Genomic DNA, 72089 nt, shown 5'->3' on the forward strand with positions numbered 1-72089 from the left:
ACCTGCCAGTCTTCATGCATCATTATAAGTGGTGAGAATCATAAGGACTTGCACTTTGTCTTTAACTTTGGAGGGCAGATCCTGAATAGGTTCCTGAAATTTCATGTTTAATGCATATATCATCAGTATATCAAGATGATACACTGTAGTGGGTACGTATAAGATTCTGTAGGATGCTGAGAAAACAAGTCCCTGCATACTCAATAATGGCATGACCAGTGAGTCACAGCTCTTTTCTACAGGAGTAAAATTGCTACCAAATGGACATAAGAAACATTTTATCTTCTTAGTCAAGATGTCAGTGTTATCAAAAAGCAAGTTGATTATAATAATGTTTTACCTACATTTATTTTTGCATTTCAACACTGATTTTTTTTTTTCTAAATAAGTAAAGGGCAAGTCAAAAGAGTTATAATACTTTTTTTTATTAGATCACTGCTTTGATCTTAGTGGGATATGTAAGATTAATATATTGCAATCTCTATCTTCTATTCAAAGTCTATCAAGTATATATCTTGTTTAAGGAGTACATTAATTTTAAAATTAATATTTATAATCATGGTTGTAAAATAAATGTCCTGTCACAGTGAATTGAATAAATAATGTCTGTATATATTATGAATATGCATTTTAAATACAAAACTGGCTATTCTGATTTTCAAAGATAGTTTTCAAATTAAATTTGTCTTGTAAGTCAAAATTGGTCTACATATTTTTATTCAATTCATTTAAATCTTATTTTAAAAAGTGTTAAATCAATATAAAAGTTAGCCATTGGACATAACTTGTCTCTGGTGTTTCTGAAACATCAGAAAACAATCAATAATGCAATAGTTAGATTGAGTAGTAGTTATAATTGAAAATTTAATAAAATATGCTATATATATAAAATCTAATTTATGTCACTTGTTATGCATGATAGAATGGTTAGAATTACTTAATTCAAAATCCTTTCCATTCAACAATGAAAAGAATTCAGACAGATTGGTAGTTTAAATTAATGAATCAATTTAGTCAAGGTAAGTGAAGCCCATCTAGAATAAAGTTGGAGTATCCAGCTTCCATGAAACTTTCTGGATGTTTTTATCAAGTGATTCAGCACTTCAAGTTCAATATCTTCAAACATGGGTAATTTTATACACCAGCCCAACACTAAAGACACCTAGTAGATGCTTAATAGATATTGATAGAAATTAAGACTAATACATGTACCTCTTACCTTTGGCATCCTAAAGAGAAAAAAAAAATTCACAGAGCATCTATAGCATATTTCTGAATCTTATGGGCATAAAAATAAATGTTTTACAAACTGTTATAAAAATTTTTAAAGCTATAAAATAATTCTGTAGGAATGTATGAAGTGAAGATATATCTAATCTTCTAATCAAAGTTCTGTATACTTCTGCAACGTGACAATTCTTTTTTGGAGATCGTGTTTTATTTTTATTATTTGCAGTTAATTACTCCCTATCAAATGCAATCTTGTTTTTTAAAAATACCAGTGTTTAGATCAGTAGATATTAAATTTTTAGCCGCAGAATCACCTCACATACATGATTATCCAACCCTGGAGAAATTCTAGTTTTGACATTGTTAGTGGTGTGCTTCAGGTCCTTGCCAACTTCCATAGCTGCAATATTATCTCTTTCTCACAATTACTGCTTGGTCAAAAACCACTCAACCTAGATATCTACAAATACTGAATAAGAGATAGTATTCTTAGGGAAAAAATAAAAATAATAATTAGGATAAAATCAGTAATTCTAATTAAGTAGCAAGTCTCTCTTTCACCCTGTCTTTGTCTATCAAGAGAAAGCTACTATTTCTCTGTAACTTTCAAGATACACAAATGGCCAAGAAACATATGAAAACGTGCTCAACATCACTAATTACCAGGGATGTGCAAATCAAAACCACAAAGTGATACCACTTTACTCATGAAAGAATGGCCATAATCAAAAAACTACAAAATAATAGATGTTGGTGAGGATGCAGTGAAAAGGGAACACTTTCACGCTGTGGATGGGAACGTAAACTAGTACAACTACTGTGGAAAACAGTGGGGAGATTCCTTAAAGAACTAAAAGTAGAGCTGTCATTTGATCCAGCAATCACACTACTGGGTATCTACCCAGAAGAACAGAAATCATTATACAAAAGAGATACTTGCACACACATGTTTATAGCAGCACAATTTGCAATTGCAAAAAAAAATATTGAACCAGCTCAAATGTCCATCAATCAATGAGTGGATAAAGAAATTGTGGTGTATATACACACACATATATATACACACATACATGTGTATATATACATGTGTATATACATATATACACATGTATGTATACACACATATAGTATATAAGGCATATACATGTTTATATATTTATATATGCATATATACATATATAGTATATGCTATATAATACATATATTTATATATGCATATATACATATATAGTATATGCTATATAATACATATAGTATATATGTGTGTATATATATGCATATATAAAAATATATGTGTATACATAGTGTATATATATATGTATATATATGTGTGTGTATATATATACACATACTATTCAGCCATAAAAAGGAACGAAATAATGGCATTTGCAGCAACCTGGATGGAATTGTAAACCATTATTCTAAGTGAAGCAACCCAGGAATGGAAAACCAAATATTGTATGTTCCCATTCACAAGTGGGAGCTCAGTTGTGAGGATGCAAAGGCATAAGAATAATACAATGGACTTTGGGGACTTGGGGAAAGGGGTGGGAGGGGGATAAGTGATAAAAGACTACAAATTGGGTACAGGGTATACTGCTCGGGTGATGGGTGCACCAAAATCTCACAAATCACCACTAAACTTATGCATGTAACAAAACAGAACCTGTTTCCCAAAAACCTATGGAAATTAAAAAAAAAAATTTAAAAAAAAGATGCTAGGCTGGTCTTAGATCCTGTTCTCTCTGTGTATGTCCATCGTAGTGCATCTCTGCTTTGGTATCACCTCCTTTTTCCTGTTTTCTCCCTTGGTGACTTCCTCTCTCTCTCATCTGGTGATTCTTTTCCTGTTCTTAATTTTTTCATATCTAAGTTTGTTACCTCCTCAATCCCTAGTGTCTCTGAGTCAGCTCTGAGATGTTCAGAAAAACAAGCTTCTCTAGTATAAGCATTGTAATTTACTTTTAGACCTCAATAATTCAACGAATCTCAAAGATCTATGTGTAAACAAAAACAATTATGACTCATTTTGAAGATGTAATTTAAGAATAAACATTAAACATTTTTATTTCCATTCTGCTTTAACATTCTGTGGAAATCACATCAAGAAAAAATACTCTGTCAGAAAAATTAAATTATGTAAGCTGTGTTACAGACAAGATAGAAATTTTATCTAAGGAGAGCAGCTGGCTGCACCATGGTCCCGAGTCTTATTCTCAGTTTTGCGGATCCAGCGAACCAATGTACCAGAAGATAGAAATCAGGAAAACTGAATCACACTCTTTCAGGAATCGTTTTGGTCATATATACACACACAGACACACAGACACACACACAGACAGACACACACACACAGACACACACACACACAGACACACACACACAGACACACACACACACACAGACACACACACACACAGACACACACACACAGACACACACACACAGACACACACACACACACAGACACACACACACACATATAGAGGCACATGATGTTTGGAATTACTCCACCCTAGCCATCTACTCAGCACTAATATGCATATTAAATTTGTTAAAGACTAGATGTTTAAGGACTGATTTATTAGCATTTTGGTAAGCAATGACAGTAAGTATATATTTTTGAATCCTTCAGAATCTATGACCTCATATTTCTTTACCACAATATAGGGGGAGAAGAGAGAGGGAGAGATCACTGTTCATTTCTTTCTGACATGTCCACAGGGGACTGATACCCTTAATGTTTTCACAACCTTGATACATTTTGTACGAAACAAGTAAAATAGGAGTGGTCCAATAACACAGCAAACCAAAGGACCAAAGTAGCTTTCAGCAATTTCTACCTCCCCGCTTTATCACACCCATTAGACCTACTTTTGAGGAATTGCTGGGAAGTTACCATTTATGTACATAAAAGCACACACCAATAGTACTAAATCTGCCTCTTAACCTGTGCTTTTTTTCCTCCCAGACTTCGACATCACAGTTTAGCAAGGTTACTGGGCTCAATAATGTACTGTTTTTCATCAATAATATATTTTATCTGATTTGATTATCTGATACACACAAACACACCCAAAATGCTCACTGATTTTTTTTCCAAAATAAATAAATAAATAGGCAGCATGGATTATTTCTTTCCTCTGAATATAAGCACCCAATCTAGATACTTTATACACTTTTTAAAATTGAAAAAGTATTTTAATTTACATGTTTTCATCTATATAATCAACCTTTTCATATATTATCAGCAAACTAAATTTTTATTTTTCCTCAGAAATCAGCTCTTCCTCTAAAATTACTTTCTTCACTTAATAGTCATGATCCGTTGCTTTGTTATCTTTGTCAGAATTCTAGAATTTTGACTTGCACCATTTCTCTCCCTGGGAAGAAATCACCGTTCTTAAGTTTTTCTTGAATATATGCCCCTACTGTACTACGGATGGCTCTTTACCACACAAAAGACCTTACCACTAAGGACTCTAGAATTCTAGCACTCTATGAGTGTCTTGGGCCTCCTAAAAGTCTCTATCCAGGCAAATCTTTTTCTCTTCAACATTAATCTCCACCCTAAAGGCAGAAAAATAATTTCTAGAACACTGATAGTCAAAACAATTTAACTTATACAAAATAGCACACCTTTGTTTCACTGCAGTGTGTTTCTGGGTTGATTTGTTTTATTTTTTCAACACATATTTAATCTGAGTCTTAAGCCTGAGTCTTCGTAACATCATCCTATAAAGAGGTAAGTGAAAGGCTCAGTGCAAGCATAGGAACAGGATGAGCAAAGATAAGCTCTCAGGTAAATCACCGGTATAGTTCGAAGCCTGGTGCCTGTCGGTAGATGTGGATAGAGACTGGAGGGCATTGCTAATCCATGCTTGTAAATTCCTTCCCATGAAGAAACAATTTTCCTTCCTCAGTGTTCCTGAAGTATGTGTGCACACTCAAAATAGACGTTTCCCCCACATACTGTATTAGTTATTGTTAGCATCTGACTTCCCAGTTAGGCTAAGAAAAATTTGAAAAGCTGGCCCACGTTTACATAGTTCATTAGCTCCCCAAATCACCCAGTTCCTAGTATATTGTACAGTAAACATTTATAGAATGGATGTGTGAAGCAATGTGCTTTCAAATTTCCAAAAACAGAAAAAAAAATAATTATTGTGTATTTCTACCATTGTGAATACCTGCAAAATAATTTCATCCATAATCCAATTATTAACATATGTAAAATCATTGCCACCATACCAAATTTTAACATAAATAACAGAAACTTATAATACTTTTAGAAAACTGGTTGACAGGGACATATTAATTGTTTGGTCTTCAATGAAGCCAAGAAGCATTTTGACTCACTGCAGAACTGAATTAAATGGGTGGGGTTTTGTTGTTGTTCTATTCTATAGATGTCTTTTCTCAAAATGCCATTTCCCATTTGCTAAGGCAATTTGACAAACACAAGGTTTCAACTAACCTTTCTTAAATACCTAATCAACATCCTAAATAATTCATCCTCCTCATCTTGAAACTTTCATTTCCATTCCCTCCGGAATCTGGTGGCTCAGATTCCTTGGTATTTTCAGGACACTGCACTGTAATCATATGTTTTCAATTTTTCCACTGACAAATACTTGACAGCTTTCTCAGCTATGGTAAGTCATTTATTTTCTATATTTCAAAATTTGGTTTTTTTTCTTACATTTTCTTCAGTTCTTCTGCTCTTGTGGTTTTAAAAATCCCATTTCTAAACTCCAATAAAATATCAGGTGGGAACAAATAAGACATTTGTATTTAATCTGATACCTTACTTGGTATTCCCTGTGATAGTCTTTCAACACACAATCTAACATTATTGTAAACATTCCTATGGAAACCAGACTTCAACTTTTCCTAAAACACATTGAACTAGTCCATACCAATGTCTCCTATTTCATTATTGCCGTTGATAAAGCTAAGTGGAATCTCTGCATACGGCGTTGTGTCAGAGTTTGTTTTATGGCATTTATAGTATTTAAATTTTTTAATTCTGTTATCAGAATATAAGAACTGCCAGCTCACTGGCAAAATATTGCCATCTAGTTTGGCCAGCAGGGTATTTGAAAAGAATACAAGATTATGGGATATTTGCTCTTAGCACTTAGAACATTTACTTATCTGGCCCCTGGAAGTGAAGTCTCTAAAGAGGTTTATCAAGAATGAAAAAAATGAATTAGTGAATAAATCATGCTTAGTCAACTGCTTTCTGTCCCAAAATAATAATTTTTGATCATTTTTTTCCTTTTATCTATACATTACTTTGGCTAACTCACATTCTGTCCTGAAGAATGTGTTACTTAATTTTCTCTAACAGCAATTATAGATGTTATCTGTTCATATCTTGAAAATGCAGAAAAGTTACTACTAATTTCAGTGTTTGCATTTGCTATCTTTGTATCCTTACACATGTACAATAATACCTATATTCAGTCCCTAAACACAATGATTAACTCAACACTTCAAGTTCTAGCTTTCTAACATAACACCATTGCCACATATTGCAATTATTTCTATCTTTCCTCAATAGATAGTGACTTTTTCAAGGACAGTAACCATGACTTACTCATTTTGCAAAATCTTGCCTCCAAATCTATTAATAACAAATTTACAATGTTATTTAGAGCATCTTAGGCCTATAATAAAAATTCGTTAAATCAACTCAGTCAACTGCCCTTGGGCCACACTAACAGACATTTGCAGACTGTAGTTTTGTTTTTACTGATCTGACTAGAATACACAGTTATATAGATAGTTTCTCTAGAATGCAAAAGCGTTTGGTCAATTTGGTGGGAAAAAACAAAAAAAGTTGCCATTGTGGATGCAAAATTGCCAGTGTCTTCTTCCTTTTTGTCTCTTTTCGAAAGGTAGTTCTGGTAGGATAAAAATAAAAATAAATACTGGTGTGTCAATCAGATGACAATTTCTTCTTTAATCTCACACAGCAAATTGATTTGCCTTGCTCAGAAATGGATCTGCTGTAAAAAAAAAAAAGTCACCACCTTCACAATGATTCTGGAATTTCATATATAGTAATAATCAACATAACCTCATTTTATAATTCAATTCACTACAAAGGAACAATTTTCTATAATAGATTTGCCTTTATTATCCCTAATAACATTAACCATGAAAGATGTCGTAGTTAGTTCATGGTTTTTTCCATCAGCACGCTTGCTTTGACTTAAGGATAGATGAGATATGAGAGGGTCTGGTATAAGATTCCTTCTCTTAAAGAGTCCTTTTCTCCTTTTCTGCTCTTACCATCCCAGTGATCTGTGATGTGCTATTTACATGGTATAGGTACTGATTCTCCCTAATCCCTAATAGTTGCTTAGCTAAAAGTTTACTGTTGGCTATTATTCCTGAAGTTTTCTATTTTTCACAATTTTTTAATCCTTTATATTTTAAGGGGAGCCCTTGGAATAATAATAGTTCAGAATTTTTGAATTCGATGAGAAGATTAAAATCAGTAAGTGAAACAATGATCTTTTCTCCAGGACAAAATGAGGAGTTAGTTTACATTACCACTAAGGTCCTTTCCTGTTCTAAATTTGAGGATGAAGAATCAGCAAGAGTGCTAGGGCTACTGTATAACCCAAGTCCTGGAAGGGAAGGGACTCACACATACAGGCCTGTCTTAAGGGGGGTCTTCAAACAAATTATAGCGCTTTGACCAATTAGAGCCTTGCCCAGTTGGCTACAGCTGACTGGCCAGCAGAATTAAAGTAAGACTTTCATTAGGGCAGTGGCTACAAGACCTCCCATACAGAATGATTCAATTAAATCTGGTGCTTGGGGAGTTTCCTATGAACCATTACGGGAGGACTAAGTGAGTTTCTAACATTAAGAATAACCAGTAAGTGGAGGTGAGAGTTGTCCAAATATGTAAGTACCAGATCTTCAGAGTATCTTAAACATATTTCAATTTTCTGTGGAACTGATAAAATACTTTCTGAACTTCTGGATTTTTATATATATACTATAACTAAGGTCATAGCAATTGAGGTAATTTGAATATGTCAATTTTTTAAATGAAGTAAAGATTCAAATAGATATATAAAACTATCGATTTTTAAACTATCCTTATATTATATAAATTATGTAACAATACATAGAATATAAAATATTTATGGATGCTTAATTTTTATTTTTGATTAGGTAAAATATAACATTTGGATGACTCATATTTACTAAATTTGATTTTAGATGGCTTTCCTTTTAATTTCATTACCTGTACCCTTTTGAAAGGAATAGTGATAGAATTCCAACCAAATAGCAGAATTACACAAAAGCACGTTTAAAAAATCAAATCTATTAACACAAAGAATCTATATAGTTGCAGAATACATCAATAGTCTTAAAAATAATGAATTTTGCTTAATTAAAAAAATGTGTATGGGTATAATTTTCTTCAAGGGTTTCTGAATATTTCTTTAATTTGTTTTAAACTCACCTAACTTTCAAATCTATTTTAATCCCACTGAAATCCAAAACTCATAGATCTCACAAGAGCAAGTGATATAATTAAATCAACAATATAACCGTATCAAAGTTATTTAAGTCAGTTAGATTACAGATTAGCAAGCCTTTTATATAGGAAAAAATATATATGTATAAAAAATGGGCAAATTATTTTCCCCCTTTGCTGAAGTCTTGATAATTTTATCATACTAAATGTTTTAAATTTTAAATAGCAATTAAAGAAGCCAGAATAAAATATTTGAAGCTGTGAACTATACCGAGTTTGAGGCTTTAAAAATAATATGTACTTAGGAAGGAAAATCGAGTCCAAATTAAAAGCACATTGAATAATAATATTCATAGCAGTATGAAATGCAAAGATAAAAGTAACTGGAATGAATAATGGAAATTAAGTTCATTAGATGAATGTGAAAAAAAAAAAAAAGAAATGATTATTTGGATCTGTTTTCAAATTCCCCTAAGCATTTTTTAAGTTATATATTTGACACATTTTTAATTCATAATTTTAAATTACTTTCTAACACAGAAAGGACAGTTTAAAGGACGACGGATAAGACTAACAAATTTTACCTTCATTTTAAGAACTGCCTTTTTTTTTCGGTCAAGAGGCATAGGAAGTCTGTAATTAATAGTATAATTCACAAGAAATGGTCCTCTGTTAGTGTAAAGTTCTTGCCACTTGGTAAGTGTTCTTTACTTTTCCACAAAAAATAAGAGAGGTTTTGTAAGTTGCCAAAAAGAGAACAACAAAAAGAGATACATAAAAAATAATTTCAAAATGTAGAATTCACATGTGACCTTTGTTTCCTCTTGTGGACCACATGATCCAGAATTTCTCATCAGCAAGCACTGGAAGCTACCATCAGCATTGCCTGGGCATAATGTGAACCCTTAAGTCCTGGCAATGGCGTTAATGATAATTCACTGCAGGGAAAGGCGACCTGGTGACTTCCTTTTCACATGTAAACTTTGGTGGTCTTTGTATCTTTTTGGTTAAAACTGATATTTCCATCCCTTTTGACGGTATATGCAAAATATTTAAATGACATTAAGAACAGTATTAAAATTGATTTTAAGGGAACAATAAAAGCTAATCTACATGAGTTTGAGATCCATTTTTTAAAAGCAACTTTTTTTACTAAAGAAAAGCAGTTATTAAACCTATGTATCTTTTTAAAAAAAGAGTTGAATTAAATTTTTGGTGTTTCAAATCTAATGATTAATATGTGCCACACTTATTATCAAAGATTTCTTTTAAAATTAATACGTAATATTTTCTACATTTATGGGGTATTTATTACATGCATAAAATGTTTAATGATTAAATCAGGGTAGTTGGAGTATCCATTACCTGAAGTACATGTCATTTCTGTGAACTAAGAACATTTCAAGTCCTCTCTTCTAGCCACTTTGAAATATATAATACATCATTGCTAACTACAGTCACTGTACTCTGCTATGAACATTGGAACTTATGTCTTCTATCTAACTGTAGTTTTGTACGAATTAACCAACCTTTCTTCTTGCCCACTTCCCAACCACACATGCTCTGGTATCTATCATTCTATACCACACCACTATGAGATCAACTTTTTTAGCTCCCATGTGAATGAGAACATGTGATATATGTCTTTCTGTGCCTGGCTTATTTCACCGAACTCAATGACTTCCAATTCCATCTGCACTGCTGCAGATGACAGGATTTCATTCTTTTTTTATGTCTGAATACTATTCTCTTGTGTGTGTACATGTTTTCTTTATTCATTTGTCCAATGATAAACACTTAGCTTGATTGTGAATTATGCTACAATAAACATGTCAATGAAGGTATGCCTTTGATATACTAAATTCTTTTCCTTTGTATAAATACTCAGTAGTGGTATTGCTAGATCATGTGGCAGTTCTATTTTAGGTTTTTTGAGAAGGCTCCATACTGTTTTCCATAGTGGTTGTACTAATTTACATCCACACCAATAGTGTATAAGAGTTTTCTTTACATCTTCACTAGTATCTGTGATGTGTTGTCTTATTAATAATAGTCATTCTAACTAGGATAAGATAATATCCATTGTCATTTGGTTTGCATTTCCTTGATGATTAGCAATGTGGAGCATTTTTCATAAACCTGTTGGACATTTTTATGTCTTTTTAAGTAAATGTCTTTCCATGTCCTTTTTGATGGAGTAATTTGATTTTTTACTGTTGAGTTGTTTGAGTTTCTTGTACATTCTAGATATTAGTCCCTTTTCAGATGAATAATTGGCAAATAGTTTATCTCATTCAACAGGTTGTTTTCTCATTCTGTTGCTTGTTTCCTTTGCTGTGCAGAAGCTTCTTCATTTAACATACTCCCATTTGTCTATTTTTGTTTTTGAGCTCTTGGGGTATTACCTATTCAACTCTATCACATTCTATCCCTCATGGTTTTCATTAGGGACCTCACCATGATTCCTCCTTATGGGTGAAATACTCCCACCCAATTCCTGCACAGTTCTGTGTGGGTGAACCTTTCACAGCCTCTCAGCTCCTTGAACACCACATTCCAATGAATTTATCCTCTACTCCACCTCTAGTCATGCTCTGGACCTTTTCATCATGCAAAATTACTAATTTCTACATCCTGCTCAGGTTTTCCTGATGCCACTCTTTTTTCACCATAGCTTATTCTTCACTTAGTTGTCAGAGAAATATTTTTGAAATAATTCGTATCTTGCTGGTCCTCTGCTCAAAGCACTCTAGTAACTTCCTAACACACTGAGGACACAATTTAGTATCCTTACCAAGGGATGCAGGCTATGCATTATCTGGTCCTTAGTTACTTCTCCAAATCCTCAACCCCACATCCTCCAAATGCTTTCCAGGCGCACTGGCTTTCTTGCTGTTCCTCAGTCTCACCAAGCACTTCTCTCTCCAGGCCTGTGTCTCAGCTGATGTATCAATTGAAATTCTCTCGCCTTATTCTGACATTTCTTTTGGTCCTGGCTCAAATATCACCCCCCAAGAAGGATCTCTAAATTAGCATTTCAGTGTCTCTTTTGGTTCTTAATTTGCTTTATTATCTTTCTGTTATTTGTTGCTATAAAATCTTATACTTTTGTATGTGTAGGTATTGTATGTATTGTATGTAGGTATTAGCTGTGCATGAAGGTAAGCCTCCCGGGCATCAAGGGATTTAGTGCTCTGGTTCACTGGTCTATTTTTAGCACTGAGTCTGACTAGAAATATAAAAATGTGAATGCAAGAAAAATAAGAAACAGAAAGAATCGTGACGTGATTAGGCTTCGAGTCCCCACTCAGATCTCATATTGAATTTAACCCCCGTAATCCCCATAATCTCCATGTGTCAAGGGAGAGACCAGGTGGAGGTGACTGAATCATGGTGTGGTTTCTCCCATGCTGTTCTCATGACAGGTGAGTTCTCATGAGATCTGAAGAAGGTGCCTTGTTTCCTCTTGGCCTTCTTCCATAATTGTAAGTTTCCTGATGCCTCCCCAGCCATGCCGAACTGTGAGTCAATTAAATCTCTTTCCTTTATGAATTATTTAGTCTCGGGCCGTTCTTTATAGCAGTATAAAAATGGACTAATACACTTGTTTTCTCAAAACACCTCCTCTTTCTGCAGCTTACCTGTACAGCTCTTTCTCTAAGACCATTTGTCAGCCGCATCCAAAATTCATTACAAAAGCTTGCCATATCCATAGTTCCTTCTGAATACAGCTAGATTCGTGGAACATCATTTCAGTAGCACTGCTGCAAATACCACAGTCTCCTTGTACTGTGTCCAAGGTGAAACCTAATCCTCAATTGACTTTATAATCTGCTTTCTCCATGATTATACCCACACAATTCATTGCTACTGCAGAAAATCAGAGAGTACAGCAAATACCACTCTTTTAAATATTTAGAGAAGAGGACTAGCAGAACTTCATGAAAGATAAACTATGAGATACTGGAAGCATAAAAGATTCTGGCATTCTGGCTATGTGACTAGATGTATGTGACACTTCTCAAAATACAAGGGAATGGAAATGGATCAGGTTTAGAGTAGGAGGAATTAGCAAATTTGAGTTTGGCCATTTGAGTTTTGGGGTTGATTTTTGAGACATTCCATTGGTATTACTAAAAAGACATTTGATTACCTGGATTTCGAGATATAAATGTAAAAAATTTATCTATGGTTGGCTGTTAAAGACATGGTCATATATAAGATTGTACAGTGAGAAGACAGAGTGAGAAGGGAAGACGGTCCAGGAGCCTTGAGGCTCTTTGAGGCTCCAACAGGTAAGGACTGCAAAGGAGGTAGAGGTGAAAATTAGGAAAGTTACTTTTCAGAGGCCAATGTAAATAACAGTTTCAAAGATGTACAGTGAACAACAATATCATGTGCTGATGAGAGGTCGAGTAAGATGAGAATTGGAATAGCCCTATTGAATTCAATGACATAGATGTCATTGATGTCCTCAGAAGAAGTCCTTTCAGGAAATGGTGAGCAGAGACACCAGAATGCTTTGGGTTAAAAGGATAGTGAGAAGTGATAAAATCTGGGAATCGAGTGCTGTGCAGAGATGAGAAGATAATTTCTAGGATCCAAATCAGAGGTAGATTTATTGACTTTAGGTAAAAAGAGAGATACCTCCCATATAGTAATCTGAGAAGAAAAGAAGCTTTGTGCAGATGTAGGTAGACTTGCAGGCTTGATAGCTGGACAATGAGGGAATTCCTGTTTATTGATTTTAGTTTTCAAGGAAAAAGAACAATTTCTCCTCTAGAGATTAAGTAGAAATATGTCTGGATGTGCAAGTGGGGTCCTAGCTTTTAAGAGAATGTAAAGGGCATTTACTAGTCATGGAGAGTGTAACATCAGTTTCGGAGAGGTTCATGGAAGGACTACAGTGCAGAGTTGACAGTCCATTTCTCCAGCTAGGTCTCATCCATCCATCTTCACTGCCATCAATCTGATTCAAGCACCATATCTTGCCAGAACTACAGCAATAGACTAGTCTCTTTAGAAGTGCCCTGGTAATTTATTCTACGTAGTATAGCCAGGGAGATATGTGCAAAACACAAATCTGATATTCATGTTAATTTATATTTAAAATCCTTATCAGCTTCTTACTGTTAAGACAAAGACCAAAATCTTTAATATATATAACATGATTATAAAATGTATCATCCCCACCAAGAAATGTTTGAGATTGGCAGGAAGCACTACCAATACTTAAGATGGGAAACTTAATGTAACCCCATACTACCCTGGGCAAAATGGGATTGATTATAAACCTATGTATTAGATCTTACTTGGTTGAATATCTTAAGTCTTCCATCATGTCACATTATCCTAAGCTGCTTCTATCTAGATACAATGGGAAAGCTAATATAACCCTATATTATATAAACCTATGTATTAGTTCTTACATGGTTGAACATCTTTAGTCTTCCATCACATCACATTATCCTAAGCTTCCTTCTATCTAGATAACCAATTATTTTTGTTTTTCTTCTGAGCCTGCCTCCCTCCCACTACAGGCATTTGCCCTTCCTATTCCATCCACATGAACTTATACTTCTCTCCACCTCTTGCTGGGAAAACACACCACAGGTTCAATTTTTAAAAACCAAAAGTGTCTCAAGTAGAATAGTTGCACACTAGGACTAGGAACCATTGGTGGTCAAGGTCTGGACCACCACACTAAGTATCCCAACCCACAGAAAGAGAAATTTCCATCAACATGTGAGTACAACCAGAACTCTCTCCCATATTTTCCTTGTGTCCAGTAGGGAAGGTGGCAACCCATGACTCTCAGGAGGCAATAGTGTCATTCCACAAACTCACTGAGGGTGGGAGAAATGGACCTTGTGATTATAAGCTAGTAAATGTCAAACTAATTATTTTATAGAACTTCTGATAACATATATTGAAAGAGGCCACAATATTTGTCCAGCAAAATATTCACATTTTTAAAAAAGCCTATTAATGAGACAGGGGATTAAAATATTAACAATATTTAAAAGGATAACATTATTTGCCTGAGGTAGCAAAACATTCAGAATCACTTTGTAAGTTAAAATTGCTTAACTTTTAGAAAATATGATATAAAGTTCAATGGATTACGGAAGGTCTGAGTTTTTTCAACCCCTTCCCACAGTTTAGCTCAAGGACCAATTGCCACTTTCTCCAACAAGCCTTCTCTAACTATTCCTCCACATTTCCTGTCTACTATAAAGTAGTATAATTTTTTTTTCATTTTAACACAGCTTTTATTTATATATATATTAGTGTCAATATGTCAATGGTACTTTTTCCTGCACTACGCCATAAACTCAATGAGAGCTGCAACCCTGTTCTTCTTTTTACTATTGTATACCCATTGCTTACCACTGAGATTGCCACATACTAGGAACTGTAATAAAACCTGTTGAATAAATGAATGAATAAATATAAAAATATGTTTAACTACATAATTTTGCATATTGTTTTATTACATGGCTGATTAATTAATTAATTTATTTTCAGATGAAATCTCACTCCATCGCCCAGGCTGGAGTGCAGTGGCATGATCTCAGCTCACTGCAACCTCCGCTTCCCAGGTTTAAGTGATTCTCCTTCCTCAACCTCCCAAGTAGCTGGGATTACAGGCACATGCCACCACACCCAGGTAGTTTTTGTATTTTTAATAGAGACAGGGTTTTGCCACGTTGGTCAGGCAGGCCTCAAATGCCTTACCTCATATGATCTGCCTTTCTTGGCCTCCCAAAATGCGGTGATTACAGGTGTGAGCCACTACACCCAGCCTGGTTTTATATAGTGATAATTGATTATGTTATTCTAGAATTTACCTAATGATCACATAGGAAATTAATGAAAAGAAATGACCTTTGTTTTCTTCAACCATGACTTTTTAATATCAAAAAATAATGAAACTGTAATGACCAAAATAAATAAAAAATAAATTGAATATTTTTTTCTTCCCTCCAATCAGCATTATCTGAATCCTAATCTGGAAGAAAATATCTTCGCCAACTCTTTTTTGAGAGGATAGTGCCCATCATGCTGGGGTGGCTTAACATATGTGTGCTGGACTAAATGTCTTGCTTCTGAGGAACAGAGTAATGTGGAAGTAAAAGGTTGTGACTTCCGAGACAAGGCCAGCGAAGGAATATAGCTTTCTCCTTGCTTTCTCTTTCAAAAGGCTAATTCTGGAGGACTTCAGGGGTCATACCATGAGGACACTCAAGCCGCCTTAGGGGGTGGTCCACGTGAAGAAGAACAGAGGCTTCATGCCTCCAGCCACTGGTTGAACCCTATAGAAAGCAGTTGCTTCAACCCCACTCAAGACCTAAGAAAACTAGGCCTGGCAAGCTGTGATATAGTTTTTAAAATGCTATCTGAACCATTTTGAGACCCTAGCTAGTGTCCTGTCACTTGTTCTTGAGAGAGTAAGTCCAAATCCCAAACAACTCCCTTCTTTGGCTCTCACAATCTGGGCCACTATACCCCAACCCTAATCACTCAAGGCCAAGTACCAGGAAACCACTATACCCCAACCCTAATCACTCAGGGTCAAGTACCAGGAAATCAGGGACAGTCCCTCTGACCAGAGCCCATTGAACATACTCAAGCCGGCTGATCGCAAGCCTGCTTACCCTGCCTTGCCTGCTCCCTCCTGCAGAAAGAACAATAAGGACTTTTGCCCACCAATCCCCTTTCTCCCTCTGCCTCATGACCAATGCCCAGTGCTTTCCGTGAACCGTATTGCATGACCTACTATTTCTCCCCAGTGAGCTGTGAGTATAGCACAACTGTAGGACTCCTTCAAGTTTCTCCCTCTGTCTTTCTAAATTATTATTATTATTATTATTATTATTATTATTATCATCATTTTTAGAGATTGTCTCACTCTGTTGGCCAGGCTGGAGTGCATTGACCTGATCATAGCTAACTATAGCCTCAACTTCTGGGCTCAAGGGATCTCCCCACCTCAGCTTCCTCAGTAGCTGGCGCTACAGGTGCACACTACCATGACCAGATAATTTTTTAAAAATGTTTCTTATGGATGAGGTTTCACTACGTTGCACAGGCTGGTCTTGAACTCCTGGGCTCATACAATCCTCCCACCTCAGCCTCCCAAAGTGTTCACGCCTGATCCATCATGCTCAGCCATTTCTCTTTTTCGATCTACATCTGACCTTGCCATACCCCACACAAGGTAATACAGTTAAAATACAGACATCTTGGCTATAACCCTCTGAGCCACCCAGATCAGAACCATTCAGTTAATTAAGCTGCTTTTATTGTCAATGATCAGAAATTGTGTCAAAAAATAAACTTTTGTTTCTTTTCAGCTGGCAAGTTTGGTGATAATTTGCTATGCAGCAATAGATGACTAGTATCCAAGATAACATTCTTCAAAATTGGCCTGAAAGCTGATTTTCTCCTCTCTCTATCTCTGTCTTTTATGTATAATACATATGTGAAGCAGGTATCAAATTTCACAAGTATCATATATACATATATTTGCCAGGCAGACAGATATATCTGACAGGATAATTATGCTTGTAATTCAAAGTAAATTATAAATATTATATCTTTGAAAATGATTCCTCTATACATGTGCTTCATAGATTTTTATATAATTAAAACATTTGACCTTAATTTGATTCTACCACTGTTCAATTCAATGAGTTAACTGAGTGGAAAGTATGTCCCTAAAATTCTGGCTGGAACTGATGGGAAGAAAAAAAGAAGGACAGTGCCCAATTTCTGTCTCCAAGGACAGAATGGTTTAATTAGTTCATTCTTAATCTTGTATTGGTAAACCTGATAAAAATGCAAATTTTCGTGCTCCGATCAAAACTCTATTTCAGAAAGGATCTGTAATGGATATATAGATACTTGGCCTTTAAAAATGCTGCCAGAAAAATTTGGGGCCCTAGAAAATTCTTTGAAAAACTGCTCTAATATAAGCTGCATATAGAATTGTTACTTTATGAGGTTTTTGTTTGTTTATTTGTTTGTATGTTTTTTGGAGACACAGTCTCCCTCAGTCGCCCAGGCTAGAGTGCAGTGGTGCGATCCCGGCTCACTGCAACCTCTGCCTCTCGGATTCATGCCATTCTCCTGCCTCAGCCTCCCGAGTAGCTGGGACTACAGGCGCCCGCCACCATGCCCGGCTAATTTTGTGTGTGTGTATTTTTAGTAGAGACGGGGTTTCACCATGTTAGCCAGGATGGTCTCTATCTCCTGACCTCGTGATCCACCCGTCTTGGCCTCCCAAAGTGCTGGGATTACAGGCGTGAGCCACCACGCCCAGCCACTTTATGAGGTTTTTTTTAAGATTTAAAGAAACAACTTAATATATCACTGAATATGCTTAAAAACAAATAGCATCATCTACAATGTAGTGGCATGGCCGCAGATGGGTAGTAAAGAAACCTGTGTTCTGGTCCAGCAGGCCTTTTGTCGCTCTCACACATCGAGCTCAGATTCTTCACCAGTAAAGTGAAGGAACTGCACTACATGTTTCCTTCAAATATTCTCAGTCTTTAAAATTAGACAAGTTCAGAAAGCAAGTTGGTAGACATTGGAATACTATTTTTGTCACACTGTCTTAAGTTATGGTATTTTCTATTCCAAATTTCTCTTTCTCAGTTCTTTGGTACACAAAATTGAGTTAATCACATATCATTCACATGATTGTTAAAAAGACTAAATGAAATAAAGTATGTAAAATTGTTTTTAAAGTGTAACAATCCTTAAAGCTCTGTACTGAGAAACGTACCTGCCTGTTCTCATTTAAGCTTCTCAACTACCCTATACAGTTAGTTATATTGTAAATCCATTTTACAGAGGAGGGCATCTATATTCAGAAAAGGTAAGTAACTGGCCCAATACCTCCCAGAAACTTACAACATAATCTCAGAGCTTGGATCCAACCTCAGGATCATCTCACCCCAAAATCCAGCCTGTAACCATAAACCTATGAGAATTGACCAGAAGTAAGCCCAGGACAACACACAGTAGGTAACTTAGAGTAATGCCATTACAGGGAGGGAATCATCCTTTATCCTTCAACTTCAGTATTTCCTAAGCTTCTCTGCTGATATTAACTACTCAATGTACCTGCTAAGAACATCAAATTCTAGACTTGATCCCAGGCCAAGCAGTCTGCATTTCCAGCTCAGGAATTACTAAGATTTTGTGATTTTTAGCATCAGGACTTTGGAAAACATGGTTCTGTTCACTTCTTTTCCATGTATTATTCTTAAAATGGTTATCAAAGAGAGATGACTTTCATCTTGCATTTTGAGTTTGATTGAATCCCATGACAAAAAGCTTTGGCCCACATTGACGCATATACCAATGGTATGCCCTGTTATTTCATACTGATCCTTTTCAGTGGCCTGCTTTGCAGCCAGCTGCAGGAAAATGGCTCAGTCTCATCCCCAAGGGCTCCTAGAGAAATAGCCAACCTACTACATTCTTTGTTTTTGAATTTCCTCATTGTCTATAGGAAGTCTCTGGCTAGCTGTGCTGGAAACTCTGGAAACAGGTCAGCAAGAGAGGTTCCAGCATTCCTTTCTGCAGCAGTCAGCCAACTTGCTTTGTGCCTGGCTGGACTCCAGGTATTAGAACAGAAAGAGTGCACCTCTGACAAAATGCAAACATCCTAGTGATTTCTTACAACATTTGGGTTTTTACCTGTTTTCCCAGCTTCTGAGTCATTACCAATCTTCCATCCTCATCAAATTAGACGTGCTCTTGAAAATAATGGAATCAGTATATAGATGAACCTTCAAAGCCCTTTAAATATGATGAAGTAATGATTAAAATACAGAAAAAAATTAAGTAATAATTCATGCCTTTTGTGCCTTTTCTATCCAAAGATTGTAAGTTCCATTTGGCGAAGAATATTTTTTCCCCTTGAGGTTTTTCAGCGTCTGGCACAGTGCATTATTGAGCACTCAGTGAATATTTATTGAATTAAGGAAATAAAACTTAATACACAACTGCAGGAATAAGTAAGATTGCTTGAATACATCAGCAGTCTTTGACTGCTCCAGACTGAGAGGAGTTATAGTAGTAGATAACTTAAAAGAAAGGACAGTATTTTTTTTCCCAGCATTAAAATGGGAAGTTGAATTCCTGGGGTGTTGAACTAGCATAAGCAAAATCAGGAAATGTATTTTCATGCATCCAGCTCACAATCAGAAGTCAAAACTTTGCAGTTTATGATTTGAATCCATTTTATTTGGCATTCACAGAGTTTTCAAAACAAGTTAAGCCATTATAAAAATCAGATAATTTCCCATACAAGTTCAGATTTCTTACTTTCTTTGCAAGATCAGGTTATCTCATGACATGGTTCCTTACATTCCACATGACAACAAGCACCTGGCTGGCTTCACCCACATAAATTACCTAGCGGGAAAGTGTGTGCTACCTCCCACCTCTATCAAACTTTACTCTTTGAATCTGAAACAAAATTATGTTCTATTTTAAGTAGGTAGCCAATTATTATTATTGTTATTATTGTTATTTTAATTGACAGGTAAGGCCAGGCACACTGGTTCACACCTGTAATCCCAGAACTTTGGGAGGCCGAGGCAGGCAGATTACCTGAGGTCAGGAGTTTGAGACCAGCCTGGCCAACATGACAAAATCCTGTCTCTATTAAAAATACAAAACTTAGCCAAGTATGGTGGCATGTACCTATAGTCCCAGCTACTGGGGAAGCTGAGGCAGAGAATCACTGGAACCTGGGAGGCAGAGGTTGCAGTGAGCTGAGATCGCGCCATTGCTCTCCAGCCCAGGCAACAGTGTGAGACTCCGTCTCAAAAAAATAAATAAATAAAATAGAAAAATAAAATAAAATAAATTGACAGGTAAAATTGTAAGCATCATGTAAAATACCATGTTTTGAAGTATATGTAGATTACAGTTTGACTAAATCTAATTAACCTATGCATCACATATAGTTATTATTTTTGTGATGATATCATGTCAAAGAGACACTGATATATGTCTCTGCACTGCCATGTTCATTACAGCTCTATTCACAATAGCCAAGCTATGGACTCAACCTAAGTGTCCATCAGTAGATGAGTGGATAAAGAAAATGTGGTGCATATACACAGTGGAATATTATTTAGCCATTTGCAACAATATCTATGAATTTGGAGGACATTATGTTAAGTGAAATAAGCCAGGTACAGAAAGACAGATACTGCATGAACTCACTCACATGTGGATATTTTAAAAATTGGTCTCATACAACTAGAATGTGGTGGTGATCAGGGGCTCGGGTGTTGGTGGGGGCAGCAGGTTTAGGGAGGGAGATGTTGGTAGCTGGTAATATTTTAAAAGGTTATCTAATGATGATTTGTTAATTTTGCAGGACCATCATGGAATTTTTAAAATACAGGCTTCTTATATTTCCTTCCTCACTCTACCTTCCAGTAGGGTTTTGGATCTCATATTTCGTACTTTTAACAAGTAATTCTAGGTGATTCTTCTAATTAGGTAAATTTAATACATTCTACAAAAGGAATAATTTTCAGGGGATAAGAAAGAGGAGTCAGCCTGTTTACATCAAGTGCGGGCATTTTTGAACCTTTCCTTCCACCAAACCTTTCACTATCCCACCATACCTCAACCTCCAACACCTCGACTACTCACCACCAAATACACTGCTTTTATATGCTTCCCCGGGGGTGCACGGCTCTCTGGTTTGTGTCATTTTATAACAGATATAAGGTATAAGCCAGCTGTCTCTCCCTAAGATGATTGATATCCCGACCCCACGAATGTCAGCCCGTGTAGCAATATTTGAACTGTACGACCCTGAACTGCTTTCCATTGCTGCTGGAGTCACGATGAAACTCTCGACTCTGCTATGAAAACATCTTTTCTGAGAATTTGGATTTGAGGTTCAAAAAGGACAATTAATTTCTGCCTGATGGTAGAGTCAAAGCGATATAAACTTGTGCTGAAGGATAGCCATGTTGTATCACCAGGAAGGAGCAGGTGAAATTGATTCTCAGAAAAAGAGAAGGAAGCAAATGCTCAGGAGCAGACGGAGAAGTCTCCCTGCCTCGGATGGATGGATGGAAAGAGGAATCTTTTAGTGGCTTTCCAGAAAGGAAGCCTACTCAGGAAATATGATACTGGCTAGATCTGAGTAAGATACGGGTGCTGATGGAGGGTTAGTGGTCAACACTCTACAGAGGAACCTGCCACTTCTGCTCTACAGCTAAAGTCTCACTGTTTTCTGGGCAATAATCTCCTCTGCTAACTGCCATTTAATCAACTAGCCCCCAAAAATGCAACTTTCATTGTTTCTAGGTTGTATTCATTTTTTTCTCTTTCCTGTTTTATACATCTTATTTGCCTTTATTGCTTGACTCTAATATCTCACTTCCTCACACGTTAATAAATAATTTAAACATAAGACTATTAAACTAGCTACAAAATAGCTACATACATGTTTCTGAGTTATTCTGCAACACCAGTTCCTAACCCTAGTCAGTCCTTACGCTTCTGCCAGCCTGAGAATGTTTCTGTTACGTAGCCAAACAAGCCCTCAGACACAGGTGTGTGTGGCAAGGAGAAAAGAATGAGAATTATGTTCGAACAGTGACTCTTAAAATGTGTTAGGCACTTGAGGAACATTTTAAGGTACAGAATACCAAGTTACACACTAAGATTCTTAATTCATAAGGCTGAGACAGATTTGATAATTGACATTTTTAACGGCACCATGAACTTTCTGATACTGGTAGTCTAAGAATTGTAATTTGAAAAACACTGTTCCAGTGGAAATAAATCAGATAGTAAAGGTAATTGGGGTGCATGATATGTACAGGGATTTGGGGTAAAGGGACATTCTCTTATTAACATCAACATCAGAAGGGCATTTCTGATAACCCAAAAAAACACATCATTCCAAATATTATTTGGTAGTAATTAGTTTACTGCCAATTATGACTGTAGGCACAGCTCAAGTTTTTATAAGAGGTGAGACAGCTGGGTTTAGAAGTGTCTTAGGTCAAATGAAGAAAAATGGACCCAGTACCTGGTAAACAACAAAAAGTCATCTGTGAATAAATTAGTAAGAGCTAGTATCTTAGTCTGTCCTTGCTGCTATCACAAAATACCATAGATAAAGTAATTTATACAGAGCAGAAATGTATTTCTCAGAGTTCTCAAGGCAGGAAATTCCAGGATCAAGGTGCCAGCAGATGCTGTGTCTGGGGAGGGCTTACTCTCTGCTTCCAAGATGATATGTCTTGCTGCATCCTCACACAGTGGAAGAGGAAATAAAGAAATGAACACTGTGTCCTCATGTGGAGGAAGAGATGGAGGGTGCGGTGGTCTCAACGTGTTCCCCAATGTCCAAGTGCTGGAAACGTATCCCCAATGCAACAGTGTTGGGAGGTGTGGCCAAATGACAAAGCTGTTTAGTTCACGAAGAATGGATTAATGCTCCATAAAAAGGGCTTTTGAGAGTGGGTTTTCTGCCATGTGAAGATATAATGTCCTTCCTCTCTGGAGGCTGCTGCATTCAGGTGCCATCTTTGCAGCAGAGAGACTGGGCCCTAATCTGCCAGCACCTTGACCTTGGCCTTCCCAGCCTCCAAAACTTTGAGGAAATAAATTTCCATTCATTATAAATTACCCAGGGTCAGGTATTGGTACGGGAGCACAAAATGGACTGAGACCAAAAGGCCAAGAAGAGACCAAAGCACTATCTTCAACCTCTTTTATAAGGCACTAATGTCATTCATGAGAAAAGGACTTCCCAAATGGCTCCACCTCTTAATACTACCACATTGGTTCCAACATATAAATTTTGGAGGGACACGTACATTTCAGTCATAACGGCTGGCTCTAGAACAAACTGCAAATAGGTAATTGGCAAGTCAGGTGGACAATTTAGAAATTGATTTGAACTACCAACAATTTGCACATAATCAATTTTTAGAGCCAGTGGGATGGGTCAGAGTTTCTCATTCTCAGCAACTGACTTTCTGGGCTGGATAATTCTTTGTTTTGTGAGACAAGAGGGGAGGGGAAGTTGTCCTGTGCATTGCAGGATATTTAGTAGCATCCTGATGTCTATTCACTAGATTCCAGCAGTCCCTCCCACTATCCAAGACCAATATTGAAATTTCTCCAGATATTGCCAAATGTCCTGTTGAGAAACACTGGAGTAAGGACATCAGGCCAGGAGAAACGGAGGGTGGAAGAGCCCGGGAGAAACCATCGTATGATCCCTCTGCAAGTTTTACTTTGTTTAAAATGTTCTTTCATATCAAAAGCTAAACTGTATGTAAGCAAATATGGTAGCAATAAAGCTTCTCATTTATGAATTCAAGACTTTAGTAGACTTATGGGGAAACTTTTTTCCCCCGAATTTGGCTTTGGTATTTTTAAGTTTTAATAAATCTAGTTACTGTCATACTGACTCTTGTGCAGCTGGATAAACAAACTCAAGAAACACTCTCAGCCACATCTTCATTAGCAACTCTGCAGGCAAAATCCCTGTCATTTTGAGATGTTTTGTATTCAAAGCAATTGCGGGGAAAAAAGAAAAAGAAAAAAAAAAAAAGCGTATTTCCAGACTCTACTGCCTGCTTTAAATTTGTGGTTTTGTCTTTATTATTGGTGTGGCCTATTACTGCTGGCCAATTGGGCAATAAAATTCGCAGCTTAACTTTGGTATCTGTTTCTAAACAGTCACAGCTGCTATATCCCTAACCTCTGGGGCAGACACTAGTTCTAATATTGCTAGTGGATCGATATAATATACATCTGGCCCTGGTAAGTGGTTCGAGAAATCTGCATCTGAGCTTTCACGGCCAAAGCCATAGCAAAGAAGGGTTATGCCATGAGAAGAATAACAAAGCCATCTCCATATTCAAATGGCTATACTGCGTGAAAGCCCAGGTATTGGAGACCTGCGCATATGAGTTGCTGAATGCACAGCAACTAGTTCTTGAATGTCTTGGCCCCATTTATTTAAAAACCACCAGAATAACAGATCATGGACAAATGTGATTTTAGATCAGGGACTTTATGTAGTGTCTAGGCTTGTTTTATGGCTTGTACTTTATCGTTCTCAGGCCCAGAGCTTGAATTTGCCTATCTTGACATACACAATTAATGCAGAAATTCTCTTGAAAATGTATGACTTTCCAGTTTCATGTTTCACTTGAACTAAGTCACCTCAAGGCATAGCTCCAATTATGGGTTGTGCGGTAAGAGGCTTCTCAGCACAGTCAGGAGAAAGAGTGTGTGACTCTGCTTAGCATGTAGTAACCTACTTTAGACCTTCTTCTGTCATAAAATGGGGACGATAATTCATGTTTAACATTCACCAAACATTTAATAAAAAGTGCCAGGCTCTGGGATAGATGTTGGATAAGTAAAATTTTAAAAAGAAGAATTAAAAAAAAAAAAAAAGAGAGAGAGAAAGGAAGGAAGAAAGGAGGGGAAGGAGCACGAGAAAGGCTTCTATTCTGGAGAATCTGTTCTAGAAAGCACTGTTTCTGTTGTAAGATAGGTGGTTGCGGGTAGGTTGAAAGATAGGCAAATAAAGAAAACAGATTCTCATAAGTACTTTGAAATCACGGAGTAAAACCTCATGTAGATTTAAGATCCTTTTATATAGAAAGAAATCCCCAGAGCAATAGACTGCACTGTTCTTCACTTACATTAAAATAAGATACTGCTCTAGGATTCTGAATTTAGCAGCTGTTGGTACGTGTGTCTCTTGCCACACTCATAAAGGTTTTTAATGTACAATAACATAGCATATAGCTCATCCCTTCTATGGTCGGATGCATTATTTATAATTAACTAACTTTGTACCATCTTCATGTGTGGAAGGAGCAATAATTGCAGCTATCCATTTTTAGTTCACAGGAAACAAGACTCTCTTCATTTTTAATAGTGCCATTTACCTACCACCCTTTCTGCCAATGATTTGAATTGTTCAGCTGTGGCTCTTGTTTTATTTTAATGCATTCATATTTTACCACTATGAAAAGATGTCTGTTCAAAATGAATTTGTCTGAAAGTTCATCTGAGAACGCTGGGAGGCTAGCTGCATCCCCACTGCTTCAGCACAGATGCATGGGGCAGAGCTGAAAGGCCACAATGTCTGTACCTGAATTCATTCTTCTGTAAAGTGAAAATGATCATATTGATATTTCAAAATCTGAAAACAATATTGGAAGAATATTTGCCTGGCAGATGTTCGTGCATTAATTCTCTCTGACTCACCTTGCCCTTGCATCATGATATACTTTGGATCCATAGAAATAACCCTACCCACACACTTTGTTCTGAGAAATGTTCTGTACATCTACTAGCTGTGTTTACTAACCGTAAATTCTAGGGTCCCCTCTGCAAATAGATAGGAATCTCTGGAGTCAGCTCCCCCTCTCCCCCAACTCTACTCTCTCATAAATGAGGTTGGAGGCCATGGGTCCTCTTCCTCTATCAGGGATCACGTAGAGGCACAATCCAGATTTTACAGGAAGTTGTGTCTGAAGAGGATCCTTGTTTGGGAATGAACCTCAGTGGAGGAGACGAGGCTCTGTATCAGCCCAATTGTTAAAGGTTCAACTCATTTCAAAGGAGATATAGTACTTACAAAGGGGACTTGAGTGCTACTCATGACTCGAAGGAGTTTTGAATAGGGTACAGGAGTCAACCAGTTGAAACAGAAAGCATAAAATATACAACCTAAAGGGCTGAATATTGGTACAAATGATATAGTTCTGGAGCAATACATTCTGGCTAGGGAAACTCAGGAGTTATTTACAGAAGAATGTAAACATCTGAATTGAGGCCAGGATGATCAGATAATTTCAAGAGTCAGAAAAATTGTAAGTAGTAAGTGGGGTGGTTGGGTAAAGGACACTGTGAGGGAAGGAATGGAATAAGCATAGTTACTGAAGCGCCCAAGCAAAAGCAAGCGTGGCCATTCGGACTGGGTTAGGGTTACTACGGGCCAAAGTAGAAGAGTGATGAGGAGTTAGAGGCCACATTTCACCTCAAAGTTAAATGATTTGAAATTTATTCTGCTAACAGTTGTCTACTGTTTGATTTTCACCAGTAAAGGATCCAAGCAAGACATTTATTTTTAAAATGTTAAAATAGATCTATTAAAAATTACCAAAATAGTATGGGAAATGAAGAGACTGAACGAGTTACTAATCCCCAACTGGGAATGAAATTGTTCATTTGTGAAGCTTGATATTTCCCTGTATTTTTATTACTACTAAGCTATTATTTTTGACATTTGAGGTCAGACCTTGGGTTGGTTTATGCCAAAGTGTCATCTCAGCTATCTGCGAGAAGTTCCATATGTGGAGTACAACAGGAGTCCCAGCCTGCTCTAGGATTTCCACGCCCTGGCACTGCACTCACATGTCGCAGTAACCGGGGCACACTGCCTTCTCCTGTCTGCATGTAGGTCTTTACCGTATACCAGGTCCCATTTTTAAAAGAGGCTCCTTCTACTTGTTTGTTCCATGCTTCCCTTATTTATACTGCCTGAGGAATTGTTTTCCATCAGTAAACCTGATTAGTCTTTTCTGTTTTCCCTTGATCTTTGTTAGCATCTGGGCTACAGAAGTTGTTCTCCCATATTAATCTGAGTATTTTGGTTTTGCTTTTCCAAAGGACAGCAAGCTCAGCCAAGCTGCCTCTCAGTTCCAAGGGACTGCTCGTTCCCTCCCTCCCCAGCCCTTGCTCTTTCCAAAAGGATAATTTCTGTCGTCCCAGGGCTTATCCCCTCCCACTCCAGCTCCTCCCATCATTTGAGTCAATCCCACAGCCCCCACTATGGCTCTATTATACAGCTGTCCTCTTCCGATAACCAAAAGGTTTTAACGCCAACCTGGCAGCGTCTTTAGACTCTCGCACTCCTAAACTGTCCCCTCCTCCAGTTCGACTCCTCAGGGAGCGCGCGGCCACCGCTGCAAGACCAGAACGCAAACGCCCAGAGATTCCTCCGCTTAGAAACCCGCGGCGCTTGGCCCCGCCTCACCTGCTGTGGGCCCCGCCCCGCCCCGCCCCGCCCGCCCGCCCGCCGCCCGCCCGCCCGCCGCCGCCCGCCCGCCCGCCGCCGCCCTGCTCACGGCTCCTCCCGTCCTCCCTGAAGCCCCGCCTCTGACCCCGCCCCGTCTTGTCTCCGTCCCGCCCCCCGCCCGCCAGCCCGCGTCTGTGTCTCTCGCCTTCCCTGAGGCCCCGCCTTCAGCCCCGCCCCGTCCTGTCTCCGCCCCGCCCCCGCCTGCCGGCCCGCGTCGCCGTCTCTCGCCCTCCCCGGGCCGCGCGGCCGGAGCTGGCACAGAGCATCGGCTGCCGCGGCGACACCACCGCCTGGGGACGCGGGCGCTGCGCTGGATACGGCGCCACCGAGAGCGCCCGCTGCCCGCTGGTCTCTGTCCTGCAATCCGGGGTTGCCCCCACGAGCGTCCAGCGTTTCCTGAGGGCGGGAGTGTCCGGGCGGTGCGGGGCGCGGGGACCGAGCGCGGCTGAGGAGACCGAGCTGGGGCAGCGCCTGTCGGAGCCCGGGGGACGGCGCGGGGGTCTCGCGGAGCCCCGCGGGAGCCTGGCCCTCCGTGCAGAGCAGTTTTCTGGAACTCTCCGCCTCCGCCTCCCTTGGGGCCCAGTGCGGCGCTGAGCCCCCGTCCGGATCTGCCTGAGGTAAGCGGACTTGGTGGCTCATGGGTCTCAGGCCCTCCTGCCTCAGCCCCAGAGCGGGGAGCGGAGCATGGGGGCGGCGGGGTCGGAGGACGCCAGTGAAAAAATGCAACAGGCGGGGCGGATCAGGAAACTCCTAGCCTGAATGTTTCCTACAGAGGGGAGACTTGTCCAAGACTGAAACTTGCTTAGATTCTTCCAGCCGCGGACGGGCACAGAGAGGCGTCTTCCGACACCGGGGTCCGAGCTCCCTCTGGCGGCTCCGCCTGAGGACAGGGACGCGGCCACAGGTGAGCGCCAGGCACGGAGCTACCGCCCCTAGGCCTGGCGCCTGGTCACGATTCGCGGTTCCCCCACCGAGAAAAGTGACTGGTCCGAGTAGTACTCATTAGGAAGATACCTTATGATCCCATGAAAGCTAAACCTTCCCCCGGAATTTAAAATGAAGGTCTTTTCAACTTTTAGTTTTTTGTCCCTCGGTCCTTGGGAACAAGGAATAACAAGAATAGTAGGACTCATCTTTCTGTAAACTGCATTTGAATAGAAACATTTAAGTGACTAAAGACACTTTAGTGGCGTTAAACTATAGATATTGTCGGGAGAATTCAATCTTGTATATTTTGTATTATTAGTTGCTTGTCGTGTGCTGATGGTCATTGGGTTCCAAATAAGTGCATTTAAATGGATAAGAAAAAAATCCCTTGCCCTAGCTTAGGTTGCAGATAATATGAGATTTCACTGTGATTCTAAAATTTCTATCAAGTGATTGCAGAATGTTTAAGCTATCAGTTTATGTTCACTCTCAGCATACCTGGAGCCTCAGAGAATTTTTGTTTTGTCCCCCACCCCCAGAAAAGAGTGTCATGAAAAAAGAACCGAAGAGAGACCTCACTGTTGCTGAAAGGGGAATTTTCTTTCCCAGTTGGCGGTTACTTCATGATTGGACGAGAAGTATCTAGGTGGCTGAAGAGATTGCATTTTTATGGTTATACACATGAAGCTGATAAAAGAAGATATGAACATGGTTTCTCTTTGTCATAATAGGCTGATGAGTAAGTAAGCCTGAAAAATATTTGAAATGAAGGCAGGAATTTTGAATTTTTTAAAACCAACTAAGACTTTGATCACTTGTTGAGGATGTTTCTTTCTCATAAATGGAAGAAAAACATTCACAAGACAAGAAGTATAAAACGTTGAGAGGAATGACAACTGAGTCCACTCACTCGAAGAATGTCAGTACTTTATCATCTTCTTTGGGCAAACATACACAAATGCATCATATATGTGTGGTGAACTTATCACCAGTGATGGTTTTCTATGTTAGAAATGACTCTTAATTTGAATTTTGGAGTGCTTTTTCTCTTTTTTTAACGATGTGTGTTCCAAGTCTTTGTGTTAAATAGATTTAAGTAAAGGAAGTAAATGCTAAATTCATAGTGTTTTTTAACTGTACCACTTCCCTGTGTATTATGGAAAAATTAGAAATTTTAACGTTCTTCGAAGTTTTACTGGAAGCAAAACTGTGCCAGGGACAGAGATACACAATTTAAGTTTTCTCTTTCTGGCAACTGCACTTGCTTAGAATGTACTGAATGTCATCTGGATTTCACAGCATATCAGATTTACAGTCTTTGTTTTATCAAGGCCTTTACTGTATGTTTTATACTAACCAGATGGGAAACACATTCAGCATCATATCTGACATGTATGCCTAAGGGAGGAGCTCCCCCATGGATCATGGCGTTAATGTTTACAGGACATTTACTATTCTTAGTATTATTGATGTTTGCTTTATCTACTTTTGAGGAATCTGTGAGCAATTACTCTGAATGGGCAGTTTTCGCAGATGATATAGATCAGTTTAAAACACAGAAAGTGCAAGATTTCAGACCCAACCAAAAGCTGAAGAAAAGTATGCTTCATCCAAGTTTATATTTTGATGCTGGAGAAATCCAAGCAATGAGACAAAAGTCTCGCACAAGCCATTTGCATCTTTTTAGAGCTATCAGAAGTGCAGTGACAGTTATGCTGTCCAACCCAACGTACTACCTACCTCCACCAAAGCATGCTGATTTTGCTGCCAAGTGGAATGAAATTTATGGTAACAATCTTCCTCCTTTAGCATTGTACTGTTTGTTATGCCCAGAAGACAAAGTTGCCTTTGAATTTGTCTTAGAATATATGGACAGGATGGTTGGCTACAAAGACTGGCTAGTAGAGAATGCACCAGGAGATGAGGTTCCAATTGGCCATTCCTTAACAGGTTTTGCCACTGCCTTTGACTTTTTATGTAACTTATTAGATAATCATCGAAGACAAAAATACCTGGAAAAAATATGGGTTATTACTGAGGAAATGTATGAATATTCCAAGGTCCGCTCATGGGGCAAACAGCTTCTCCATAACCACCAAGCCACTAATATGATAGCATTACTCACAGGGGCCTTGGTAACTGGAGTAGATAAAGGATCTAAAGCAAATATATGGAAACAGGCTGTAGTGGATGTAATGGAAAAGACAATGTTTCTATTAAATCATATTGTTGATGGTTCTTTGGATGAAGGTGTGGCCTATGGAAGCTACACAGCTAAATCCATCACACAGTATGTTTTTCTGGCCCAGCGCCATTTTAATATCAACAACTTGGATAATAACTGGTTAAAGATGCACTTTTGGTTCTATTATGCCACCCTTTTACCTGGCTTCCAAAGAACTGTGGGTATAGCAGATTCCAATTATAATTGGTTTTATGGTCCAGAGAGCCAGCTAGTTTTCTTGGACAAGTTCATCTTAAAGAATGGAGCTGGAAATTGGTTAGCTCAGCAAATTAGAAAGCACCGACCTAAAGATGGACCGATGGTTCCTTCAACTGCCCAAAGGTGGAGTACTCTTCACACCGAATACATCTGGTATGATCCCCAGCTCACACCACAGCCGCCTGCTGAATATGGTACTGCAAAAATACACACATTTCCTAACTGGGGTGTGGTTACTTATGGGGCTGGGTTGCCAAACACACAGACCAATACTTTTGTGTCTTTTAAATCTGGGAAGTTGGGAGGACGAGCTGTGTATGACATAGTTCATTTTCAGCCATATTCCTGGATTGATGGGTGGAGAAGCTTTAACCCAGGACATGAGCATCCAGATCAGAACTCATTTACTTTTGCCCCCAATGGACAAGTATTTGTTTCTGAAGCTCTCTATGGACCCAAGTTGAGCCACCTTAACAATGTATTGGTGTTTGCTCCATCACCCTCAAGCCAGTGTAATAAGCCCTGGGAAGGTCAACTGGGAGAATGTGCACAGTGGCTTAAGTGGACTGGTGAGGAGGTTGGTGATGCAGCTGGGGAAATTATCACTGCCTCTCAACATGGGGAAATGATATTTGTGAGTGGGGAAGCCGTGTCTGCTTATTCTTCAGCGATGAGACTGAAAAGTGTATATCGTGCTTTGCTCCTCTTAAATTCCCAAACTCTGCTAGTTGTTGATCATATTGAGAGGCAAGAAGATTCCCCAATAAATTCTGTCAGTGCCTTCTTTCATAATTTGGATATTGATTTTAAATATATCCCATATAAGTTTATGAATAGGTATAATGGTGCCATGATGGATGTGTGGGATGCACACTACAAAATGTTTTGGTTTGATCATCATGGCAATAGTCCCATGGCCAGTATACAGGAAGCAGAGCAAGCCGCTGAATTTAAAAAACGGTGGACTCAATTTGTTAATGTTACTTTTCAGATGGAATCCACAATCACAAGAATTGCATATGTCTTTTATGGGCCATATATCAATGTTTCCAGCTGCAGATTTATTGAGAGTTCCGATTCTGGACTTCAGATTTCTCTCAATGTCAATAATACCGAACATGTTGTTTCTATTGTAACTGATTACCATAACCTGAAGACAAGATTCAATTATCTGGGATTCGGTGGCTTTGCCAGTGTGGCTGATCAAGGCCAAATAACCCGATTTGGTGTGGGCACTCAAGCAATAGTAAAGCCTGTAAGACATGATAGGATTATTTTCCCCTTTGGATTTAAATTTAATATAGCAGTTGGATTAATTTTGTGCATTAGCTTGGTGATTTTAACTTTCCAATGGCGTTTTTACCTTTCTTTTAGAAAACTAATGAGATGGATACTAATTCTGGTTATTGCCTTGTGGTTTATTGAGCTTCTGGATGTGTGGAGCACTTGTAGTCAGCCCATTTGTGCAAAATGGACAAGGACAGAGGCCGAGGGAAGCAAGAAGTCTTTGTCTTCTGAAGGGCACCACGTGGATCTTCCTGATGTTGTCATTACCTCACTTCCTGGTTCAGGAGCTGAAATTCTCAAACAGCTTTTTTTCAACAGTAGTGATTTTCTCTACATCAGGGTTCCTACGGCCTACATTGATATTCCTGAAACTGAGTTTGAAATCGACTCGTTTGTAGATGCTTGTGAATGGAAGGTGTCAGATATCCGCAGTGGGCATTTTCGTTTACTCCGAGGCTGGTTGCAGTCTTTAGTCCAGGACACAAAATTACATTTGCAAAACATCCATCTGCATGAACCCAATAGGGGTAAACTGGCCCAATATATTGCAGTGAATAAGGACAAAAAAAGAAAATTTAAAAGGAGAGAGTCTTTGCCAGAACAAAGAAGTCAAATGAAAGGCGCCTTTGATAGAGATGCTGAATATATTAGGGCTTTGAGGAGACACCTGGTTTACTACCCAAGTGCACGTCCTGTGCTCAGTTTAAGCAGTGGGAGCTGGACGTTAAAGCTTCATTTTTTTCAAGAAGTTTTAGGAGCTTCGATGAGGGCATTGTACATAGTAAGAGACCCTCGGGCATGGATTTATTCAATGTTATACAATAGTAAACCAAGTCTTTATTCTTTGAAGAATGTACCAGAGCATTTAGCAAAATTGTTTAAAATAGAGGGAGGTAAAGGCAAATGTAACTTAAATTCGGGTTATGCTTTCGAGTATGAACCATTGAGGAAAGAATTATCAAAATCCAAATCAAATGCAGTGTCCCTGTTGTCTCACTTGTGGCTGGCAAATACAGCAGCAGCCTTGAGAATAAATACAGATTTGCTGCCTACTAGCTACCAGCTGGTCAAGTTTGAAGATATTGTGCATTTTCCTCAGAAAACTACTGAAAGGATTTTTGCCTTTCTTGGAATTCCTTTGTCTCCTGCTAGTTTAAACCAAATATTGTTTGCCACCTCTACAAACCTTTTTTACCTTCCCTATGAAGGGGAAATATCACCAACTAATACTAATGTTTGGAAACAGAACTTGCCTAGAGATGAAATTAAACTAATTGAAAACATCTGCTGGACACTAATGGATCGCCTAGGATATCCAAAGTTTATGGACTAAATGCTGCAGGTCAGCAGAAATTTGCACTAATAATACTTCCCAACCCACTTTGTGGATATGAATCAGAAGAGTTTGTTTATTCTTGTGTGTGTATGCGTGTGTGTGTGTTCAGTGTTATTTGCACAGAGAGATTGTTTTAAAAAATGGCACCATATTTGGCCTAGCAGGATTTATTTTTATGCCATCACCTCCCTTGCCTTTGTTTCTGAAAATTTTGTCTGCTAAAAAGTTTCTGCTACAGAGTGGTAGATGAAGTTATATCATGGGGATCAGGGGAGATGGGGAACATTTTAAAGGTTTTTGTCTAACTCTCCTTCATCTGTAACTGTGCTAATATATCTAGAGACCTCAACACTGCTAAAGGCCTTGCAATTGCTGCTTTACCACGCATCTCTTGCTTTCAAGATGGACTACAAAAGTTCCTTATCCTTTTGAAAAGGTCTTCTGACACACTTACCTTGCACAAAAAGAAAAGAATTTCTTTTACTGTGTATAATGTGCAGTGATATCACTGAGGAAATGGTGAAAGCTCCTATCAGAACTGTAGGATTTCTTCTGGGAAATACAGATGGAAATACAGAATGAATATGTTTTTCTGAGGTCAGAAACTGACTTTAAAAGCCTCCTTAAAGTTTTTTACTTAGAAATAATAAGGAAAAATCTGGGTGCCAAGGGCTGGTAGATCATTTTAGACATGGTTGTATGTTTAAAACTCTTCTTTCACTTTTTGTCCTCCCTGAAGCTACAGCTGTTCACCATCACATCTCTCCTACCCTATCCTTTCTGTCACTGTCAAGCAAAACAATCAGTAATTACTAATTGCTAAACTCCCAATATTGTGGGGCATTTTCCTCCCAGATGATTAATTTTGCAGTAAAGACTGACACAGACTTAGAATCAAATTTATTTTTCTGGAATTAACACTCTGTGACTCAAAGTGTTGCCACCGCAGTGTCTTTTTAAACTGGAAACAGAATTGGAAAACTGCCTGACTTATCTTGCATCCCTTTGAATGAGTTTACAGACTGCCAGTGTCTGCAAAAGTTGAAAGCAAATGGGAGATGATGTCAGAGGCATCTGTTTCCTTTACCATCTGCATCTTATTATAAATGTAGTCGTCATAAAGTGTGGTTTATTTTATTTTGGTAGGATCTGAAATCAAAATGCTTTGCCATTATAAGCCAGTGGAGTAATTACAATGTATTGGATGAAAACGTAAGGCAGTGTCAAGACTTGATGAAAATCTCTGTACAGATTGCAGTCTTCTTCCTGATGTTTCAAACCGTAGTTCCCTCAAGCTCTCTAACACTTGGGAGTGTGTCATTCTGACCTAGATAAAAGTGGTTCTTCCTCAGTAGTTTGTTATTATGGCAAAATGTGCCTCCAGAGTGATAAAGCTGTGGATATGTTACATTCCAGCTAAACCTAACTGGGCTGTCATTTTTCTTCCATTATAGTGTGAATGGAGGCTGCCCCCCCTCCCCCACATCTTCCTTCCCATATCTCTCATGATCGTCCCTCTGTAATGTCAAAATGAGTGAAATTCATGTGAATGTAGGTTGAGAGGGCACCGAAGACCTGAATCTACACTATTATTCTCAAGAAAGATTGTTCTTTCTATCTGAGAGTTACCAGCAAGCATATAAAATGCTACTTGGATGATATCTACATGAATATTGCATGCTACATGGGTGATAACACTATTTTCATTATTGGTCAGAGTCTCAGTGTTTACATTCAATTCCTAGGATATGTGATCTTGAATCAGATCACATATAAAAAGTCTGGATTGTTAGCAGTATTAGATCTGATCAAGGTAGGAATTACAATTGTGTGCAGGTAGCAAACAAGAAAGCAGAAACTACTGCTTCCTTTATTTTAACATTGTACAGACAATACAAAAGTGTACCTGTAGGCAGGAGAAGGCCAAATGGAGTATGTAGAGTAATAGGGGAAGAAGAGTAACAAAAAATGAAAAAAAATGAGTTACATTGAGAATGAATATGGGAACATGCCATTGAGAGCAAAATAAAGGTACAGGCTTACCAAAACGATCTTTACAATGTATCCTAGCTTTCACTCCCACGTGGCAATGCAGTTGTATTTGCCTGTTTCTGTATTCACCTACTCCCACCCCAAGGGAAAATTTTAGACATGAACCCTACTATTTAGTTAATTCTAAAATAGAAAGTTTGCTGGAGAAAGCGTCTACTCACAGATTGTCCTGTAAGGAATGTTATGTATGGGTGAGCGGGTGACACATCCATTGGATATGTATGCATGTGATGGTGCCTGAGATCCCTGCCTTAGAAACTGAATTCCCCAGGGGATTGACTCTCCCAGCACATTCCCAGGTCCTGCACTCTTAGGGTGATCTAGGAAAATTTTAAGTAGCTTCTACTCTTATTTTTGTTCTTATCTTTAAAGTAATTAAAAGAGGGATTATCACTATCTGACACTTCTGAAAGAAATAATTATAAAATTTCTCATCTGTAAAATCCATCTTTTTCTACATTAACTTCCCCATACATAGGCCTAATTGGGATAAATGCTTTTATTAAAATAATAGGATTGACATTTTAAAATTTTGAAAGGACTTAATAATTTTGCTGACAATAATAACAAATATAATGGTAATTGGCTTTTTAAATTTTCAGACAACATAGATTTACTCAGGATGAAATGAAAAGGCCATATTCAGAGTTTAATTTACTCTAATGAAAATTCAGAGGGAATAGGAAATAGGAAAATCTGCTCAGGAGAAAGCAGCTAAATCTGCATAAATTTAATTTGTAGAATTTAATTTAAAATTTAAATTTTAACAAAGAGATGATGCAAGAATATGTATGTTTAGGTGTAAACATAACTAATAAATGCCTGACAAGAATGGGACAATCCTTCCTTGTATCAGAATTCCCAGGTCTTGCTATATTGCCCTCTGCAAATGTATTCAAAGAAGAACCTCCTCCACCACTTACTTTTGGTTGGCATCATTGTTCAGCAGTGATTTCTGTACATCACCAAATATCCTAGGCATTCTTGGTATACAAAGTATATCACAATTATAAGTGAGTAAATATTAATGATAATTTTTGAATTGCTTCATTTGGCTTGATTAACTTTGATCAGAAATAAAAAAAGTTTTCATGTATTAATTTAGGAAAAAACATAAACAGAAGGCAGTATAACACCACTTCCAAAGGTAAGGGCACTGAACTTTTTTTTTTTTTTTTGGGAGACGGAGTCTTACTCTGTTGCCCAGGCTGGAGTGCAGTGGTGCGATCTCGGCTCACTGCAACCTCTGCCTTCCGGGTTCAAGCGATTCTCCTACTTCAAACTCCTGAATAGCTGGGATTACAGGTGCACGCCACCATGCTTGGCTCATTTTTATATTTTCAGTAGAGACAGGGTTTCACCACATTGGTCAGGCTGGTCTCGAACTCCTGACCTCGTGATCTGCCCGCCGGGGCCTCCCAAAGTGCTGGAATTACAGGTGTGAGCCACCACGCCTGGCAAGGGTACCTGACATTCTAAGATATCAAGACACTTAATATGTGGGCTATTAGCCGCTTATTTAAATGTCGACCAAATTGTCTAATATTTCTGATTAATCATGATTTCACTTCATTTTGGAAGAAAAATTATCCATGTAATTTTTAAAGATCCAGATGACTTTGGATTTTTGCATAGACGACGATAGACACTTTAAACAATAGATTCTAACATTCTCTGAAACACTTGAGATGTTTGAGCTACCATTTATATGGGTTATTTGTATGTAGTCCAAGTAACGCATACATGTTTAATTGATTCTGTTTTCATGGATAGATTCAGCTAAGTCTTCCAAGCAATTAGTTTTTTTGTTCGTCGTTGTTTTTCCTTCACACATTATCCAGTTATGCAGCACTGGAAACAGAGTGAAGATCGTAAACCGGTTTTATCAGACCTATGTATAATAAGACTCCTGTTAATACAAAAATAAAAAGCTAAAAGCAACTTGTCTATGATTGGGATAATTTTATCATAACCCTTTTCCTTAGGTCTTTGAGTAACACTGTTAAGATTTTGTATGGAGCTGAGGAACCAGCAGTTGGAAAATGCAGATACCCAAATCCACAATTTTAGCAACTGAACTTGGTCCTTCTCCACCTCCCCAACCCCTGACTCTTGTGTCTCTGTTCCCCTAACTTAATTCCAGGCCCTGACTGCAACTTTCTAAATGGTAATGATGTACCTGTATCAAGCATCTGTATTCTACATCTGCCCCTCCTGCCACTGGTAAGATCTTCATTCAGGCATGATATCACTAAAAGAAGAAACTTCTTGCAAGTTACTTGAGGTATACATCACTAAAGTGATGCACAAGGTTAGCACATTGAAGATGCCTTTTTTTTTTTTTTTAAATAGAAGAGATTTAACACTACTTCCAGAGGTAAGATTCCCTAACATTCTAAGATATCAAGACAGTTAACATGTGGACTGTTAACTGCCTGTTTAAATGTTGACTGAATTGTCAATAATTGGTTTACTCTGGATAAGGATCTATCATTAATTGATCACTTAATATGTGCTGCATATTGAATCATAAGGTTTTTGTGTATCATTACAATCCTCACAACAACTCTCTCAAGTAGTTGTTTTACATATATGTTTGAAACTCATGTCAAGTGATTTGTCCAAAGTAAATCAGCTGTTAAGTGGTTTGACCAAGATTTAGGCATATGTTTTTTCAATTCAAAAGTTTTTTGAAGGAATTTTGAATGGATTTATAATTCATTATTAATTTGACTGTTCACCATACTTTTGTTACTTTTGAATGAATGGATACTTTTGAATAAAAGGACCAATCAGTGTATCTACTGTCAAGGTACTGATTAGCATAAAGGAAGAACATAAAAGTCAATTGACTATGAATCTGCTCATTGAGGAATTGGCAGTCTCTCTAGAGACTTTGAAAGTCTTAGGAATTCATCAGAAAGAGAAGGAGCGAGAGGAGGGGTATGCAAGGTAGTGATTACCACCCAAGGAAAAACCCCAGGAAGTGGTACCTGTTCTATAATAGACATGGCTTATTTATTTCTGAAACAGCGTGGTTATAAGGAAAAAGAAGAAACTTCTTGCAAGTTGCTTGAGGTATACGTCACTAAAGTAATGCACAAGGTTAGCACGTTGAAGATTTTTTTTTTTTAATAGAAGGGAATATAACACTACTTCCAGAGGTAAGATTCCCTAACATTCTAAGATATCAATTAATTAGGGGGAATTATGATAGGTAAATTTGAGTAGAGATCACCACTAGGTTTTGAGTATATACTTCTCATGGCACATCCCTCAATCTTCTAAAAGAGATTCTGTGTTATCCATAAGTGCAAATAGAATAAAACCACTGAAACTCACTCTTGCAACTTCCACTCACTCAGCTACCCCAAGTTTGGTCTGTATTTGAATATCAAGGAATGCCGTGGAGAGAGAGAGAGAAAGAGAGAGAAAGAGAAAGCCTGAGTGTGGTCTGACTGGCCTGTGTATAGACCATTGCTAGTAATGACGGTAAGATGGACAACTCAGTGTATTTGACTCAGGCTCTGTCAGGCTTTTCTTTTCCTTCTCTCCCCCTCCCTAAGAACCTCCAGATCCACAGTGCCAGGCACAGTTCTGAATCCTGGGAATGCAGTGGTGAACAAAGTATACATGGGCTGTACCTCCATGGAGCTGACAGTTAAGAGGGAACTAAAAAGAAACATTCCTTTTCCACTTTTCACAAATTTCCCAGCATAAAGGAGCCCACACCAAGTAGAAGTGAATGCTGTGAATTCTGTGACTAACAGTTGATCAAATATATTCAAATAGAGTTTGTTTTAGGGAAAAAACAACAATCTGTTATTCTTTTCCCTGTCTTGTAAATAATCACAGAAGAAAGGAAACAAAGGAGGGAGGGAAGGCGTGAAATGGGAAGAAAGGAGAAACCCTAAATCTGAACACAGAAAATAAAGTACTCAAGGAGAATCATTCCAATAACAATGGTGTGTTAATTATTGTATAAACTATTTAAAAGACTGAAATATTAGGGAAGATGATACTTGGTAGAACAGAGAGACAAGTTATAATCTAAGCCGATACTGTTTCACAGTACATGGCAATTGCTCTTTCTATTTTATACTATTTCTTTAAATGATTTCTGTATTGCTGACTCTTGAATGTAATTTTTCTTTCAACTGTATTAACACTGATGTTGAATTTCACCTAATGTCTCAGGTTTTCAGATGTCCTAGATAAGCCAGTGTCCTCTAATATATTGTGTTCTGCTCTATTTTTGACCTCGGGATACATACATTATTCTTTACAGTTTAAAAAGGGAAATATTCATGGTCATGCAACATCTTTAATGCTCCTTGTTTCTCTTTTTGGAAGTCAGTTTGGCCCCTATTACTGTCACTTTTCTCATTTGCTAAATGAGAAACATAAACTATTCAATCCTTGCATTAAAATCTGACACCCCTCAATGAACAATAAGTATTTTTACCTTGTTCATTGCATGATGTGAATAATGCTCCAAACCCTTGTACTATACTGAAAAATTACTGCCAAGTTTTATTGATTTTTGTTTGTTGTTTTTTGTTTGTTTGTTGTTTTAATGGTGTGTTCATTCCTGCACTCTGTTCCAAAAGATTAGATTTTCTCTAGATTTGTTTACATTGCTTGCAGCTTTAAAATATGGTTATTTTAACTTTATGAACCATTTAAATTTGATGCTTCAATGCAATATTTCACTTAACATTGAAGGGAGATTTATATGTATAAAAACACAATACAACCAAGAAATGATGGAATTGCTTTGAGGAAATACTCATTAAAATATAAGTTCATATAAAGGATATAGCTAATAAAAGTTAACCCCACATCAGCAAAATGTAAAGTTTTTACTGTTTTTTTAAGCATTAGTTTGAGCACCCTGGCTAGTTCAATGCTAACTGGAGCATAATATGCTTACAGTTGGCTTATGTACACCAACTAACTTCTGATTATCTCTCTAGATTTACCGAAGTAAACTGAAATGTACACATATCCAGTTGTTATTTTGACCTTTTCCTAACAGTAATTATAAAACCATCTAAAATATCCTGTTGTTGAACACATGAATAAAAAGATACATACTTGTATACACACACACAAACTTAAAATTTCATTACCTTAAGAGGCATAAGGTTTTCTCTTTACAATCAGCAGGTTGTACTGGTGGGTTTTTCACAAGCTTTGTTTTTATCTTTCCCCCATTTCCATCCTAATTGGAAGGGGGACATTACCATTGAAAATGTAATATATACAAGTTTATATTTAATGTGATCTTTGGAATTAGAAATAAGTACAAATACCCTACTAACTCTGAGGTGTTAGGCATGTTTTTTAATTTTAAATCTTCATTTTTCTAGCAGTAAACTCCCTCAAAGTTGAAGCAAGAATTTTCAAAAAGTATGTAAATTAATTATAGTAATTATTTCCTCTTTGTGACCATCTCCAATATTCTTGTCTTACTGATGAGAGAGAGAGAGAGGCAGTAGAGGTATATTTACTTTTATTCTCTTATAGTATATGCCCAAAGAGAAGAAACAATATAAAATGTGATGCATCTGTTTTTAAGTGAGAAAATATTAAAAATATTTTCAAATAATTTGGGCATATATAGTTAAGATATGTAGATATCTATACTAATCAGGCACCTATTTTGATAATTACTGTATTAATTGAGTTGCATAAACTTGTAAAATAAAAATTACTCAATATGTTGATTTAGAAATACTGTCTTTTTAATGTTCATATTTCAGTAAAGAATTTTATTCAGCCTTTCACTTCACCTTCAATGTCTTCATTTTCAGAGCCTTATTTTGTCTTTTTCCAAAGTATATTTACTTCTGAGATATATTGAGATATAAACATTTCTGAATTCAACTCTGATGCTGTCATTCAGTTTTATTCCACGTCACAAGTCTTTTTTTTTTTCAAAGACAGAGTCCCGCTCTGTCACCCAGGCTGGAGGAGTGCAGTGGCGTGATATCAGCTCACTGCAACCTCCACCTCCCAGGTTCAAGCGAATCTTGTGCCTCAACCTCTGGAGTAGCTGGGATTACAGGCAGCCACCACCACATCCAGCTAATTTTTTTGTATTAGTAGAGATGGGGTTTTGCCTGTTGGCCAGGCTGGTCTCAAACTCCTGAATTCAGGTAAACCACCCCCTCATCCTTCCAAAGTGCTGGGATTATAGGCATGAGCCACCCTGCCCCGCCATAGGTGCCATTTGCATAACATTAAGCATAACTGCATTCATACCTTCTTTTGATAGACATGTATTTGTGATTGTCTGCATTATTGTATTTTTCCATTTCAATTTTTTCCACTTAAGTATACATAAAGCTCAACATGTTTTAGAACATTACATTTACTCCACTGACTGTGATAGAATAAACTGAAACCAGTTGGAGGAAGTATATTCAAATGACATATCAATGTATATGTATATATTACTTTAACACCATACATAACAGAGGATTGTATCAATATAAAACTATTACATCTACGTAGAATGAACTTTTCTGTTAAGTCACAGGCTAGTCACACATATTTTTGGGGTTGCAGTAAAATTCTACAGTATCTCATCTTTTGGTTGGTGCTTTGTAAGTTTGAATGCTTGCTTTTTCGTGGCTTGTACGTTGGGACCAAGGAGCAAATTCCAGAGCCTCCAGTCAGAAACTCAACCTTTCAGTGAGGAGAGTGGGAGAGTGCACCTCTGAAGTAGGGCTGAGTGTCATAGTACTATGCTAATGGGGCACATACCCTCAATAGAGAGTCAGTCCTTGTGTGTGATTGTTTATTATTGGATATTGCTGCCACATCCTTGCATTACTTGTCTCTAGGCAGTTATATACCACTATTGTGTTGATTCTTTTATATATGAGATTTATTGCCCCTCTCTGTTGAACTGTAGGCATTTGGATATGCAAAATAGATTGCACTAATATGTTGACAATGAAAAAAATGCATTGACCCTAGCTGGGAATTTGGAAGCCCTCCCTTATGATATTGATACGTTGTTGTGGCCAGAACTGGGATTTGGATTTAGAATTCATATACTCACACATTCTACAAAATGTTATGAAACATATGTAATATGAAAGATAGTAGTAAAATGAACATGAGTATACACACCAACCACTCTAAGAAATACATAGTTAATATTAGTAGTTAAGCCCTCCATCTGACTTGCCATTTTCACATCGTCTGCTCCCACCAACCATCCCAGAGGTAACTTCTGTCCTGGATTTTGTATTTATCATTTCCTTCTTGTTCTTTATAGCTCCACCATATGTAGCTCTATCTTCATCAACATACTGTATGATTTTGCATGTTTGTAAACTTTATTTTAATACTAACTCTATTCGTCAGGGTTCTCCAGAGGGACAAAACCAATAAGACAAGTTTGTTAGGGAGAATTGGCTTATAGGATTACAAGGGGAAGTTCCACAGTAGGTCATCTGCCAGCTGGGGAAAGAGAAGCTGGTAGCATTGCTCAGTCCAATTCCAAAAGCCTCGAAACCACGGAAGTCAACAGTGCAGCACTCAGTCTGAGACTGAAGGCCTGAGAACCCTTGACATGCTGCTGGTTCAAGTCCAAATGCTGAAGAACCTGGAGTCTGATATCCAAGGCCAGGAGGAGAGGAAGCTGAGTATGTGACATGGCAGGGAAAGAAAGAGAGCAAGCCAACTCAGCTAGCAACCTGTCTATCCCAGTTCTTCTGCCTGCTTTGTTCTAGCCTTGCTGGCAGCCTATTAGATGGTGTCCACCCCCACACTGAAGGTGGGTTTTCCTCTCCCAGTCCGCTGCCTCAAATGCCAATCTCCTCTAGCAGCACCTTCACAGACACACCCAGGAAAAATGCTTCATCAGCCGTCTAGGAATCCCTCAGTCTAGTCAAGTTGACACCTAATACTAACCATCACAGTAACACATTGTACCTTTTAGTATCCAACTTGCTTTTATTTTTTGCTCAAAATTTTGTCTAATACATGTGATGTTTGTAGGTGGAGATCACATATTTTCACCATGGTAGTGATTCATTACATGAATATGCCATTGTGGGAACATGCCATACCTTATTTATCTTTTAGCTGCTTGATAGATTTTAGGTATATTTCTAATTTTTGCAAATTCAAGTAATTTTTTGTTAAAATTCTTAAGTATGTTCCATAATGTACATGCACAGGAATTTAGTATTTTTGTTTGTTTGTACTAAGAACCTTCCCTCCCACACCCAATGTTCCTTTTCAGCATATATATCTAGAGCTGAAAGGTTCTGGATTAATATGATATGTACATCCTCACCTATTATAGACAATGCCAAATTATTTTTTAGATTGTCTGTATAAATTAACACTCTAGTTTCTGTGCTAGATTCTCTTCTGCACTTGACATTTACAGAATTTTTAATATTTTCCTGTCTAGTGGGATAAAAGAATGTTACATTATGGTTTTCATTTACATTCCTCTGATCAGTAATGACTTAGAACATACACACAAGTGTGTGTGCACATGTACACATATACACCCACCCATCCAAACCCACACACCCACCCAAATTCTCACATATAGTCTTTACTTTTACCATGTGTGTTTCTTCTCTGGAGTGAAATTGAGGTCATTTCTTTTACCCCTTTTTCTATTCAGTTATTTTTTATTAACTTGCTGAAGTTTACTATATATTATGAATACTAATCCTATTTTGGTTATATGTATTGTCAATAACTTTTTGGCTTATATTTTCTTGATTTTTGTATAGTGACCATTGTGATAGCTTTAGATATACAAGTGTTATTAATTTGAAAGTAATCAAATATGTCAGTGTTTTCCTTTATTATGTATACTGTTACCATATCTTACTAAAAATTTTTCCTCAAGAGATTTGGCCCTAAAAATGTTCTCCTATGTTTTCTCGTAAGCATTTTTTAAAATTATGTATTGCTGCCTAACAATATTACCAGAAACCTAGTGGCTTGAAACAATGTACATTGATTATCCCACAGTTTCTGTAGGTCAACTCATGACTTAGTTGAGTACTCTGCTTTAGGGTCTTTCACAAGGCTGCAATTAAGTTGCTGGCTAGGGCTGCAATCTCATCTGAGACTCAACTGGGGAACATATGCTTCCAAGCTCACTGATTGTTGGCAGGATCCAGTACCTTGTAGATTGTTGGACCTAAAGCTTCAGTACTTTTCTGATTGTTGCCTGGGGTCCACCTTTAGTAGCTTCCATGTGGACCTCTCCATATAGGAGCTTGCTTCATTAAAGCTAGGAAGAGAATCAATAGAGAAACTCTGCCAACAATGTAGCATAAATTATGAAAGTGGCAACCATCATAGTTGCTGCATTCTAATGGTTGAAAGAAAGTCATAGGTCCCATCTGTACTCAGAAGGAGGGGGCTACACAAGGGCATAAGTACCAGGAGATGGGGATAATTTGGGGGGCATATTACAGTCCGTCTGCCACATATTTTGTCTTTCATTTATAAGTATTTAATCTACTTTATATTAATTGTTGTGTCTATTCTGACTTTTTTTTTTGGTAAGAATAACCTGTTTCCCTAAACTAAAAAGATTGAATAATTGTTTTTCCCCCCACTAACCTTCAATGCCATCTCTACCAAATATCAAGTCTCTGTATTTTGTAGGAGTCTACTTTGGACTTTCTCTTCTATCCCACTGGCAAATTTGTTTACGTCGATGACAATACCACACTTCTTTATTATTACTGTCTTATTGTTACCCTTGAAATCTGGCAAGATGAGTCTTTATTTTCCTTCTCATTGTTGTCTTGGATTTTAAGCCTTTCTTCTTACATATGCATTTTAGAATTAGTTTGCACATTTACTCAAAACAAACAAAGAACAATGCATTTTAATTTTAAATTCTTTATATCAGTTTTGGGAGAGTTGACCTCTTTACAGTGATTAGTCACTATTCATGGGCATGGTATTCGTCTCCTTTTATTTAATACTTGGTAATCCTTTGGTAGATTTAAGTCAGAGCACTTTATATATTGTTACTACTGTGGATTATATTTATTGTTAATTATGTGTTCTAACTCTTGCTAGTATGTAGAAAATGCAGTTTATTTTTGTGTATTTATATTGTATCAGGGACCTTATTAAATCTTACTAATTCAACAATTTGCCTGTAAACTCTTTGGAGATATTTATGTATACGGTTTGGTAACATGTAATTACTGAGAGTTATATTTTCTTTCTAATTTTATAACTTTTTAATATTCTTACTGCATTTGTTAGGACCCCCTGTGAAATACTGAATAGATACAGTAATAGCTGTAATGGGTATTGTGCTATTTATAATGTTAATGGAGTGCTTCTAATATTTCACTACTTTCCAAAATGGATATTGTGTGTATTTCATAGGTTCATCTTATCAGGATGTGATATTCCCTTCTATTTCTAGTTTGATAAGTGACATCTTATGAATGCATGATGAATTTATTGAATGTTTTCCCTCCATCTTCTGAAGATTCTCATGGGTTTCTTGCCTTTATCTGTTAATGTAATGCATTATGTGAAAATCTTTTCTTATTTGAGATTAAATCCAACTTTGTTTGCTATGATAAAATGAGCCTGGGAGTGATTCATTATATTTGTATAGTTTGCTGAATATTCTTTGTTAATGATTAGTTTAAGATGTTTATAGCCACAATTGTAATTGTGATTTGCCTGTAATTGTCTTTTCTCATATTGTACTTGCCTAATTTTGAAGTCAACATGATATTTGTCACATAAAATAAGTTGGAAATCTTTCATTTTTATATTCTTTAGAAGAGTTTGCATAAGATTGAAATGATTTAATACTAGAATGTTCGTTAGAACCTATCTGTAAAGCCGTCTGACCATTGTATTTTGTTTGTGGGAAGCTTTTTAACAAAGTGTAAAATTGTATTTTGTGCTTATAGGCTTATTCTATTTAGCTCACATAGTTATTTTGTAAGTCTGTTTTGGCAAGTTGTAGTTTTAAGAATTTGTCTTTTTGGTCTCATTCTGTTACATAGACTACATTGCGTGGGGTGACCTTGACCTCCTGGGCGCAAGCGTTCCCCCACTTCACCCTCCCAAATAACTGGAACTACTGCTGAACACCACCACACCTGGCTAGATTTTTTTTTAAAATTATTTTTGTAGAGATGGGGTCTTACTCTATTTACCAGTCTGTCCTTTTCCACATTTATTGACCTAAATTTACTCAAAATGCATATTTGTTGCCTCTCTATTCACCCCTACATATTTTTTTCTATCCTTAATATTGAACATGTGTGCCTTATTTCCTTTTATTATTTAATTGGAGTTTCCCTTTTATAATATAAGTCTTTTCGAAGATTAACTTTTAGTTTTACTTTGTTTCTAACTTCTATTTTGTGTACATTTGCTGTTGCATTAACTTTGGCTTCTGTTTTTGTGTACATTTGCTGTTGCATTAACTCTGACGTCTGATTTTACCTATTTCATTCTATTTTATTTTTTTCTAATTTGCTTTTGATGTTGTGTTTTGTATCTTCTTTAGTTAGATAATTAGATATATGATCCTTTTTTTTTTTTTTTTTTTTTTTTTTTTTTTGTCAGTGTCCTCCTGTGAAAACCCACCAGGAATAAGCTGGATTTATTGCTTCTTGTAGTGAGAGATATTTAAGAAGTGTGGCGTTTCTCTGGATTAGCTACTCTCAGGAAGTGGGGGTAGTACTATGATTGGGTATATGAATAAATCTTATGTGGAAGGAGACATGAGTACAGAGAGGCTAAAGCTGTAATTGATGAAAAAGTAGCCATTGCTTATATTAACCGGGAGACAGGAATGTGCACTATTTTGTGGTTTAGAAAATGTTTATACTTTTTCTGTATTCAAACATGATTATGGCGTAGTTTTGTTTTTGTCTTGATCACTGTGGTGACAGAGTGGCTTTGTTCTGTGAAATGTTCATGTTTAACAAGAGGATATTGGGGCCTGGCTGATGGTAACAGGCCAGCTCCTCAATGTCAGGAGCTATTTTTTTTTATTCTCATTTTAAAATTATTATTATTTTTTACTATACAAATTTAAGGCTATTAATTTACCTTTTAAATCATATTGCTTATCTTCCACACATTTTGATATGTAGTTTCTCCATTAAACCTTCTAAGTGTTTTCTGAATTCCAGTGAAACTCATGGTTGAGTTATTCTTAAATTTATATAGTACTATTTATCTCTTGTTATTACTTTTTATCTTCAGTATGTTGGGACTTTGTTTAGTATTGGTTTGAGATGTAATTTTTCATTTTGATATTATCAAACATTTTGTGGCCTGATGTTTTTAATATACATACTGTAAATAGAAGATAGCTGGATTTTTACTGACATTCTAATCATTGTCTTTTATCTGGAGTGTTTATTGATATGCATGGATTTATTTATAATTAGTATGCACTTTCTGTCTATACTTCTTTTAACTATTAATATATTCATTTTCAGTTTACTTCTTTTTTGAATTTTTTTGAGATGATTAATGCCTCCCTTCCTTTTATTAAAAGCAATGCATCCTGTATCTATTATTTCAGGGCTTATTATAGAAAAATGAAAAGTGATTATTACTCTTTTATATATCCAGTATTTGTATATTTATTCATATGTTTATGTTTTTCTTTCTGTACCATCATACTGCTCAAGCCTTTATTCTGTGCTCATTTTTTTCTGCCTTAAATGCATCTTTAATATTTTCTCAATTTTTGTTGGCCTAAAATGTGTCTTTTTACGACATTCATTCTTGCAAGGTAAGTTGGCTGTACCTACAGTCCAAGGTTTACAGCATTTTGAATATATTATTCTACTTATCTCTTTTTACTACTTCTGTTTCCTCAATGAAATAGGAAGCAGAATCAATAGATGAGAAAAAAGATGGGGGAAGAGGTCTTGGAGGCTAGAGAAGAGAAAACGAGGTATAAAATAGTCATCTAGGAGAGTAAGAGAGTAAAAGGTATGGAGAGGGGAAATTTTGTACCATTGTCAGACAGTTCTAATGGCCTTCTTGAAAGTAATGGCTGTTCACTTAATGTAAGAAAACTGCTCTACCCCAGCTCTGTTCAGCTGCACACATGCAAGTGTAGAAAAACGGAAAGCTAGATTAGCCAGATTGTGTTTTCCCTAGGAGTGAGTGAGATGACAGAAGAAAAAAAAAAAAAGATAAGGTTGCATGCAAGGGACTGATTATAGAGGGTAAAGTGGCTATGAGAATATGAGGCTTAGGAAACACTGTAAAAGGGATTTTACATTGTGGCATCCAACATTGTTGGAATTGAGGTACTAGCTGGTAAGATAAATTAAATAAACTAGTTTTTGTCATTTTCAAGATTGCCTCATGAGCAAGGAAGGCTAGTAGAGCTGAAATCATCACTGCTGCATTCCAGGAAGCTGGAAGGAAGGAGAGAAGAGCAACATCCCAGATGATGTTCTCTTCTGAAAAGAGCCTTTCAATCAACAACTTCCATTTTCTTGAGGTATAATTTTGTAGAAAAGAAAAATTTCTGGAATTACTTGAGATTTCAAAACCATCAAAGCAGAGACCTCCACAGATTCAGATTTCCGTGGCTTGGGGGTGGCGGGGGTAAAATGGGTAACCAGCATCTGCAGTTTTTAAATGCTCAATCCAGGGGATTCCACTGTGTAGTGGAGGGGAATCCACTACATTAGGCAGGTAGTAGTCCAATCGCAGTTGTTTCTTGTTTTCTGCAGTACTTATGTCATATTGTTGCAAACACTGAATTAGTGAACATTGCTCCTGGGGAAGTACAGGGTTAGGGTCCTGGAAGCCTTTGATCACTAAATTTTTATCAATCAGTCAATAAGCTTGGTTCATGAGTGTTTCTGTTTAAAGACACCTTATATAATAAATATTGTTGATTGATTTTTGACATTGAACTCACAGCCTACAGCACTGTAACTCATACCTGAATGAAGCTTATCTAACACTTGTATTTTCTTTGTAAGGCATATCATAGCCTTCTTTAGCCTAGGAACGCTAGACAGCCCTGCAACACTACACTTTGGGGCCAATTCAAACGGCAAACTCACCAAAAAAATCACACAAAAAAGTGTGAAAAATGTGGCATTAAATAAACCGTTAAAAGTGCACTTGTTTATAGCATGAAAGTGGAAACAAACAGGAAAAGCACTACTTTGTTCAACCTCAGCTGGGAATGTGCTCTCTCTCCAGGTAACAAATTTTTTGCCACTCTGCATATATCTGCAAATGACCATTGACAGTGATTATTGATTTTTGAAGTAACATACATTGTAGCAAGAAGACAAACTTACAAATGCAAATCTGCACACAATGAGGATCAACTGCTTCTGAAGTTCTTTGCTTTCCATATGTAGCTCTGGTTTTTCAGAGATCTCTGCTTGAACAACAGCTCCCACAACAGCTCCCACGGGTGCATTTCTGTGCACTTGTGCTCTCTCTGTCCCACTTTAACAACAAGAATTTTTCTGTCTCTTTCAACCATTTGCAAAAAGTTTTGTTTTAATCTTACCCTTTTACTCATTTTCAGCATTTTTTAAAGTGATATTCTTTGTTCTCATTATAGTACAGTATTGTGGAAGGAGAAAGTTTAGAAAAGTCCTTTTTTTGTATTAAAAAAGGTATGTTTTAAAGAATGTCTTTAAAAATACAGAGAAATATGAGGGGCACCCCAAAAGCCCTCTCTGAGAAATATCTACCAGCATTTTTCTTAATGTTCTTTCACCTTTAGGTTTAGAAAGGTACATGAATAGATAAGTGATCTGAATTGAGATTAAAAGTATAATCTACTTTTCAATAATAAGGTAAATGTAGATCCAATAATATTAATTCTCACAACTATTGAGCTAATTTCTAATTTACTTGGATATATTTCAAGTTTATTCTTAATAGCTTTCTAAAATACCTTATAGTATCTCCAATGCAATAATTAATGAGTGAAACATACACATTAAGAACTAATCTTATTTTTCTCACATACCCTAAAATATATTTCAAGTGGATTTATGGCATAAATGTAATCACAGACATTTCAAATTACTATGAGGAAATAATTGCTTGTATGATATTGAGGGTAAAAGAGGTAGGACTAACTAATCATTAGACCAAAGCCAGGAACCATGTAAGAAAATATTGAAGTGTTTATATACATATTTTTATGTCTTCCCTATATCCGAAAAACAAAAACAGTAATAGTAATGACATTAAAAAAAGAGCACCAAATTAGAAAACACGATTGTACCATAAACTGGTAAAGATTTAATATTTTTGGCTGGGCGCAGTGGCTCACACCTGTAATCCCAGCACTTTGGGAGGCCAAGGTGGGCGGATCACGAGGTCAGGAGATTGAGACCATCCTGGCTAACATGGTGAAACCCCATCTCTACTAAAAATAAAAAAAAATTGGCCACACTTGGTGGCGGGAGCCTAAAGTCCCAGCTACTGGGGAGGCTGAGGCAGGAGAATGGCGTGAACCCTGAAGGCAGAGCTTGCAGTGAGCCGAGATCGAGCCACTGCACTCTAGCCTGGGCGACGGAGGGAGACTCCGCCTGAAAAAAAAAAAAAAAAGATTTAATATTTTTAACATAGAAAAAGGTTTATATATCTTTAAGTAAAAAAGATACTTTTCAACCTAAAAAGAGAGAAATCAAAGTGATAAAATATATTTAAAACAATCTGTTTTACCAGTTCAGGTATGTGTACTGTTACTTATCTTCCATTTTATAATTATTTCTACTTAAGGTCTTCCTCATGCTATGACGTAAATGGGGGAGAAAGACATACAGAAAAAAAAGGTCTAAAATTTCTTGGAATTTAATCAAAAGTTTTCAGGATGAATTCCAAACACAAAATGAAAAACAGCCTAAAATCCCATGTGGCCAAAACTTTCACTGCTTCTCACTGGTGTAAAGTATCACTATAGAGGACAGGTTCTGCTTACCTAAACAAATGACAATTGTGTGAGGGCCAAAATTGCATGCTTATACCATTTTGTGCAGTTGACATTGGTGGTCCTGCCAAAAGACCAGTTCATTTTAGTTCATCTTTTTGCTTAGTTTGTTGTTTTTTAAAAGACAACCTACTGGATCACTGTTACTAGATCTAGAAGAGCTGCCTACATTAGGTATACATTACACAGAAATCAGCCATCGTCCCATACCCCTAACCCCTTAAAAACCATTAGGAACTTCTATTGAACTTAAATTACCAGCCTCAAATTTCCTCTCAAGATAATTTTATTTCAGGCATTTTCCTGTTCTTTCCTACACACTGAATTGCTTTGAGGTCATGCTTTCCAACTTTCAAGGCCTCTCTACATTCAACTTTTGAGAAAAAAAAAAGGTGGAGGGGGATTGGTTAAAAGTCACTTCAGTTTCAAAAATGGCCTGGGCTCCTTCAGTGATCAGTGGTCATTACAGTGACCAGCTTGGCATCTCAAGCCATAAATGAGAGATTCATTTTTCTCAACCCTCAAAACATTTCTTGTCTAAAACCAAAAGGCACCAACTTATGTTAAAACTAAGGTTACATTAAAGCTGTGTTTCTTTTATTTGTCTCTTGCTTTAGACAGTAGGGGAGAAGTAACATGGCCAGAGAATAGCTAGACCTAGCGCCTGGCCAAACTAAAAGTCAAAAATAAGCACTTAACGTCAAACTTAGAAAAAGCACTGTTGTTTGTTTCTATGTTTGTTTTTAAGGTATTATGAATGAAAAAGTGTAGTATATCAAAATGTAGGTTATCAGCTATTGTCATTCTTGATTTCATATTTTATGTTTTGGATAGAATTATTCTACTATCCTAGCTTTCCATTTAGGATGATGGCAATGACCATGAAAATGATGGGAGTGAATACTCTTCAAGTATATCCTGTTTACTTCTGAGTGCTCTGTTTCAGACGCTTTTAACAAGGGTACACTGTGACAGACCTACACATGGCTAGTGCCGACCGCTCTTAGCCTCTTACATTTTCTGTTTTCTTCAGGAGCTAAAGCAGGCCCACATGCCTAGTTCCTTGAATAGTTCACCAGAAGAGGGACATTCTCATTGTGATGTTTACTTTAAAGCTGGCTCAGTAGAAGTGATGGTGTTTAGGATTTGGTTTTCAAAACCCTAAGAAAGTTTCCTTAACTTTCTAATAGATCTGCCTGAGGTCATAAAGTGAGGAACCAAGAAAAAATCCAAAAGTAGTTGTTTCACAACGCATTCCTTGTTTTCTTCATTTTACACTTCCATTTACCTCTAAATTAAAGAAAGGGTAAAGAGAGAAAGAATAAAATGGACACATTCTCAGCCAGCTTCTGGGTTGTTAGTAAATCGGCCTCATTAGAAAATCCAAGTGTTTTACGGTCAGAAATAGAAATAGTATTAGGAAATCATTAGTATGTAGCTGATGGGTTAAACTAGTACTGGAATGCTATCACTCAAGAAGAATAGGTAGCATGGAAAAAATTATAAATAAGATATATATATTTAAGGGGAAGTCAGAAGTTTAAAAAGGTGACTGAAGAGAAGCAATGCTTTAATTGCATCCTGTAAGTTTTAATATATGATATTTTCACTGTTCAGATTATTTTCTATTTTTATTGTTATTTTTATGCATGCTTTAAATTTATCACTCTTAATTTCCAGATAATAGAGATTAGTAGTTATGTTTATTTGATAGCACATTGATAAAATATTGTGTATTATTTTAATACTTGGAGATTTTTTGAAACTCACTTTGTGGTTCTGCATATGGTCAATAATTGGAAATTATTAATGTGTCCTTGAAAACAAAGTACATTCTGAAATGTTTGGGCATAGTGTTTTCTATATGTCCACTAATAGGTGACATTGTTTAAATTGTGTAAGTCGTCAACAAGACATGTGTGAGTGTGCACACACACACTTTTTTCTAACTCTGAGAGATGCTTTAAAATCTAAGATGGCTTTGTCTATTTCCTAGTTTTATCAATTTTTGTTCTATGTATATATCTGCTATTAAATTTACTTCTCTCATTCATATAGGGTAAATACCTATGAGTAGAATGTCAGGGTTGTGTGTTACATGTGTGTTGGATTTTTAACATCCATCTTCATTAATTTAAACCTAAAAGCGCACATGACAGTGTTGTTAATTAGAGGTAGATCTTATCATATATGTCACTGTAGGTAATAAGTATGCTCCTCCCTTTGCCTTAGTCCTTACCCTTCGAACAATGTGATAAGAAGTAGGCCAATTGTCCTATACAAGTGTCTGGACAGCCCAATAGCTAGAATAAAGAAAAAAATAATTTTTCTCTGCTTATAAAGGGAGAGGAGGCAGTCGTATCCAACCCTTCTTGAAAGGGACTCCTTACTCCAGCCTTTCAGCATGCATGTATATGAAATCTCTCTCACAGCCAGCTATCCCCTTGTGACCCAGTTTTTATGGAGATAGTCCAGGTTCCTGGAGCTGATTCGCCTTTGATATGTAAATACCTAGGAAAGTAGCTGCTATTATATTTTCTTGCACCTTGGAGTCTTAACCCAGAACCTAGTACAACTGTAACCATTTTACATAGAAGTTTGACTATCTCATTGGGTCAGAACAATTAAGAAGACAAATGGCTACAGATCTACTTAAGATCTCTAATGGTTTGTGAAAATATTTCTAGGAGGAGAGGGCTTTTCACAGAAACAGTGAAAAATCTCGGCAGGTTTTATTTCCATCTATGTAGTATGTTTAACTTCTTAAGAAACTGAAAAGCAGTTTTCAAAAGTTTTTATACAATTTTACATTTCTACCAGCAGTGTATGAGAGTTCTAGTTTCTCCAAATCCTTCCTGGTAATTGATGGCAATCATACTTTGCGAATACAGGAATTTTCACATTAAATTTGTTTTTAAGTACTGACTTGGCTTTACCTCACAAATTTTTATGTATCTCATTTTTATTTCATTCAATTGAATATATATTTGTATCTACCTTGTGATATATTATTCAACCATAGGATATGTGCAACTGCATGTTGTTTTAAAACATTTCGAGTTTTATCTCCTATCCTTCTATTAATTTTTTAGTTTATCATGGCTAAGAAGATGCTTTGTGTGATTTCAATTACTGAGCATTCTTTGGTGCACAGAATATGGTCTATAAATGTACTATACCATGATAAATGTACACAAACACTTAGAAAGAATGTATATACTGATATTTTTGTGTGTAGCACTTTATAATTTTCATTTAGGCAAGCCAGGTGACAATGTGTATATCGTTATTAATTTTCCTTCAACTAATAAATTTTCTTTAAAATTTCTGTAGTGCAGGTCTGCTGACAAGACATTATTTCCCTCTCACACAAATAGATGCACTCTCTAGGAAGCATTTAGAATGCATATACTGATATTTTTATGTGTAGCACTTTATAATTTTCGATTAAGTCAAGCTAGTTGACAATGTGTATATCATTATTAATTTTCCTTCAACTAGAAGATTTTCTTTAAAATTTCTGTAGTACAGATCTGCTAAGACATTATTTCCCTCTCACACTAATAGACACACTCTCTCATTGGAAAATATTTTCATTTTACTTTAAATTTTTGAAAGATGTTTTCACTGGAAATGGAAATCTTAAGTTGAAAATGTTCTAAGCTTTTGAAATATTATTACATTGTCTTCTGGTTTTTATTGTTTCTGATGAAAGTCAGCAGACATTAATATTATTCCTCCCATGTATGTAAAGTGTTCTTTTTGTATTTCTACTTTGAAGACTTTCTTTTAAGGTTTGAATCAACGATTTGATTATGATGTGTCTAGGTGTGATTTTCTTTGTATTTATTCTGCTGTTGTTAGAACCCCCAAATTTGGGTTTGAATATCCAGTGCGGAGTAAGCCAAACAATGTCACATCAGTGCATAGGAGCAGAGAAAGATTTATTTGATTTGGCCAAAGTGTTAGAGTGGGAGAGACAAACTCTGAAGTTCCACCTACTTTTGAACCTAACTGGGTAATTTCATGAATAAGAAAGGTGTGTGTGAGGTAAGAACCTTCCATGATCAAAGTTGTTTGCCTCCCTCCTCAGATTGAACTTCTAGATGCCATCAAAGAGCTCTGTATGACCTAAGGATTATTGTTCTTTAAAAGAAAAACAAGTTTATTAATCTTTCAGGCAACCCCCGGTGGGTTAGAATATGAAGTTAATCAATTATTAGTGACTATTGTCTCCTGAGATAATTACATGCAATCAATCATGCATGGAGGAAGAAAAAGACAAAGAAAAGTTAAACACCTTATGATTTTTATAATATAGTATCAGTTACACTAATTAAGATTGATGATCTTAAATTTGTAAACTTATGCCTTTCATCAACTTGGGGAAATTTTTGTCCATTAATTCTTCAAATATATTTCTGCTCCATATATTCCCTCCTTTTCTTCTAGAATGGTATTTATATGATGTTTAACCTTTTGTTTTAGAAGTTTAGCATGGCTAAACACAAACTGCAAACGGAGTCCCCTATTGTTGACAGCAGCTGAGATGTTTTCAGATCTTTTAGCTTTGTAAGTAGTGCTTGGAATCTGTTGCATGCAAGTCCAGTTCCTGGATCTGCCAGAGACTGAGTCAGGGTTTATATGCAGAATTTGTATGGCTGCCCTTGTATGGTTTTCTTTTTTCTATGCTTTCCCCCCTTTTTGAATTTTGTAACTTCAGTGGTAGTCCTGACATCTGTCTTCTCATTCTTTAAGAGAGTAAGATTACAGGTTTCTGACTATTTTACCTGCTCCATGTTAAGCCAACTTGCTGAGAAGCCCACAAAAGTTTTCAAAGATAAAATATTTCTTAAGTCACATGATGAGGACACACTCTCTGAGTGTTGATTTTCCATTTATATTTTTTGTGTGTATTTATTTGTATATGTTTACACTAAGGACTTTTTAATTTATTAGACAATAGTAGATAGCAGACAATCTTCAAGAAGAAAGAACTTTTGTCATCACCTAGTCTGGATATGCAGAATATTATACCTAGATAACATAAGTGACCTTTCTTATTGGCACATTGTTAATGACAAAATTAGTATGGGAAAATCTCCTGAAAGTTACTCCAAAGCTTACTGTTAAACAAAGACATGAATATCTTAAATGGTCTTGGATTTATTTTATATTACATTATTCTATTTTAGACAACAATTTTGTGTTTAAAGTTTAGGTATTTCTTGAACATAAGAGCTTAGTACTGCAAAATGATAGGCATTCATTGTGAAGTGGAATATTGGAAATGTACAATTTATAGTCAAACGTAGAAAAAGAAGTTGACTATTCTGTCAAAATTTATTCTCACTAGCAACAGACTCGAAAAAATGTTTCTTTATCATTGTTTCTCAAGTTTCTTGAAACGACGGGGTTGTCCTACTAGCAGTGCCCCCTGGATATTATTCATCAGTTTTTCATTTGACTGTACTCCTGTGATACTTCAATAACCTTGAAATAAAACTCAGATCCCAAGATACACTTCTTACCAACTGCTTCCAAACAGAGAAAACCTGCAGATAAAAGAAAATAAAAACTCCCAAAGACACTTTGGAAGGCTTTTGATATGCTAATGTAACTATTCACAGCTTTTAGAGACCATTCAGCATAGAGACTCATACCCATTCAGACTCCAGTTAAATAAGCATCCTTGAAATTACTGTCACTATCAGTAAATAACTGGAACACTTAATGTAAAAGAGGAGGATGGATTGCAGTTCTCATCATTAACTTTGCCCTTGTTTTCTCGTTCTTTTTTATCTTTCATAGAAATATAAAAGGTAATGCTCAAACTGAGTACCAGAGGCTTCATGATGTGTGCATTTGCTCCTCAGCATAGGTCATTGTTGATCAAATCATATTTTGTTTGAATTGTCCATGTAAATAAAGCTTGGTTACTTGCTATTGGTGATTTTAATATCTCTTATGGTCACTGAAACAATCATTTTTATAAGGCATGGTAGTTATGCAGTTTACTTTTCAGATAGCGATATAAGAGACTATTAAAACCAGATTGACCTTTTGCAACAAGTGGCAAAAATACTCGCTTTTTCTTATGAAATAAAATTGATTTTGTACTAAAAGTTAAGAATTTTTGGAAAAATGAATATTTGAGAACTCATTAGGGTAAACCTTTTCTAGTTAGAATTATCTAATTACTTTGGAAACTTGTCCTCAACATGGGTATAGGATAGGGCTTTCTAACTTTGACAAAATTTACATGCTTGGGTTTCACTCCTAGTAAGGGACAAGTTAGCTTCCATTGAATCAACTTCCTACAGATAGTAGCTATAAACTCTAGAGAAAATACAAAAATGAACAGCCACTGGAAGTCACTGAGGAATGATCAAAATGTAGCAGAAACTGGCAAGTAAACCACCATTGGCAAAAAGGAATTGCAGGAGTGATTTTCTCATTTTCATTGCTTCTAGCCTGAGGCCAGCCCTTGTCTGCACCACACATGGAAGCAAAAATACATAAAAATTTTAAAAAATATTAAATCTTCACTGGGAAGTGAAAGAAGAAACAAGAAAAGGAGAGTACCTGGGACTGGAGGCACAAATTATCTGCATTTACTCTGCCTGGCTGTCAGGCTGACCACAAATGCTAAAGGCAAGAGTCTTAATAGGCAACATAAGGATAGAATAACTCAACTCAGATTTGGCCTGCTACTTAAGACCATAATTGCAATTGGAGAAAAACCCAATAAAAGAAATCTTGACACATTTGACTGCATAAACCTTTAAGAAGAGAGTAATTGAATAGGAAAAAGACACCAAAACGAAGTCAAGAGGCAAATGGAAAATGGGAGAATATATACCACTGTATCACTGATCAAGGACTGATACCTTAATAATAAGAAACTCATAATTATGAGAGAAAAAGTCACAAAGGCTCATGACAATGGATTAAAAAAACAATCTATCGAAAACGTATGTAAAATCTCTGAGCATATGGAAAGATGTTTAGCCTCTCTGATAATCAAGAGACACACATAAAAGCCATCATATTATCAGAATTATCAGAATGGCAAAAATTAAGATGCATAATAATACACTCTGCTAACAAGAGTATATAATATACTCTCCTTGCAAGAGTATGTAGAAACAATAACTTTCTTACATATTTAGTAGGAATGCAAACTGGTAAAATCCTTCATGAGGGAATTTGGAAATACCTCAAAAAAAAAAAAACTAGATATATGTTAACCTTTTCATTTATAGTCCAAATTCTAGGAATTTACTCTGAAGATCCAACTCATTCAGTACAACAGTATGTATATATTTTATAAACATTTCACACATTGATGTCTTATTTAATATCAAATATTTCATAAATATTTCATTTTCTATATTTTCTTATTTAAAAATAAAATCGAACAAACAAATACCTATGCATAAATTTGAGGATAGACTTAAGTGAAGGAAAATAGTCCTAAAAAATAAACTTCTAATTGTGATTCTGTCTTCTCTTTATAACATGACCAGCATTTATTTTTTTCAACAGAATGATCACACTATGAATTATTTCCTATTGAGAAATTTCTTTTTCTAAAACTTCATTTGAACACCGTTGTCTCTACATACTTCTCTTTGTTTTCATGCAACTCTTCTTTGGAGGCAATGTGGACTTTAGGTCTCCAGGAAAGGGCATACCGAAGGATTTTACTGGCCTTTGTGACAGATAAGTGTTGTCAGAATATTTGGTGGCTGTGTGTCAGGGGCTTGGTCCTCTCTGTTATGAAAGTGTGTCACTCTGAGGCTCTCTACTTGAGGGAATGCTTGTTTACATTTTTAATCAACCTGGAAGAAGGCGAATCCTGCCTCTCAAAGGGTTATAGAAAATACTTCCTAGGCCTGTTGGGCCGTGGAGTGCTTCTGAAGATGTCTGCACATTCCTTAAGCAGCTGGCTCTGAGAAAGGTCTCAGCTTTAAGATACTGAGGCTGGTTTCCCTTTCTTTTCCCACAGACCTTCAGTATAGTCTTGTTAAAGTTCTGTCCAGGGTACCATTGCGCTTTGAGGAACGAAGGGGGCCTGCCCCTGTTCCAGATGGAGTAGTTGTGTGCTCTGCCTGAAGATGAAGCAGGGGCATCTCAGTGGTCAGCATGCCGCAGACAGTGTCCCTAGCACATCGGCAATGTTCCTAAAGTGGTCAGCAGGGGATGCAACACTGAGGCATTCTGGTGAAGACGCAGGCGAGGAAGGGGGTGAGGGATGAGTAAGGAGAACACATGAAACCACCGTCAGGAATTTGAGGAATTTACTGGGACTAATTTAGGGCACTTTGGCCACCATATCCAAATAAAGCCAATAATATGGATATAAAATGGAGTGCAATATTACTGTTATTTTCATTTTAGAAATCTGGAAATGGAGGCATGAGGCACATTACTTGGAGGTGCCTACTACATACTCCAAATTTCTTTAAAACCTCATTGTAAAATGAAGTAAACGTCATACACTATTCCATAATATAGACAGCTGCATTTTAATAGTAAGCTATTATGATTAATATGAACATTGTCATTATACAATTTCTCCTCAAACATTTTTAGTTAAACTTCAGAGGCTGAAAAATGAAGGCTGCTTCTTGTGTGGCTTTCTATGCTGCCCGCTTCCCTTTCAAACATAGACTCAAACTGCTGCCTACCTACGTGGAAAGGGTTTTGTTTTGCTTTGTTTTGTTTCTTCAAAGAAAAGGGAAGGCAAAAGGAAAAGAGAAAAGGGAAAAAAAAAATCCAGAGAAAAGAATGGGGGGACTTAGCTTCTCAGGAGTAATGACAGACAGACTTCAATCCCAACACCAGGGAGAGTAGGGGAAACCAACTTGGCCCAGAGCTGTCACTCTCGCTCTCCTCTTGCTTGAACAGCTGCCAGTACCCAGAATCAGCCTGTCCTGTTGCCCACTGAGCTTCATGCTTGCAGAGAAACACTCACAACTGTGCCAAAAACCTTTTGCCCAGCTCTGACACTTCCGCTTTGAATCCCATGGCTCTTCTTGATTGTACCACTGAAGGTCCAGGACACAAAAAGCCTCAGGTCATTTGATTTAGGATTTGAACAATGGAGAGATGATCATGATCAGAAGAAAAATTCTTTATACTTGACAAAGGCAGAAATAAAAATCCAGTTTGAAATTGACTTTTGAGCCTGGAGAATAATGGGATACTTCACCCATGTTAACTTGTCTTTTGCAAACAAAGTGTCTTTCTGTGTTAGAATTTTCAGGAGCCTCATCCCACTAATCATAAAGTATTTGCACATGCAATCAAAATTTCTGAATTTTTCTTTTTAAGGAACTACTCCAAAAAGCTTTCCTTTTTTTTTGAAAGTATACCACTGAGTTTTGTAAAGTACCAGACTTTTGCTTGAGTTCCATAAAATGTTGTCTGAGTTTCTATGCAGTATGACAGATGGTCAAAACCACTTTTTCTCTTGATTTTGTGTCTGTTGAGTTAGTTATCACTCCTAGCTTGCTGCCATCTACAAATCTTAAAAACATGTCCTTTATCTCTTTTCCTCCTGGTTATTAATTAAAATTTTAACAAGACAGGGCTAAGAGCCAGCCCACTGTAGGGCTTTAGTAAAGACTACAGCACTTTGCAGTTTGATGTTTATTAACATTCTTTGGGCACCTCACTACAATATAACCCAATTTTCTGTGAAAAACTATTAATCATTCTATTTTTCCTTATTATGAGATAAATTTTATAGCACTATTTCTCATACCATTTATTGTGAGGTACAGTTTTGCTTTTTAATTTCTAATTGTCAGAGACCTATGCTTTTGTAAAATACAATTAAAAACAAACATAAAAATAAAAGAGAAATGAAATAAGAATGATTTTATTATTAGATTTACCAGATCAAATATTATTCCAATACTCAGATCAATGTGCAATAAGATAGGGTTGCAAAAAATGCACACTTTTTTATTAAAATCATTTACATAGGTACTTTATATAAAAATACTATTACAGTTGCAACTTTCTGTTGTTTCTCAACTATGGCCAAACAAAGGTTACAAGTGAAGTAGCAGTCCCAACACTAAACTGCTATGTGTGCATTTTGAATCAATCACGTGTATGCCAATGAAGTTTTTAATGTGATAAGTTTGCATTTTGGTTGTTAATTTATATAATCTAGGTTGGATAAATGACAATGCCACTCATAGGGGATAGTGTTGATCTTAAATGTTAGTGTGTTGATTTCATAACACTCAGTGGAGAAGCCAGTCTCAGAGAGGCGTGGTGCTAGACTGGAAGAAAAGAATTTGCAATGATTACAGTAAGCTGACGGAATTCACTTTTATCTATTTTTATAAAGCAAGTGATTTTGTATTTTTAAAATTTCTCTTCAATTCTACATCAATAGCTACTTTTAATCATTAACTTTATAAATTTAATTATATTTCAATTATATTTTAATAGAAAGAATGGATTTCATGTTTTTCTGTTGTTGATCTTTGATAAGAAAATAAAATTAAAAATATTCTGTTAAATTTGGAGGTGTCATGATAATTTTTCACAGATGTATAATATCAAGATCCATTGTAGTGTGTGTGTGTGTATGTGCATGTGTGTGTTTGTGTGTGTGTGTGTGTCTGTCTTCCAGGCATGAAAGTATTAAAATAATTTACTAAAGACATTAGACTTCCTGTTTATTTTATGTATTTTTAAGTTAGGATCAAATCAGTTTTTTATATTACAGAAAGTTCTTGCAGAGTGGTTCATTCAGGAATTCAAACATTGTCAATAGAACTTATTTTAAAACTAGCATATATACTGCATTTCAGCATACCATAAGAGTTGTTTATGAAGAACTTCCATATTAAAACATAATGAGAATAATATAGGAAGAATAATACATATTACTTTTTATGTAGTATCGAAGTTTTACAATGTCACCAAATAAACTGTTTAGTTCAACTGATTTTATTTTTTCATTCGTAGTATGTGTTTCTGATGAGTGAAGCAGTGATTAACAATCTGATATGATACAAACTTCTTTATCTGTGTAACATTTCCAGAATGTTTTCTTGTCTTTAAAATCATGCCATCAGAACACATTCCTAAAAAATTTAAAATTCAAAACACAAATACAGACTTCGTGATGAAAACACAAACTTTCAGAGTTTTATACAATTTAGAGCTAGTTGTATTTTTTACAGTAATGAAGCTGTACACACAAATTATTTCTTTATAACATCATTTTCACATAACAACATGTAAGCAAATAGTGGCATTATTAGCAATAACTAATAACTAATACCTAATACAAAAACTGCATTTGTGAAGTTCCAAGAAAAACTACTTAGCTAAATGTGTATGTACTATGAGCTGGTCTTTAGTATTATCTCCATTTCCTGAGTAGAGTGACCTCTGATGTCTTTGGCCATTTGTATTTAATCTACTTATTTTGTTTCTTATATACTGCAAGAAAAAAGTATACTATTAATACACATATATATGTTTGTTTTAGTAACCTAAGGTGCTAGATTATAAGGTGCAAGCAAACCACTAGTGCTCACATGTCAAAACTGAGTATTTGTTACTGTTGGATTTTAATTTACTATACATTTTATCAATTATTTACTTTATTATTTGCAGTCAGTATTATTGAAATATAACATACTGTTAAACTTGCACTTTATAGTGTCTAGTTCTATAAGTCTTAAATTCATACAATTTTGTAAATAGTTTTACTGTCCACATATAGAACAATTTCATTGTCCTTCAGAATTTCCTTTTTTTTCTTTTGTAGTCAATGTCCCTACCCCCTCCATTTCTCAGGTGCCAGCAAATACTGATGTGTTTTCCAAGCCTATAATATTGTCTTTTTCAGAAATCCATGTAAATTGAACAATTCAGTATATAGCCTTTTGAATTTGCTTTTCTCACTTACCATAATGATTTGAAATTCATTCATGTTGTTTGCATCAATACTTCTTTTTACAGCTCACTAATACTCCATGGTATGGAAGAACCACCATTTTACTGGTTGTAGGACACTTGGATTGTTTTTGGGTTCAGTGATTGTGAATTGAAAATTATAAACCTTCATCCACAGAACTTCCTGTGATTAAGAAAGTTCATTTTTCTTGTATAAATACCTGGAACTGAGATTTCTTGATCATATGATAAATGTATGTTTAATAATTGTGAAAATATTCTTCAAAGGAAATGTACAGTTTTGTTTTCCCACTACCAGTGTATGAGCATCTCTGTTGCTCTCTATCCTTGTCAACACTTAGTATTGCCAGTTTTATTTTTAATTTTAGTATTGCCATTCTAATACCTGTATAATGGAATCTTATTGAGGATTGTATTTGCATTTCTCTAATAACTAATGATCTTGAGCATAGATTCATGTGTGATTTGCCGTTTATGTATCTTCTTTGGCAAATGTTGTTTGAAATATTTTGCTTTTGTTTAGCTGATTTCTTAAAGTTTTGATAGTTCTTTAAGTATTATGGTTATAATTCTGTGCTCAAATATGTGTTTTGAGAATACTGTGTTCTAGACTGTGGCTTTACTTTCTATTCTCTTTTGTCTTTAAAAAAGTAGAGGTTCTTAGTTTAGATAATATATAATTTCTCTGTTTTTTTTTCTGTTTAAGGTTTTACATTTAGGTATATGTTCTGTTTTGTGTTAAGTTCTGTATATGATATGAGGTTTGGATTGAGGTATACATGTATATGTGTGTGTATATATATATGAGTGTCTCATATTCCAATACTGTGTGTTGGAGATTGTTTTTTCTCCATTGAATTAACTTTGCACTTTGTCAGAAATGATTCACCATAAGCATATGGGCTTATTTCTGCACTCTCTATTCTGTTATATTGATTTACATTTCTGCTTTCATTGATGCAACACTGTCTTGATTATCGTAGCTTTAGAGTTAGTATTAAAATTATATAGTTTTAATCCTTCAAATTTTTACTTTTTTGAGATTTAGTTTCTTTGCCTTTCCAAATGAATTTTAAAGTTCATGTGAATTTCTCCAAAAAGTCCTGTTGTGATTTAAAAAGTCCTGTTGTGATTTAGTTAAAATTGCGTCATATTTTCAGATCAATTTAGGGAGAAATGACAATAACATTCCACTGTAAACGGAAATAACTCCATTTACTTAGGTGTTCTCTGATATCTTTCATTAGTGTTTTATAATTTTCAGCATTCTGACCCTCTACATTTCTTTTAGATTTACACTTAATAACTTAATGATGTTTGATATTGTAAATGGTACTTTTAATATAATTTTTTTTTTTTTGAGACGGTGTCTCGCTTTGTTGCCCAGGCTGGATTGCAGTGGCACGATCTGGGCTTACTGCAAGCTCACACCATTCCCTGGCTTCAGCCTCCTTAGTAGCTGGGACCACAGGTGCCTGCCACCACACCCGGCTAATTTTTTTTTTTTTTTTTGGATTTTTGGTAAAGACGGGGTTTCACCATGTTAGCCAGGATGGTCTCGATCTTCTGACCTCGTGATCCGCCCACCTCGGCCTCCCAAAGTGCTAGGATTACAGGCGTGAGCCACCACGTCTGGCCTAATATAAATTTTTAATCAGCTTTGCTGTTATGTAAAAATGGAGTTGAATATTTGTAGTAGCCTTGTATCATGTGATTTTGCTAAAATCAATTTTAGTTACAGTGCCTTTTTGTGGATTTTGTGGAAATTTCTACATAGCTAATTATGTCACCTGTGAATAGTGAAATGCACTTCTTTCCTTCCAAACACTATAAATTTTATTTCCTCCATTATCGTGTGTGTACTATAGATAGGTTTGAAATGATTTTTCTTAAGGTGTATTTTTCTCATAAAATCTTTATTTCTCCTTTGTTCTTGATTTTTTTTTCTGGGTATACTATTTTCAAGACACGATGAGATGCATTGAATAAAGAAGGGTGAATGTTCTGTGGTTCTAATAGAAATACTTCAATTGAGGATAATTCAAGAAATGAAATTATCTGCTATGATAACACAGTATAACATAATATAGTATCTCGTAAAGGCAATGAGAATAAAAGCTATGGGACCACAATGGAGAGATGGATTTAAATGGCTAATCCGAGATTTCGTAAATGAAAAATCATTTATTTGGAACTAGATCAAAAAGATGAATAAGTTATTGCCTAGTAGAAAAAGTGAGGAAGAGTCTTTAATACTCAGAAAACTATGTGTTACAGAAAAAAAGACAAAGAAAACAACTTATTCTTTTGAGGAAACGCACTGAGCAATGTAGCTTGAGTGTAGGGTACATGTGGGGGTTGATGGGAGATTAGGACCAGATTGCTGTACTTCTGCCAAATTGTGGAGTTTGGTTTTTAGTCTATATAAAAGGTAAATGATTTAAGGTTTCTAATATGGGAAAAGACATAGTCAAATATGAATCAAATGAATAAATACAGCAGCAGCATGTATAAAAACAAGGCATGTGCAATGATTAATTTTATCTGCTTGACTGGGTGCCCAGATATTTGGTCAAACATTATTACAGATGTGTCTGTGAAGGGTTTTGGGTAAGATTAATATTTGAATTGGTAGATGGAATAACACAGATTGTCCTCCATAATATGAATGGCCCTCATCCAATCAGTTGAAGGCCTGAACAGAACAAAAAATCTGAGTAAGCAGGAACTGCCACTGTCTGACTGGTTTGAGCTGGGACTTTGATCTTTTCCTGCTTTGGGACATGAACTAAAATGTCGGCTCTTGGGTTTTTGCCCTGCCAGCTTTTGGACTCGAATGTTCACCATGGACTTCCCTGGTTCTCAGAACTTTGGACTTAGACTGGAATTGCATGATCATCAGCTCCGATGGGTCTCCAGCATGCCGAATGCAGATATTGGGACTTTGCAGCCTCCACAATCATGTGAGCAAATTTTGTATATACACACGTACTGTTGATTCTGTTTCTCTGAATGTTCCTGACTAATACAGAGATTTTGGATTGATAGATCCTGTAGGTATCCACTGGAATATTACTAGCAGGAAATAGTGCTGATCTGAATGCGAGTGATAGCATATATATGTCATTTTTTTGTTTTCCCCTCTTCCCTAGTAGCAAAAACTATCCTAAGAAGGTGGTTTTCTTTTGACAATTAAAAAAATAAACTTTAGCGTCATTGAAACATTAGAAAACATGTCTGCACAAATGAATAACTTAAAAATATATTATTACTGAAATGGAGATAAACACTGTAACATCTTGGCCTGTGTACTTCTAGAATTTTATCTGAGTAATTACCATACCTCCCCACAAAAGACTACGCATTAGGTTATATAAAATTATTTTTTGTAATCTATGTATTTCACATAACAATGTATAATGAACATCTTCTTCTGATACTAAAATATCTACTTCAGCATTTAAATATGCAGAAGTAGTTTTTATTCTTCAAGTCCTTGGTACTAAATAACTACTATTCACTCAGTTTCCCCTTCATAGCTTACCGAGAAAGGATTGTAGCAAGTCATACCTTTCAGTAGGTACAGAACATAGAAAAACATTTTTGAATTGCATAATTATACTAAGATAGAAGTTACAAATCTTGGACATTGATAGACATTTACTCATATTAACTTGGCCTGTGTACTTATATAAGCAAAGTAAGATAATACCTGTCAACACATTTCAGGCAAATTTCTACGTTATCAATAAATCCAAAATGTGATCACCATTAGTACCACGACTTCAAACCATGCAAAGGAATGATTGTAAACTTATGATATTTAGATACTATTTTAGCCAAAGATGTTATATTTGGTTTTATGTTTTGAATAGTGGTCAGTTCTGTCACATGCTGATCTGTCACTGGTCCATAGAAAACCTTTGTGCAATCGAGGAAAAGATGTCCTTTCTGGATGGATAAAGCCCTGCAAAGTGCCTGACTGGACAAGTTAACACTCTTTCCTCCATATGGGGCAGGTATAGCCCCATGCCAGTCCCAGTTTAGTAAGTGGACCTCAGGCTGAATTTCTGCTCCTACTTTCCTGTCAAAACTGTATGTGGTGCCCTGAAAGATGGAAATACTAATGAGAGATTCAAAATAAAATTAGTATTCCCTACTATATTGTCTTAACAAATGCAAAAATATGACTCTGCTAAGAAACATTATTTCAGTATTTCGTATGCAGACATTTAAGCTGATTCTCAAACAAACATATCATTACTGTTTTTCAGTCTGTCTCTGCACTTTGAAGAGATAATCTCCAGGGTGCAAGCTGTCACAGGACTGAGTCACTAATGCAATTTGACTTTACGCTAGGAGAAACCACTTTACATCTGGTATTAAAAAGTGTTCATTTCTTGCTTCTTGTGACAGTTCTTGGCAGAGTTTGTTAAATCATAATGTTTGTTTAAGCATGTTTTAAAAGATGTACCCAAATTGCTTTTATGTCCTTGTAGTTTAATCATAACATTATGTGCCACTAAAGACCAAAAGATACATGATTTACACACATTACCCATATATAAATTGTTGGTTGGATGCGATGGCTTACACCTGTAATCCCAGCACTTTGAGGGGCCAAGACAGGAGGATTACTTGAGGCCAGGAGTTCGAGACTAGCCTGGGAAAGATAGCGAGACCCTATCTTTACAAAAAAAAAGAAAAAGAGAAAGAGAAAGAAACTGAGCCAAATGTGGTGGTGCATGCCTGTGGTCCCAAATACTCAGGAGGTTGAGGTGGGAAGATTGTTTGATCCCACGAGGTCGAGGCTGCAGTGAGCTGTGATCCTGTCACGGCACTCCAACCTGGGTAACATAGTGAGACACTGTTTCAAAAATACATAAAAATATACATACATTATTGCCACTTGAATCTAAATCCTTCAACATATGATGTGCAATGAGGCTTATATTTGTAGAACTCTCGATAAAATCATACCTAAAAATGATAGAAAATTTCTACTCATGAATAACTTCAATTCAGGCCAGTGTTCACCTGCATCAAAGCAGAGCTCTCCCTTCTATGCTTTTGTAAAATTCTGATCATCCATGTATGTAAAAGGTTATCACGTTACCATAAACAGTAGCTGATAACAACAGAAATTTATTATTTTACATTTATGGAAATCACAAGTCTGAATGGGTATCATTAGGCTAAAATAAAGGTGTTGTTAGGTCTGTGTTTCTTTCTGCATTCTTTTGCTAAGTCCTCACATTGATTGCCCCATCTCTGTGGGAGAGTTTAGATTGTGTCACAGTTTTGAGGAGGGCAGGAGTGCACTTCTACTTCCCTACTTACATTATGATCCTGTCGAGGTAACAAAGGATCAGAGATTGAACTGTAAGCTCTATTCGTGAGAAAGCCCAGGCTGGAAGAATGTGACAAAGATGAACTCCCTAATACTTAAGACTGGGTTTCAGCAAAGTTTCCCACCCAGCCCCAGGTGGTGCTGGAAACCGCACATGGAAATCTGTCCTTACAGTACTCTTAACCTGGAGGCATGGATTAGAACACTTAATCTCACTCTCAGGTCAGGCTGATTCCCAAGAAACATCAGGACTGGAGTCTAGACTCTTTGGCAGTTCGCCTCTAGATTTATCAGCAGGTAACTTTGCCCCTGTGGAAAGAGGTAAGAGGAGAACAAGTAAAAACCCCTCCTCAAGGAAACCACAGCAGTGAGTTGGAAACATTCCTCTCTGCTGTCCAACAGACTAGTCATTTTAATAAACATCCAAATCAGCCAATTTATTAAAAATACCAAAACCAGCTGTGGATACGATAGACAAAATATTTATCTTTGAAAAAATACAAATTTTTAGAAGTTTATTAAAGTCAATTATAAGACCTGGTAACATTATACAGTAGTTTAGCTGTCTCAAAATAAAAATCCCTCCTCATGGAAACCATAGCAATGAGTTGGAAACATTTCAAAGTATGTTAGGAAATAGATGGAGCATACGCCAGTAAATTGAATTGTAGGAAGTAATGATCCAAATAATCTGACCCACCATTTCTTCAAATTTAAATTTCAAACTATTTATTTTCATACAAGATGCCTTACATATTTTGGAATAAATAAAATCTTGTTTTAAACTATGCAAAATGCTTAAGGGAAGAATAAAAATAATTATCTGAATATAAATATGTTAATAGCATCATTTTTCTTTATACTAAGATCTATAAATTGCTAAGTATGTTTCCACAGAAACATGTTATCTATGTTTAAGGTGAGTTTTAGAGACCCTTTTTACTTTAGAATTTACTTTAGAATTATGTACACTTCGACATCAGGGATGGAACTGTGCTAACCATTGTAAAATATATCACCATGCATTCCTTGGGAGTTCTGCAAAGGTTTGTTGAGGTAAAGAAAGATAAGCAGGAAATTATTTCCAGTTGGTTGGAGCCAAACTTCCTATGTTCAAATCCTGCCACTACAATGTACTAACACTGCATGACTTCAGGCAGTTACTTAGTATTTTTGCACTTCATTCCCTTCAAGATGTAAAAGGATTCTAATAACAGAACCTTCCATAGGGTTGTTATAAAAGTTAAGTTTAATTTGTAAAGCCCATGGAATAGCAGCTGGCAGATTATAAGCTATTATAATAAGTGTTCATAGTAAAAGAAATGGAGACTCAGAGACTTGTCTCATGTCACAGGATTAGAAAAATCCAGGACTTCAGCCCAGTATTCTGATTATTCTGGTTCTGTATTTAATATGCCAAAATTGTCTTCATGATATATATTCATGGGATTCAAACATTCCAATTTTAGAGCTAGATGTTCGGGCATGCAGGAAGAGGTTTCTATATTGAAATTCTTATGATATCCAGCACTTTGGGGTTATACATTTTAAAAATGCAAACACATAATTTGATTTCTGATGCCCTATAACACCTGAGATTTCAGAATTTCTTTGATTTTCTAGGATTCTCACAGGTTTCCACTGGGATTCTTATCTGTTTTTCAGGTTGCAATGTGGCCTGTCGCCTGCCTTCACTTTATCGCTATTGCTAATTTTTCTTGTACATTGCATCCTGATACTTTCCCTCTGCATGATTTGTTTCAAACTTGGACAAAATCTTCTCTCAGTTCTCCAAAGAACCATTAATAAAAGATCATGATGGGATATAATCTTTTCCTAAGTCTCCGAGTGTATTTCAGGAGAATTTTAGAATGCTACAGGTAACAATTTAAAATTGAATTGTTGGCCCCATCCTGCTGTCTCCTCACAGAAAACTTATTACCATCTTTTCTCTCCCTGATGTGCCAGGAAGCTCAACATTCTGGTTTCTTTTGCTTGCCAAACAGGGAGCAAAATTAGGTAACCTCAAAACTACCACTTTTCACCATATATCAGTAAAGAAAATAATTATTAATGTCGTAAATTCAATTTGCTATTGAAACCATAAGCATAATCATGATAGACTCTTCCCTCTCAAAAATTAATTTTAAAATTTATATTTTTATTGTATATGGATTTTTGTAGTTATTGACCATTTATCTATATAGTTGCAGAATAATATGAAGCCATTTTAATATGAGATAGCCAAATCTTGATAGTGTAGTATGACAAATAGATTGAAGAAAACTAAGATTTATCAAATGGTATTTTACAAGGGTGAATTTTTTTTAATCTGAAAGAAATGTTTATATACAGAAAAGACTATGTAGAGATGAGAGTGAAACTACCATTGTTTTTTGACACATCATAAAAATGCCTCAATTTATGTTTAAACTCAACTAAAAATATCATTAGTCTATTTATTTTACTTGTAACTTAATAATTATATGCCTTCATACATTTTAAATTGTACTTTCAAATATAATCAATTGTATTTTTAAATAGTTTAAATTATAAAAAACTAAGTATAGTAAGTCTTATTAGTTCATTTAAACATTCCAACAATCATTAAAATTTTGTCAAGTTGCTGTGATGCCAAATTGCTGCCACAGCTTAAGGTCATTTACTTAATTAGACATTTTAAAATAGAAATCTTAAGTCTGATCTTTCAAAATCTCTACAATGAAAACATTTATTAAATATTGTTGGCCTTTCAATGTCAAATAGATGCAGATTGTTCTAGTGTTTAAAACCATATTGTGACGGGATATGATCTTTTCCTAAGTCTCTGAGTGAATTTCAGGAGAATTTTAGAATGGTGCAGGTAACAATTTAAAATTGAATATAGGACTCTTTCATTGGCC

General features: G+C 36.3%; 1 protein-coding gene across 2 annotated transcripts; it reads left to right on the forward strand.

Moving 5' to 3' along the window:
• The first annotated feature begins 28108 nt into the window (after positions 1-28108).
• On the forward strand, positions 28109-46502 carry DSEL (dermatan sulfate epimerase like). Of its 2 annotated transcripts, XM_015122185.3 has the most exons (3): positions 28109-28468; positions 29318-33850; positions 38040-46502. In XM_015122185.3, the coding sequence occupies exon 2, from the start codon at positions 30173-30175 to the stop codon at positions 33839-33841; it is 3669 nt and encodes a 1222-aa protein (XP_014977671.3). In that variant the 5' UTR covers positions 28109-28468; positions 29318-30172; the 3' UTR covers positions 33842-33850; positions 38040-46502. The 2 variants fall into 2 exon arrangements, with proteins under 2 accessions (XP_014977671.3, XP_014977670.3); XM_015122184.3 differs by having other exon boundaries at positions 29318-46502.
• Positions 46503-72089: the final 25587 nt, after the last annotated feature.

The sequence above is a fragment of the Macaca mulatta genome, chromosome 18, assembly GCF_049350105.2.
Source record: "Macaca mulatta isolate MMU2019108-1 chromosome 18, T2T-MMU8v2.0, whole genome shotgun sequence".
NCBI lineage: Eukaryota > Metazoa > Chordata > Mammalia > Primates > Cercopithecidae > Macaca > Macaca mulatta.

Bases quoted from the DNA above. Each gene is read 5' to 3' on its own strand.
- DSEL (XM_015122184.3), top strand. From the start codon at position 30,173: ATGCCTAAGGGAGGAGCTCCCCCATGGATCATGGCGTTAATGTTTACA.